The sequence below is a fragment of the Odontesthes bonariensis genome, chromosome 9 (genome assembly GCF_027942865.1).
Source record: "Odontesthes bonariensis isolate fOdoBon6 chromosome 9, fOdoBon6.hap1, whole genome shotgun sequence".
NCBI lineage: Eukaryota > Metazoa > Chordata > Actinopteri > Atheriniformes > Atherinopsidae > Odontesthes > Odontesthes bonariensis.
This window is the reverse complement of record NC_134514.1, coordinates 14,293,769-14,364,524: the sequence shown is the minus strand read 5'-3', so window position 1 is coordinate 14,364,524 and position 70,756 is coordinate 14,293,769. Positions and strand designations below refer to the sequence as shown.

Here is a 70,756-nt window from a genome sequence, read left to right as displayed (position 1 = left end):
GAAATGAGCTGTTTTCAAAAAATTCTCCCAGCAATTTCAACTACTGACAGAATTACTCATTGCTCTTGTTTATCTCAGCTGTCCTGAAGGGAGTCAGTAGCAAACAAAGTTTGTATTCACTCCAAAAATACGTCTATCCATGGCATTGACTGCTTGTTCCACTCAATACCCCTTTTATACAAACCCAACTGGAGGACAAAATATCAGGATGTCTAAAAGGTAACAAAAAAAATCAAATCTGAAGCTTGTTAATTCCTTTCAGACCTTTAATAAAAAAAATCAAATGCAAAGGAAACATTTCTCTCATATCTTCTCTGATGAACATTGTATTTAGGAAATATACACAAGTCGAGAATTTGATGCTGGCTACACACTCCAAAAGTTTATAGATCAGTCATGAAACAGCATTCTCCAAGGTTCTACTATCTGTAGATTAATTGGTAACAGGTGTCAGGAATCTATAAAAGACTTTTCAATACAAAAGGCCTTGGCTGGAAACCATTGTTGGACGGAATCTTTGAGCCTTCAGCTAGAACTGCGTAAGAAATTGTCCGACCATCATGATTAACAAAGCCACACGGGCCCAGGATTAACTTGGAAAACCATTTTCACTTTGCACAATCTGCCACTGCATCCAGATATGTAACCTGAATCTGTATGACACAAGGAGTCATTTATATATCAACTCTACACACAAACACTGTCGAGCTCTCTGTACACGAGCTCATCTCAAATAGACAGAAAGAAAGGGGACACAAGTTCTGTGGTCAGATGATTCCTGGTTTCAGCTGGTTTTGGAGAAAACGGATGTCTGGTTTCAGGCTATTATCAGAGAAAGCTGCAAAAGCAAGCGTGTGATGATATGGGAGTGAATCAGTGCTTGGGGCATGGGTGATTTCACATATGTCAAGGTTTCATTGATGCAGAGGTGTATATTGGATAGCTGGAGAGACATATGTTACCACCAAGGTGACGTGTCTCTCCAGGAGGTCAGTGACATTTCAACAGGACAATGGTAGACCTGTTTTGCACGCCTTCCAACAGCAAGGCTTCATTGACAGAGTGTTTCAAATTAATTAACGAGTTACAGATTTATATTTTTGTTTCATTTTGAAAAAAAAGCCACTTAGAAATTAAGTTTAGTACAGAACAAAATGTGAACATTTCAAAAAGATGGAAAACTTCATTTTTAGTGAAGCCAACAGCTTTTATTTCAGATCCAGACATAAGAAAATGTTCATCTACATCTCAAACATATTATTTTAAACGCAATAATACAAATGAGAGCTTAAAATTGAATTCAAACGTCATTTGTTTTTGTTTACAAAACACTGCATCATATGCATTTCCTTGTCTTAACAATTTACAATGTTTAAATGTTAAAATGCAACAACCTTTCACTATAAAACATATGTAATACAAAACAACTGTGTTTCTCTTTAGAGAGACGTGTCAGAACTTTGGTTCTGCTATTCATTTTTTTCTACCTAAAACAGACCAATATGATACTTTTTTTTTTTTACCAATATCCAATATGTGTTAAAAAGAAAAAGACAAATTATGTCTAAATAATTTGGGTAATTTCATAACACAGCAGTTTCTAAGAAAATCAGCTGACCAAAAATTTTTAAAAAATGAGGTATTGAAGGCAATAAATACCTAAGACATATTATGTTTAACATGTAATAATGCGTGTATGAGGGAAACCAGACACCTGTAGCAACAGTTCTGCGAGACATATGCAAATATTATACGAGTCACTTAAAGCTCGGGTTCCAAACACCTGAGGCTGCTGCTGCTGGTAGGCGGGACTTCTGCAGGAGGCGGAGCGACAGCAGGAAGAAACCCAGACTGACCCCGCCCAGGATGACCACGCCCGAGATCAGTGCACTGGTCACAGGGTTCATTGTCTGAGAGAGATGACCAGGTGCTGATGGACGGAAAGATGAAAAACCAAACTTTTTCATTAACGGAACTTCGTGACTTGTGTTTGTGTGTTTCTTCTTTCGTTGTTGTGTTTAATAATTGATTTTCAGTGGTATCTGCTGACTTTTCTGATGCTTTAAAGCTCACTATAACATTGCTTACCTAATTGGGAGTTATTGACAGGAGTTTCATCTGAAAAACAAGGTTTCAAAGTGTTTATTAGAAACAGTAGATGGCTCGGTGGGTGTATTGACCTACCCACTTAGTTGAAATACACATATCTTCTTTTTTATGTATCAGATGAGAATTACAACCAGATTGTGACATTTCTATTTTAAGTGTTTTGTTTGAATTTAATCAACAAAATGTAAAATTTTCAATGAGTAAGCCCCCCACCCCCACACCCCTTCAGGGTAGAAAATCAGCACATCTCTAAAAATGTAAAACTATTCCTCAAAAAGTCAGTGTATTGCTCATACCACTCCGAGTGATGATTGGACCGGCTGTGATAACGGCGTTCCCAGATGCCGCTGGCTGGGAATTAAGGCTCTGCTCTCCATCCCGCCTGCGTCGCCTCCCACAAATCTGCCAGTCACATCATCAGATTTCAGTCCTCATCGAGGTCAAGAGGCACACACACACAAAGGATAAAAATCAGAGATTTTCACCCTTACTGGCATGAGCATGATGCAGTCGTCTGCCCGGCAAAGCTTGGTAACGCAGTGCAAAAACACGGTCGACATTTTCTGGTGTCTGTGTTTCACAAACCGGAAAACCTCAAAGGAAAAACGTCCCATCTGGCTCTTCCCATTCTCAAAGACTGTCGTTTGTGGGTCTTTATAGCAGCTGTGTCAGAGCAGCACAAACACACATAAGCAGGAACATGCGCACACTGGAGGTGAGAGAATGTCTTCCTACAGGTAGATGTACACTTAAGCTACATCTAGTTGTTTGGATCGAAAAAAGAACTGTAGCATTCATGAGGATAAGCCGCGTTGAGAGACTGAAAACCTAATGACTCCCTATTGTGGTTTATCAAGTCATCATCTTGAACAAAAAAAAAACCAGCAAGATTACCCAAAGAAAAGGTCATAGCGGAGTTCGTCATTAGGATTCCCTGAGGGGGTTGTGTAACAGTAGTCCATCAAGATATTCCATCTGCAAAGGGAAAAAACTCAGAAGGGATAGAGATCTAACTGCACATGAGAAAGCAAGGGTATGGCTTTCTTTGCTGCAGTCTGGCGCCTTCAAGTCCAGTAAAAACATAATGGCACAATGAGTGGAGGCAAAGCATAAAAAATAAGGCTAAATCTCTAGAAATTATGGTAGGAAAGATGTTGTGAGGATCATATCAGAAATATCTTCTCTTGATCAACCATGTAGTTGCTGTATTGGTAAAATGTGGGCCATGTGAGCAATATTTATTCAAACATTTGTGACAGTCCTTTTGAAAAATTAGGCAAATCTGTGTGTAATTTGGTACCGTTTGTCTAAATTTGTGGCTTTCACAGCAGCAAATACTCTGGTTTTCAGAGCCAGTCCAGCCATCGGGATAGACAGAGGCTGATGGTATGTAGAATCCTGCAGCACAAATGTTCAAGAGAGAAGAGAAAAAAAATCAATTCTTACTGTTGAAAACATGAAACCGGAAAACTAAAAATCAGTAATTTAATTCAGTTTAATTCACAAGGCTAGTGATATTCTATATTTTTGCTTTTGTCAACTCCTCCAGTACAAAGAGCAAGACCGTAGTTTCATTGGTGCTCATCTGAACAAACTGCGGAGCAGAATATATTTATTCATACAGGGGACTTTTTTTATTTTAAAGACAGCAGGAACCCAAGCTAAAGAACAATCCTAAACAGTGACAGACTGGTGTTTAAAAAAAAGAGAAAGTAGTGCAGTTTGGGACTACTGTGTCAGTGCGGATGAATACACTCATGGTCCTTCTTGTAAATATTAATAACAGCAGGGTGATGCATATGAGATTAAGAATGAACGATTATAATATGTAGTTCTTAAAAAATGTTTAGTTAAATGAATCAAATATTCTGTAAATATTCTGTAAACATATATTATCCTTTTTTAAAAGATTTAGATAAATCTCACTTTTCAAAGGATCGTGACAACAGCAGAGCCAGTATGATTCAAATATGTGAAGTCAATTTTGATTGATAAAGACATTTCTGATCATCACCAAAATGGAAATTTAAACCCGACTGTGTACTCACATTGTACAAGATCATACTCAGCGTGCTAACAAATGTGCCGTTGCTGTCCTTGACAGATATAGCAGCAGAGGAGCTGTGAAGAGATGCAACATGTTGGTGGGTGTTTATTTAGAAAACAGCATCAAAGCAGCAGTTTTGATGTAGAATGCTGATGAAGTTTTATTTGTTTACTTGAATGAAGTACAAAAGATAAAGTATGCATCTGAATTAGCATGTGGGTCATTAGGAAATTTGCATTTCCTAAAATAAATGGCTCTCAAAATACCACAGGACACAAAGCCACTAAGGCTTACGAACCACGGGCTTAACTGTCACCACAGATTTGGGAAAGAAATAAACAAAGCTCATAATTTAATGAATAAATCTTAACACCAGTTCAGTGGTTAACCCATAAAAACTCTCTTTTGGAATTTTTTTTTAGCTGCAACTTACGAGGCCAGCTGTGAGTTATTGACCAGATACTCCAGCGGGTAGCTGCAGCTGAATTTATACAACAAACCAGGCAGGTAGCTGATTATAGTCGGAGGGTCAGGGGTGTCGATAAAGCCTGAGATATTCCCAATTTGTACCAGAGACATGTTTCCATAGGCGTTGGCTCCATAAGCTGTGCTGACCTGCAGAGAGACACATCTTAGCCACTAACTTTGCTTTCTCCCAAGTCGATAAACAAAAGGATGGAGTTGGATATTGATTATATCATCTCTATGTTTAGTATGTTTTCGGTATTCTTTACCACCAGGCTGTTACCGCAGGCCTCAAGAGTGCTGAGACTGATGCTGAACAGGACCGCCGTGGGGAAAGTGTTGTTGTTGATGAAGCCTCGGCACTGAGCATCACTGTGACGGCCGTTTAGGGCCAAATCTACCGCGGTGTAACCAGAGAAGAGCACCGGGCAGAAATTGATCTTCAAGGTGATGGTTTGAACCCCGCAGTAAACGCTGATGTCCCGCTCAGCTTTAGGGGCAGACAGAAAGGTCAACAGTGCATTTTAACTTTAGAAGGTTAAGCTGGGAGCTGAGTGACTGATTGTCACATGAACTGGGCATAGCAGGTATAAAATAGATGGTGGGGCTCAATTCCAGCTTGACTTGAAAACAAAAACCTGAAAAAAGACCTGTAAAAATAAAAAGAGACAACTATTTAGGTGTAAATTCTCAAAACTTCTCATGAGATTAGGAATATGAGATCAGCAGAAGCCAAATTACCCAAATTAAAGAAAAAGAAAAGCATTCACAGACAATCTAATCTGTACAAAAGTAACCTAAAATTACACAATAAGTAATTGGATCAATGAAGTTTTTACATTTTGCACATTCAGATACTTGCAGGTCCCACTGTAAACTTATTTTTCCCAGGAACACTCTGAGAAATATTGAGGGAAAGAAAAGATCTGTTAAAAAATGTCTGAAAGCTGTCTGAGTGCGGAAAGAAAAGTAGCCATGATAAACATTTTTCAGTTATAATTTGAATTAAAACTTGATAGAAGAAAAAACAAAAATAGCAAATATGCAGAAGTGTGAACATTTATTCAGATTTAAAAAAAATTGTTGTGTTTTGACTAAGTGTAAGGATAAAATTTGTCCTCATGGAAACCAAATCTCTTCTATGTCAAAAACAGACAGTGGTGGAAGAAATGTTAAATTCTTCATGCAATCTTATATATAACAGCTTTACCAGAAACTTTAGAATGTCAAGTAGTGACAATTATCGTAATGGTTCTGCTAGTTTAACTGGAGCTGATTTGGTAGTTTTTCAAGCTACGCAGTTCTTGCTATCAGCCATATGAAGTGTTCCCACCTGTGGAGTGTGGATTGTAAAGAGACAACGTGGTGTGCGGTTTTCTCACCAGGAAACCTGCTGTGGAAGTTGGCATCACAGTTGTATCCATTAAACTGTGTGGAGACTGAGGTGGTGTGACTCATCAGCAGGAAGATAAGGCACATTCGTGCCATTTCAGCACCTGAGGGAGGTTTGCCCAGTGTCATCTTCAGAGGGTCAACATTGCATTAACCACATTCCTCAGATACGTTTAAAAAAAACAACACTTTTGTCAAAATTAGATGTTCAAAAACAATGCTGCCCTCCCTCCTCGACTGCTGCACGCTCTGACCTCGATTTAAGTAGTTCACCCTTCTTTCTCCACGTCCCCTAATCCTTCTTCCACGGCTCCCTCTGCCCCTTTTCCCGCTTGTGTTGACCCTACACCCAACCCCTTTTAAACTGAGGTCACCCCTCTTTCCAGCTCATTTCATCCCACTCCCTCTTTTTTTTGTGTATTTGCCTCACCTGTTTACCTGTTTCCTGCCTTTTCCAGAGTAATTGGCCGGAACCCCTCTTCCCCTGATTTATGACGAGAGAGTAGTTCAAAACTGTGGCATGCAGTTTTGGTGGCATCAAGGAACTAAACCAAACACAACGTCAGCCCTGCGTGTATCTCTTGTGTGCACATAGATGAGAAAGATAGGCCAACAAAAACCTGCTGCGGTGCAGAACATGGGAAACTCCATCAGATCTGAATGGACAGGACAAATCTTTTCACAGCGCCAAGAAACCTGAGCGGACTCGATGGGTTCCCACTCATCTCTCCTCAGTCTGATCTCCGTCTGTCAGATCACACAAACGGTTGGCCTCAGCAGGGGGGGTCCAGCCTGGGAATTAAGCTGTCATCGGCTACTGCTGCGGCCCACATTCACATGAACACAAAAGTCAGCTCATGGTTTGATGCGAGCTGTGTGTGGGTAATTGTGATGCGCAAGGCATCACTTAGAGTAAAGGCATTCAGCTACAGTTCGACCTGTACTGAGTTCAGGAAAGTAAACGTGGAACACTGAGAATGTTTTACACTTGGTTGCTCTGCCTCGAGATAATACACTCACCTTTAATTTTACTGCAGTCCATCTAACAAAGCACGAGTTTCTGCAGAACAAAGTACTTCTTTCTCCTCAGTAGATTTCATCTTATTCTAAACACAGCCCATACAGTTGAAAAAGCATATAGAGGTACTGGAGCCTTAAAGAAAATAATTATTACTGTCAGTGAGTCAAACAGAAATAAAGGAGAAAACCAATGGTGCAAGAGAGCAACCAAGTCTCACATTGAAATATGCAACAACTACATTGGTCCAGTGTGTCACAATATCTGTAAAACTGTGAGAGACCCACTTTATTTTTGCTACCTTTGCATGGAGAATAGATAGATAGATAGATAGATAGATAGATAGATAGATAGATAGATAGATAGATAGATAGATAGACAGATAGATAGATAGATAGATAGATAGATAGATAGATAGACAGATAGATAGATAGATAGATAGATAGATAGATAGATAGATAGATAGATAGATAGATAGATAGATAGATAGATAGATAGATAGATAGATAGATAGATAGATAGATAGATAGATAGATAGATAGATAGATAGATAGATAGATAGATAGATTTCATGCTTGGGTCCAGCATTTTCCATTTCTCTAGTTTGAAAAATAGACCAGTTCAAAAATAGACTTTTGGGTATGTGATGTCAGTTGATGTGGAAAGCACAAGGCACTGTTAGACGGTATGACATGGAAGTGGCAATAGCAGTGGAGTTAGACTTTGCTCTTTTTGTCATATTGTTCATGCAGTTATTATACAGTCTAAAAAAAATGTAAAATGGGGAGCTCTTCCTGTGTTATATACTGCTGTTACTGTTCTCATGATGGGCGTGGAGACTGAAACTCGAACCATGTGAGACCTTTCTGCTTTCTAAATTGGAAGCAAAATAATTGATGTAAGGTGGCTGAATTGACAAAGAAGCTTGCACAGCACGAATATCAGATGTAAAACAACCAGACATCCTGTTTGGCAGCATTCCTTTGCATATTGTTTCCAGTATTTTGACACAGGTAAGTTGGTTTTGGAAAATTATTGTTGTTTTGTGTTCGTACCGACCAGGCAAATGTGGCTCAGGTTTTTGCTGCAAAGCTGATTCCGCACGCCTACATAGTTGATCAAAGAAAATGTGTTTTATTCTTTTCTTTTCCTTTCTCTGTGACCAAACTTACTGTGTTTGTTTTGGTTTTGTGCTGGACACCTGTGTTGACAGTATGGCAACCACAACCCAGAATGCCATGCACCAAGATGACATTGCCTATTCTTCCTGGCCGGACTCAGGACAGGCCCATGTTCGTAAAATGCTCTCAGCTGCTAAATACTGCTGTAATTTTGACAGACTGGACGAAAACTGATCTCAGAGAGTTACACTAAACACACTAACACCAACAGCACGGTTAATCTACCCCTGTGCATGGTCTTTCAAAGTTTGACTGCTCTGTACAGGGTTTCAGAGACCCCAGGTTTACATGCTTAACAATGTAAACTGTATTAGAAACATTTTGAACGGATGACATCAGATGCATCATAAGGAGTCCCACAGAGCATGACACATTATTCCGTTTGATATTTTCTTTTTTTTTTCTATCAAGGACAATATATAAAAGCAGATTGTATGTGTAAAATGGAACTGTTTCAATTCCAATGGGACTTAGGCAGTGGCTTATTTACAAGCCTTGTTTGGGGCCTCAGAGACAACAAATATCAAATTTGATTGGTCATAGTTTTATCCATATGTTAAAAACACATTTGATTTTTTCTCACTTGATATAACAGCAGTGGTTTGGGACCATCTCTTCATTTTGTTACCTGTAGTGAAACAGCAAACTAAGTTTCAGGTAAAGGAAGGATTTGAAATATGGTCAATTTAGCAGTCATTGTTATTTCTCTTACAGTACTTGTTTGTTTCAATATAACACAAAGGTAAACACAAAGGTAAAAAGCATACTCTATCGGATTACAATGAAGTACATGTTTTGAAGTCCCATCGTTGTGGTCTTTCAGGAAAATATGTATCAGTAACATTCGGTGTGTACGTTGAAGTATGAGCACATAGTAACAGTATACGCTAGGATTGTTGTTGCATTCCCACCCACGGTAGAGTTGCCCACATCCAACACATGTCCTGTTCGTCACTTGGCTCAGGCACATCCGAGCCAGTGGGCCTCACGTGTCACACTCAGATCTGGACCTGAATCTGTGAAGGAACCTGCAGAGAGCCTGCTGTTTGCTATTCACAGCTGCTCACCTGCCTCTCTGATGAGGTATAGGTCTGAAATGAAATATGAAGTGCTATTCAGAGCAAATAGGATCAGATGGCCACATCTACATGAAGTGAATACATATGGTGAACCATTGCTATCCTGCTTACTTTACAAATCCCACCAAGCAAATGACCCATTTAACCATGTGCTCCACTTCTATGCATATACTCATACATTCAAAACAATGCTCTGTGTGTTGTGTGTCTTGTTGATTGTCTTCACACATTTTTCTTCAACTTTGCTGTTAAAGTATTAGAAGCATGCAGAGCTATCATATTTCACTTTATGTTGAACACCTAAAAACTTGCTTTATGCTTTGTTGTGAAGTCACACATCTCCGTGAAACTCTCCTGAGCTTTGTGAACGATTTCTGCAGGTCGTTGTGCTCAGAGACTTCTAATGGCGCAGGACCAGCCGCCAAACTTAGATCTCCCTGATAGAGTCGTCTCTGTCAGATCAACCTGAAACTTCCAGATTCAACAAACAGTCATCTAAATCAGACAATCTGAGCTGCAGCACAAAACCCGAGAGACTGGGGCTGTAATATGACGCTCCAGTTTTAACACAGGCAGGGAAGTCAAGCCCTGATCAAAGGCCCCCCTGCCATTTGATCCTCAGTGAGTAACGTTTGTTTTCTTGCCACAGTAGAGGGGCAAATTTATAATGTATTTTGGTAATGAGACTATTTTGCTACAAGTGGCTTTGAGAACAGAAAAAAGGAGGAAACCAAGACAATTGTAATGTTCATTTTATTTTCCAAGCTCTACTAATGTAGCCGTTTAGAAGAAACACATTTGTTTCTCAAGGTTATTTCATCTGAAAATAGAAAAATATTAAATAAGTCTGAGTCTATACAAACAGAACACATTTGCAGAGGTCTCTATCAGTTTCTTTTGTTGGACTCGTTATGTGAAAATTCCCATGTGAAAGGGGAAAACCAGAGAATTGTTTGTAAATGAAACCCAACCCTATATTTAGAGAACACTGCGTGAGGATCTCTGCTGTCAGTACCATGACCTGATCAAGGATTCACAGGGAGCTGCAGTTATTTTTGTATTTTATTCCTACATCTGCTCTCGAAACAAAAAGCCATAAAACTTCATTTAAGAAAGGCTCACTATTTAATACTTGTGGAAAAATAAAGCTAGAACTAACCAGATATAAAATCATAGAATCAGGATGATATCTAACATGAAGCTTCCTAAAAATAACCAATCAGCTAGCCTAAGATTACAGTAAATATATTGGCAGTCAGGGTGTATAATAGTTCAGTGTAATATTACAATAGTTTTTTGTCTTGCTGTTAAATTGACAGGAACAACTGGACCATTTCATATGATGTTTTTTTATCATTAATTTCTTCATTTATGTTTTGCACATGTTCATCTTAGGAAGCCAAAAAGAACATTTGTTTTCATTAAAGCAATTCTTAAACATTTGGGACAAATCCACATGTATAACATGGCTGATTTCCTGTCTCTATCTGCGGCACTCTGCTGCCCCCTAGCGGTAATTGTATGGCAGTGCATAGGACAGCAGCTTCTTATGAATGGTTGTTTGGCTATTTTCATTTTAAATTTAGACGTAAACCATAACTTGTCATTTTTCATTTATATGTCAACATTCTTTCTGCTCTGCTCTCGTACTTTCAGAGTAAGCTCATCCCGGTTTGTGTTGTTCTACTTTACAAGTTATGTCCTTTCAAAACAAGAAAGCAGAAAGTTGTAATAACCCTCTGTTGTGTAAAACAAAAGCTTTTTAAAGAGTGAGAATGCATAAAATCACGCAACAGAGGTAATCTAAAGTGGTTCAATCTGTATGGTCAAAAATTATCAATAAGAAAAGGCACTTTATTCAAAACAAAGTCCCTTTCTGTACCCTTTTTATGTGGCTCAGTCACCTGGTACTGTAAGCTATTCCAGCTGGTGAGAGGTTGGATGCACCCTGCAGTTCACCAGTATCAAAAACTAAAAACAAAAAAAGAAGAAAAGAAGTACAAATCATGGTTTGTTCATATATCCCCCAATAAAACAGGGAAATTCCTACCTTATGTCTCCTGTGGATTGTATAGTGGACATCTATTCTACAGGCTCATGTAAACTTTCCCGTTTTCTCAGCTTATATAAAGGTAGATGACTACAAAATGTTTGTATTTTACACAGAAACATGGGCACCACTTAAGAGGTCACTGAGTCCATTTTGGAGAAACTCAAGGTGGATTTTCTTTGAGTATTTTTGATACGAGGATGTGTGAGGCTGTTAAGGATCAAACGAAACTTAGAAGTTCTCCTCATACTGAATAAAATCAATGTTTACTGACCCAGCAATAACTCAAAATCGATCATTTCCTCATATCTCCTTTGCTTTGTAGAGATGTTTAAATGTTCACTTGCCAAAGTCAGATTTCTTTAAAAATTGTTGAAGTAAGCATTTTATATAAAAAAAATAGTAAAATACATTAACATATTTAATGAAGGCATACACAAATGTATTATATATGTAATAAATGAAATATAAAATGATACTTGTAGAGAATGGAACAACTTGCAGAATTATGTCAAGTCATAGCTAGAAAATCTGAAAAAGAAAATGAACTTGGAGAAAATATAAAAAATGATGCTTCCAACATACACATATCTGTAGACAAATAGAAATAAAATGACAATAACAGTCTGCGCGGACTGTTGGATGTCTTCTGCTCGTATCTCAGCCGCTTTCCTCCAATAAACAACAGAATAAAGAAGAGACATCCCTGAAAATGGGACCGCAGGACTGGGGGTGATCCCTGATGATTGTCGGTCATTACAACTGCGACGTAAACGTTCAACTGGGTTTGTCAGAGTGAAGTTAAAACTTCCATAGCAGACAAATAGGTTGAAGAGGGGGAATTTTTGAAAAATATTTTAGCCCTGAAACATCTTAATGCACCTATGTTAATTAGACTGGATACTCTCCTCTGTTATTTCATCCCTCACCCTTCTGCTGCAACTGTTATATTTTGATTAATTCTTGCAAAATGCTGTGAATCAAACTACTTCAGCATTAACATCAAAGTTTAATGAGGAAAAAAATGTCTTAGCTGATATTATTAAGGGAAAAAAGAGAGAAGGTTGGGGAGTCTACACAAAGGGTGTACTGAAAACAAAGGTAACACAAAGCAACAACAGATTTTGGAGCTCAGCAGAATGCAGTGCACGCTGTGGAGTTATTGCGTGTACAAAACGAGGGTCTATCTGGCGTGGATGGTGGAAGGACACAGAGTGAACAGTGTCTGAACTGGCTTTAATAACCTGAGAGGCCCATGTGAGCTGCATAAGCAAGCGATGCACCAAAGACAGTCGGTTGTCTTCAGAGGAAGAGGACGGCTGCCAAGACGATGGGAGGGGTGTCTCACAACCCTCCCTTTAGATCACGGTTTCACATTTGTCTCTCACATGCGACAGTGGTGATCAGAGCCAGCTCTGTGCTCGTGTCTTTTGAGGGACAACCTGCATTTCTACAGGTCTGACAGCCTGACACGATGTGAATTTGCATTGTTAATGGTGCTCAGCAAGCAGCTTGTGAGTACATTACTGTCACCTACTGGACTGCTCATGTCTTATCAAAATGGCAGAGCATTTCTCGAGTTAGCCCCTCTCCACTGATGTCAGGATCTGTCCTGGTTAAGTAAGAGTTACAACTGCTGAACCAGCAGTTTTGTACTCATTTCTTAATGATTTATGTTTGGGAAATTAGTGAAAAAAAAAAAGACAAACTATCTTTAGGTACCATTACCACATTAATACTTCAACAAGTGCCACTCATTTAATTTCGTTATCATGGTCAATAAACCAGTCACTCGATGATGGTTTCTGAACTCTGGACCGGTATCCAGGGGTGAGTAAACCTACATATCTGTTTGTGCAGAAGCAAACAAGGAGAGCATAGTCAGCAAAAAACAAAAGAAATTCGACCTTTAACCACAAGTGCATATCAAAATGTCCCAGACTTAGAAATGAACTCACTACAAAAGTAAATGTGTAAAAATGTCACACGGCAGCAAACTCCTGATTGCTGATGACTGATTGGATATATACCTCCTAAAGGTCACAATTTAAACTTTAATATGCAGCACTTTTCAAGCATTGGTGCAACTCAACGTGCTTTACAGAACTAACCAAGACTCAAGACTCAAAGCCACATAAAAAGTCTCAATATGCTGCACCACAAAAGTTTACAAGTTTACAAATCTGTCTAAAGTTTTATAACTTTATTTCTAGAAGGCCTCATCTAGATAGTATAATTGCACTGTTAAGCCCCCTGTTTGACTAATAAATCTTTCCTTTCACGTTCTCATGATGAAAGAAGCTCGACTTTAAACATGTAAAACCCACAGACAGGAGTCTGTTGAGCTGATAGGTTGTTAGCATATTCAGCTTTGCAAAATAATGTTATAAAATCCAAATACAGGAACTTTTAAAAGTAATGCAAAAGGCTGACATGCTTTAAAAATACCATTAAAGTTCCAGTATTTGCTCCCTTTTCTTTGTTCTGTGAGACAGACGGATTAATTGGTTCCGGTGTTTTTTTTAGTTTGAAACCGTTTTTTTTAAGTTTGCCACATATCATACATTATAAATGTACATAATATGGTGTTTGTAACAAATCATACGATTTAAATGTTGTCTGTTTCTAATCTTGAAGACACAATATGCTGCGATAAAATCTCAGTGAACTTTTTTGCATTTATGCTGCCATCACAGGGGCTTAAATAAGACCACTGATATAACCTCACGCAATATGGCTTTTGGACTTGTTGCTGAACAGTCTGCCCCGCTTTGCTCCTCAAAGACCCAGCCTTTCAATAATTCTGCTGTAGCGAATCTTGATCACAATCACCTGCTGATGTCACCTGTTGAGACTTCAGTTTTTTCTAACCTTATTACTAATTCTGATATGTATACATCCCAAATTCCTATGGAAACTAAATGAAGATGTAAGGACAAAATATAGGGACAACTGTTTTGTTGCAGGACAGAGGGTCCTGAACCCTTCACCTTCCATTTTCACCTGTGGACAGGTTTGGTCAAGAGTTGGGTTAAGCGGGGCCAGTGTGTGGAGTTTGCATGTTCCTCGTGTTTATGTGAGTTTTATCCTGGCTCTCTAGATTCCTTTCAGCACACATGGCTCTCTGCATATCTTTGTTTCACCCAATGCAAGCAGAGATAGCGTCCAGGCCCCCCATAACCCCCAATAAGATAATGTAACAGGTATGATAACATAATAGGCATATATATGTGTAATTGGGTTGTGTGGGGGCCTAGATTTGGAACATTTAGCCCCATTTGGTACGACAGTGGCCTCTATGTGGCAACCTGAATTTGGTCAAGATGCAGACCTAGTTCAGTGTCAGCATCCTCGCTTAGTCCTGGGTGCCAGGGCCGATTCTTGGGCCGACTTATTTCTCTCTTGTGCTGTGGGATTTGGGCCATTATGGAGCCATATTATTTTTACCACCTGTGCTGTAAATATGGTGGAAGTAGACTTGTGCAAAGAGCTCCCATTCAGCACCCTGAAAAGTCACAAGTGAACTGAAATGCAGTTAAGTCTTTAATCTGCTCAGGGGAAATTGTTCTGAGAATAAAGCGTCATCTGAATAAAGTAGATAGGACTGCAAAAAGAAAAGCAATAGGAAAAAAGGATGTGAGAAAAATCATGAAACTGACAGTGTACAGTGTAATTAACCCATAATGATTTCTTTTAGTGACAGTGAGCAGAAATGTGGTGTTAGAAAACTGTGCGCTCTGTCACACAGAGGTGAGTTGTTGAACAATGAAATGGTGAATGGCAGGAATGATTTCTTAAAGCGTCCTTTATGACCACTTTCTGTGCTCTTTCCCATGGAGGGGGTGGGAGAGACTGCCCATGAAGGAGAGCAGTTTGTTCGGCAACCTCCGCTTCCTCACTGAATCAAAAGTCTCGGGGTTCTAACCAGCGATGGTTCCAGCCCTCTGAATGAGGTTATTGATCCTCCTGGCATCCCTGGCACTGATGCTTCTTCCCCCTGCAAGCCACAGCACAGCAAATGCCACCTGCTACCACAATATAGCAGATACATCGAGTATTAAGTTCAGTTTTGGTGTAAAAATTTATTTTCTGCAACTTTCACACCAGGGTGCCGCAGGCAGGTCAAATCTCCATTTTCTAAACACTTTCAGTGGCACAATGTGACTCTTTAGATGTGTGTAAAGGTTGTAAAGACTCAATAATCCTAATTCTGTTCTGTCTCATTCCTTCACTCTCTCAGGCCTGTTGCAGCCTGATTTTCACTACACTGTGTGCAGCAGTAAATGCAGGCTCCAGCCTCCCACCCAGGCCTCTAATGATGACCAGTTACACCTGCACCACAGTGACAATCGTGCAAACTTCGCGGTGCAGAATCTGAATAAGGGTCTGCAAGACAGTTTGCGGCGGACACCTTTTCCCTGCGAGCACAAGAGAGCGGAGCGGGCCCGCCATTTCCCCCACTCAGTGGTCTTTTTCTTTCATAGTGTTTTAAAGCCGAGTAACGTCGGTAGGAGGAGGAGGAGGAAGAATAAAACGAGGAGGAGGAGGAAGAGGAGGAGGAGCGGCGACGAGTGGCGGAGCGGCGGAGGCAGGCTGGCAGGCAGGCTGGGATCCGGTGTGCCACATCGGGATGAGAGCGAGACAGAGACCCGGGTCGGATGAGTCAGCGAACGGAACTTGCCAGCCCGGCATTCCTGAAATCTGAATGACTCTGGACGGAGCCGAGCGGCGCAACAACAAAGAAACAATCTGATATATTTTTTGCGGTAGTTGTTGTCAGATTCCGCTTCCTTTTATTCCGCCCTCCCCTGGTCCGCGTCTGCCATAGCCTAGTTTTGATTTTCATTTCCACTGAGGTGGGGAAAAGGGGGTTCCGGAGAGGCTGCGGAGGAGGTGGAGGCTATTTTTCACTTTTTAACAAACACATACAGGCGGATTTCGGGAGATAAACCAGTTCGAGGCTCGCATTTTTTTAGTCTTTTGTTGCGTTGAGTCGAGCGAAGATGTCGGGACAGAGCATTACGGACAGGATAACTGCAGCCCAGCACAGTGTAACGGGATCCGCCGTGTCGAAAACAGTATGCAAGGCCACCACGCACGAAATAATGGGCCCGAAAAAGAAACACTTGGATTGTGAGTATCTTTAAACAGCACACGAGTGTTGAAGTGAGCCCACCGTAGGCTCCTTCTCAATGAAACAACGCTGAGTTATGGCGACGGTGGAGCTACAAGGCCTCAAAGCCTCAGCAGAGGCTACATGCTACTGCCTGCTCATGTCAGGGAGATTATATTGTTTTTATATTGAGGACAGGCCCTGTTGACACATTGTTGTGTCTTATTGAGGGGGCTTTAAAAGCGTAACAGCCTTTATTAAAGCTTGATAAAAGTTTTCCTCCAGTTTTATGTCGTTAGTTGCTGTCAAATTAGCCTGTCAAGCTATCTGGTTTTGTCCGTTGTTATCTCATATTGACTCATAGCCTTGACTCTTTAGCCTAGATAAGAATGAATCTATATGATATGACTGGATCATTATAACAATAATACAGATACGTGAGGTAGAACTCCCTTACACTCACAGGCCCTTAAAGCACCTCTCCCATATGCACTGAAGTGACTGAGTAATGTGATACCAGCTGTTTCTTGATGCTTTCGACACATTGAGGTGACACTGTAAGGGCACAGATTGTGGCTGAGGTCTGCAGGAGGAGTTTCCTTCCTCTCACAGACCATGAAACGGATAAGTTACATACTGTACGTGGCCTGACGCAAGCACCAGAGCCTAAATTCTTGTGTGATGGCACCATTAGTCAGAGGAGTCACAGCCTGTCAGTACTTGAAACGCAATGGTAGATTTTCTGTATCGATCTGCACTTGCAGATGAACAGATGCTGTCATAAAAGTGGTTTTATGAAGGCTTTGTTTGATGGTTAAAGTTCATTTGCACAGAACCTGTGTGTAACCTGTCAGACTGCAACCTCATCACAGTTCTTTGTGGATTTAAACAACTGAAAGTGCTCCTTTTATGCAGGTCATAATGGTAATTGTGGCGCAGGTTTTGGCGTGGTGTTAAAAGTTGCAGGTTCTACACGTGTTGTGTGACTGAGGTGATTCCCCCGTGGTGAGATGAGTGAAAGCTGGCAGTGACACTCTTTTTGGCTCATCCCAAGGCAGTCAGCAGTCCAGTGTGACTGGCACACAGAGCAGACAGACAGCCGGTGTGTGTGCCTTTATAATAGCACGGTCCCCCCTTGCTTTATGTTGACACATTCGAGATGCTGGTTGGTCGGGTTGGCAGCCAGGATGAGCTTAGCAAAGGTTTAAATAATCCCTTTGTCTTCATAATGGTTTCTTGATGGGTTTCTGTTCCAACGCTGGAAAGGCAATTATCTCATAAAGGGCCTTCATATATTGTTTAAGTATATTTTAGTGTATTTAATGCCTACTATAATCAGTTGACAGTATTTCAAATGACAGAAGACAATTTTTAGAAACTAACAGGATAAGTGCTGCATGCTAATTTATCACCTTTGCTACTTTGTCAAGATTTAAAGAAACAATAATTAGTTCAGCATTATCCATCAAAATTTTAGTTTGGCTGCAAATGCACGTTGCCATTGAAGAATATAGTGTTTAAGACTTGATGAAATGGAGGTCTGGTGTCTTCACCTGTGGTGGTGATTGGTTGTTTTGAGCAGACAGAGAAAAGCAGTGTGTTCCTGCATGAGAGAGGCGGCAGTCAATGATTGTTTTGCATTTCAGCTTAATAAATTACCAGAAATGAAGGGACCACTCCTACAAAGTTATATATACCTGATAGAGTAGCAGAGGTTTGATGTCAGTAGGGCAAAGGCTGGTTGATACTCACAATATTTCAACACCATAGAACCCCAGCTCACATCTAACACATTTGCAATTTTTGAGTAAACGATGGTTAAACATTTGGTCTACGTAATGAAAGAAAATGGTGGAAAATGTCTGCTAATATCCCAGTGTGATAGCGGTCCGAAACCCAACAGCAGTCGTATATTAAGTGAATTGTCAAAATAAAACAGAGAAAACCAACAAACGCTCCCATTTCATAAGCAGGAAACCAAACAAGTTATTAGTGCCTTTATGATGCTTTAGTTTTGTTACTGCTGCCAGAAAAAGGTAAGAAGAGTTACTTTATGGAAGAATACAACCTTTAGGAAAAAACAAACAAACCCTGAATTGAAGCATCGCAAACACTGCTCTAAAAGTTTGATTGATTTAAGGAACTACCCAATAAAATATTAGGCCAACAGGACACTGAATTATAACGACACCACACACTTTTTGGCTCGATACCAAAACAGTTCTTGGGTTTGATAGCCACACCTGCACATGATTACTGCTGCTGGGCGATACATCAACGTTGCAAAGATACTATTACTTAATAATTCACTCTGCAGTTGTGACACTTATTTGAAACAAAATGGCTACATTTATATCACAATAGCACACGATACAAAAAGTGAACATTGTCATGGATTTCAGGCTCATAATGGAGACACCCAATTTAGCAACATCACACTTCGTCATGACTATTACATGAATTCATTTGCGTCTTGTGAATTAATTCAGCAATAAATCATTATTGTTGGCCACTGTGAATATTTAACAGGCTGATTACAACATGACAGTGCTGTCATTCTTCCCCCATATTGTTCATCCTCCTCCTACTCCTCCCGGCTCTTCTCCGTCATCCTCTTCTCTGGGCAGTTCAGCCACCCATGCTAACTGCTGCTGCTTCTCTGGAAGGTTATCCTGTCCTACTTTGAGTCCCCCGTCTTTTGAAAAAGTCAAATATAGGACAGAAAGGGAGGCCCACTTACCCTGTCAGTCCGATCACCGCTGCGAATGGCGGGGTCATCGGCGCCGATGGAGCCTGGCTGTTCCAAGAAGCATCATTCAAGGCTGCTGGATGAACATATGAGCTGAAGAAGTGGGACAGAACTTGAGTAGTTAACGTCTTAAAGCACTTTACGCTGGTCTTAAGGGGGGGGATGTTGGCTTGCCGTCAACAATCGTAACCAACTTTATCAGCTTCAGTGAAACATGGTCGACATAAGATTTCTATTTATTATGCAAGTTAATTTTTTTTGTGGAAAACATCCTCATTTAAGAAGTTATTGGCCCCTTTTAGTTGTATTTTTGTAGGATATTGAAAATAGTGACTTCTTTGTTGTAACTCTGCGATATAGTGCAGGGCTGTCACAACTGTTTTGTATTCATTACATTTGTCAGTTATGGGGGGTAATTAGTTAATTAGCTGTTTTGTACATAGAATAACAGTAAAAACCAAAAAGAAAGGGACCTCTTCTTTGCAGACCCCGGGCCACAGCTACAACTCAGTGAAGTCATGGTTGTTTGGGGGGATTTATGATGCCATCAGATTACATTTACATGTTTCTAAAGTCTGATAAATTTTAAGTTGCATAGTAAGACATTTTTTTTTTTTTTTTTTTTACTGTTTGCTAATGGATTACAAACTTGGAAGCAGAACATAGTCAGACATTATTTTGACATATTTAGATTACAGGAGCATAGCAAAAAGGAGAGCAGCCAATCCTCATGAAACAGCTGTTGGAGGTCTGCTAGCTTACATAGATGTTTTCTAGTAAAAACTGAAGCTGGAAAGGCTGACCTCCTTAAAAGGAGCCTACTCTGCTCTGATTGGCCAGCTTTGGTGGCCTGATCAAGCTCTACCCACCATTAAGCCAAATATGAAATGTACCACACTGAAAATACTAAACATCCCAAGTTAACTAGTTATCCTTGATTAAATCATTTTCTGAAATACCATACCAATAATGCACACAATTTTGTTTAAATTTCTTTTGTCAGATCCTCTAAGAACCTTTAAACTCTAATCAAATTTTATTTCATAGAGACTGTAAGGAGCTTTGAAAGGCAAATGTTTAGCAGATAATTGTCAATTGACAAATAAGTTTGAGGCCAAGGTTTACACCATTTTCTGCCACATTGGATGTTTTTTTGAATGAGACTGAAGGGATCCTTTTGATAGCATCTGTCATTATCGAGTTGCCTGATGATCATAAAATGATCAAACATTAGATTATCTGAGACAAAAAGTAGAGGGCTTTCTAAATGAAGTCTAAAATGCCTCAGACAAAAATCTACCTGCTCAAGACTTCCTCAGTACAGACTGCTCAGCAGAGTCCAGACGCATCTGTTAGAGTAATACAGTCAGTGTCTGAGCTCCCTGATATTCACCGAGTTTTGTGTTTAATACAATATATGAATCAAAACTAGGTTGTAACTAGTATTAGTGATACATTGAACTAGTGTGAGCACTGAACAACATCATTAGGATGGCAGTTTTGTTCCCTAATACTGTATTTATTTGTTGAATATTCTTTGACGTAATTATTTTTGATGAAAGTGCAGATTTGGACAATAATAATTCCACGTGCTTTGTGATGATCAGGCTGTAATCAAATGATGTTTTTCATTGTTGCTTTTTTTCCCTTTTTTGTTTAAGATTTAATCCACTGCACCAACGAGATGAACGTGAACATTCCCCAATTGGCTGACTCTCTGTTTGAGAGAACCACCAACACCAGCTGGGTGGTTGTGTTCAAGTCACTCATCACCACTCACCACCTCATGGTCTATGGGAACGAGGTGAGACGCCTCAGCAGACATTGCCATCCTCTCATACCTCGATGCTGTCTTCTTTAACCGTTTTCATTCTCCTCCTCATACAGCGTTTTGTCCAGTACTTGGCTTCAAGGAACACGCTTTTCAACCTCAATAATTTTTTGGACAAAAGTGGTCTACAAGGTATTATTATCATTAATATTATTATGATTATTTTCATCGTTGCAGCTGTAACTGTTTTAACGTCTGCTTTACATAAAAGGTCATCTTAAATTTGTGTTTGACGTTGCAGGGTACGACATGTCTACTTTCATCAGGAGGTATAGTCGATACCTGAATGAGAAAGCCGTGTCGTACAGACAGGTTGCCTTTGATTTCACAAAAGTTAAACGCGGGTAAGTTTTTAACAATATTATGAATAGTTCTTTTCTTACAGTATTGAAAATTGTAATTGTCGTCTGCTCTGCGTTAATATAGATGAAATGGGACTTTTTGATTTAAGGTCTGCAATAAGCTGTTATGATTTTTTTATTTTTATTAATTTGGTTTGTTCGATTTCAATCCATCAATTAAAATGTAACCTTGAAATTAGAGAAATTCTGTGAAATAAAGCCATTATTGATTTGTTTGTTTCGAGATGTCTTCATGTAGCTTGTTTTGTTTAAACAACAGTCCACATTCACTGTATTCGCTTCAGTGATAGACATGCTGAAAAAATTCGCATTTTCAGAATGTGGGGAAAAAAAGAATGCGTGTTTCCCCCTCAATAAATTGATATCTTTAGCCACATTACAACCACCACCATCCCATGGAAATCATTGAAGGTGAGGCCTTTTGACATGTGCCTTTCAAGCTGGGAATTGATGCACTTTGGTTGTACCTCGTGTTATGTGTGAAAGTGCAGAGGTGGCATGTGGGATCCAAGTCGATCCACCGCTGATGTTCCTTTGAACTGGCAAGAGAGGTAGTTAAGGAGGTGAAACGGGTTAAGTGTGGAAGGGCAAGCTGGCATTGTGGATCTCGCCATTGCAATCGACACTGTCGTCCCTCGGCTGATTCCACAACGCCGCCTTGATATGTTCAAGCACACACTGATTCTCGGCTGAGTCACCTCTGTCTTGGAATGGGCAAAAAATTGATTACTCCGTTGTACAACGTATACTGGGGCAAAAGGGAGTTGTTCAGTTTACTGGCCAAGTCGAGCTGTAATTGTGGCTCGACTTTAACGGCATGTGAAAACGTGCTGACTGCCTTCTCTTCGATTACCATGGTTACAAGCCTGTACATTCATGACAGGCCTCTTTGCAGGGACAGTTTTGGAGTTGAAGCTGAAGCACAGCAGAGAGGGAGGGAAATGGACCTGCAAGATATATTGTTAAAAAGTACAAGCAACCCTTTTCTCAAGGATGCCAAGTTCTCCTTTAAAGAACAATTTTAGAAATAATCTTACAGTGACTACGGTTATACATCTATAGAGCTGTTTCTAAATAAAACTATGGTGCCCCTATTTTTTTTCTGTTTAAATTTAAAGACATGACACAACTGCAAGTTGTTGTTTTTTTCGTTTAATTTAACTATTTCACAGTTTTTAAACAAAAAAAGGAGTTTGGAGATAAATCATCAGATTTATAGTCTTTTTACTGGATTTGTTTTAGTTTAAGAAAACACAAAAAATCACTAAAGTTAGACTTTAAGCAAACATAACATTTTTTGACTTGTTTCAGTTTTTTTAATGGAAACCGTAAATCTTTGTGAACTGAATTTCTTCAACAATCGTCCCTTGTATAAGCGATTAGCAGATTATTAATCAAGAGAAGAAGTGTTTGTTTTCAGCCTTGCAATCAATGTAAACCAGGAGTTCTACAGTTGTATTTTAAGAGCTGTACTTACGGTCTCCCTGTCTCCTTTTTTTTCCTCTTTTTTTTTTTTTTTTTTTTTTTTTTCCCCTCTCTTCCTCCGACCCCACCATGTGTCCACACAGTGTGGATGGCGTGATGAGGACCATGAATACAGAGAAGCTGCTCAAGACTATCCCCATTATCCAGAACCAGATGGATGCCCTTCTCGATTTCAATGTGAGTCTTAAGGTGAAGCCTCCTACAGATCTGCAGCTTGTACAATTAAAGGCTGCGCAATCTGCTGCCTTTTCAAAACATACAAACCCAGACCCAAATCTCAATGAAGACGTTTTAAGATGAATGTCTTGTCTGGTTGCTTTCCCTCAGGTCAATGCCAACGAGCTGACTAATGGAGTCATCAATGCAGCCTTCATGCTCCTCTTCAAAGACTCCATCAGGCTCTTTGCTGCTTATAATGAAGGCATTATCAACCTGCTTGGTAAGACCATTAGGGACCACTCCTCTCTCTCTTGGTCTTTCGTGAAAACATTGTCACAGCGTTTCATGATTTTTTGTAGATGCAAACCAGTGTTCTTTCACTAAACAGAGAAATACTTTGACATGAAGAAAACTCAGTGTAAAGAAGGCTTGGACATTTACAAGAAGTTTCTCACTCGAATGACCCGGATATCAGAATTCCTCAAAGTGGCGGAGGTAAATTACACAACATTTTGTCCACACAGAAACCAGCTGCCATGATTTGGATGTGTCCTTCTGGTCCTTTTGCTTTAATGGGTTTGCTTTCATTTTAATAGCAGGTGGGAATTGATCGAGGCGACATCCCAGATCTTTCACAGGTAAGCACAGACTCCTCAAAGCAGTCTAAAAACACAAGATTTCCTCTCCTGAGAGACAGCCTTGCCTCGCTTACTTTTCTTTATTTTCAGCTTCTTTTTTTTTTTCTTTTTTACATCAGCGCTTTCTTTGTCTGACTAGAATATAGACATAAATGCACAATGCAGACGTTTAAGGCAAGACACTTTGCATGATTTCCTTCTTGGGCGCATGTTTGCCAGAGGGAGTGTTCCTCTTCTCCTCTACCTTGTTTCTCATACTTTTTCTTCTTCTTCTGCCTCTTACTCTACTTCTGCTCTTCTAGCCCTTATCTTCCTCAGCAAATAAAGGTGTTAAGTCCATAGAGTAAATCTGCAAAGTGATGATAAAATGTTTCCAAATTAAACGATTAACTGCACATGCTGTTGTGCACATCTGTGGGGACCAATTTTGCATAAATATTTTATCCCAAAGAACTTCGGTTTCAATGCCTTTCCCTCTGACTGTCACCACCTTTATATTCTGTATTTTCCCCTTATCTTTCCACTTTAGTTCACAGTTTGTGTAAGTACTGTTATTTCACTCTTCTTCTATGTCCGTGACTTGCCTCAGTGTTGTCTTTTTGCATGCCTCTGCCCTGACTCTGTCTCCCACATCGTGGGGAAAAACAGTTGAAGGAAAAAACACTTGCTGTGGTAAATTCTGTTCACTTGGGATCTTGTAGTTGAGGTGAAAACCAGAGTAGCTCGTCTTGTGTAAAATGGCTGCCCTGTTGTGCTTAGAAGCGGCCAATTCAACAATGGCCGAGTTGTTGAAAGTGATGTGGTGCAGTACGTCATCCCACACAGATGTTACGCTCATCCAAAGTAGCTTTTTGGCTGGAATGCAGTCATTGATCAGTGGTGGGTGACTGATATCCCAAAGCTGGTAGAAACCATGTAATCAAATACATAAATTGGCCGAGAACACCTGGGTTTTACAGTATTTGATGGGGTGTAATGGTTTTTTCTGCTCCACCTTGGTTGCCCACCACTGTCTGTTATGGTGTTGATGTCTGTGCACTCTACACTTTCTGAGTCTGAGGTCGTAGCTGATTGTGTGCTGTCTGTTGCAACAGGCTCCCAGTAGCCTTCTCGAAGCTCTGGAGCAACACTTGGCCTCTTTAGAGGGCAAGAAAGTCAAAGACTCCACTGCCGCCAGCAGGTACATTAATCCTCACACATCTTTGCTGAATGCTTTGAAGTTTTTTCCCCTGAATCTTGGGCATTGCCGTACTGTCTATCGAAGATCAATTATACTCGCCAATCTGTGCTGCATCTGTTGTGAATTTGTGTTTCCCTGCAGGGCCAGTACTCTATCAAATGCAGTGTCATCACTGGCCAGCACAGGGATGTCTTTCACTAAAGTGGATGAGCGGGAGAAGCAGGCTGCTCTGGAGGAGGAACAGGCCCGACTCAAAGCTCTCAAGGTTGGCGTGCTTTTGGAAAAAGATATTTACATCTGACGTGCCTTGAATAAATGTGTCTCTGTTGCTTGTTTGTCTGAACTGGACCTCTTTTATTCTCACAGGAACAAAGGCTTAAAGAGCTCTCTAAGAGGCCGTCTTTTGCCACCACTGATACATCACCAATCTCCACCACCGGGGGCACCATCAGCACAGCACCAACCATCGACCTCTTCTCCACACCCAGCTGCTCTAATGGGTACTTCTTAGATCTACTGTGAATCCACTGATTACTTTTGAAAAGGCAGATGTCCCACGAGGCTTCTCCACCTGCCTTTCTTGAGTCTCAGTATATCTTTGGGCTGTTTGTTTTATTTATCTCTTTATTTGTAGCCACTTCAGCAGGTTTGAGTACAGTGAACAGTTTAAATGGTCTGTAATCTATTTAATAATAAGTAATAAATCAGGTGTTGATTCATAAACAAAATATCAGGCAATATTTTTCAGGCAGTAAAATGCTTTATTGGTATTCTTTGAGAAGGCACTGAATGTGATACTATTTATTTCTTTATATTTCTATGTCTAATGTCAGAGCGCGTAAACGGTGGAAAATCCCTCTAATCTATTTCCCCAGTCTGATGTAATGTATTCAAATGTTCTTCCTCCACTGACATCAGCAGTCCACGACACTGAAACACAGTTTATTATCTGTCACATGACAAAGAAGACAATGTTTACACAGACAAGCTGGAGCCTGAAGCCGTTATGCAAATAGCTGCCATTTCATTTTCTTTTTGAATGTCTTGATAAATGATGACTTATTTATGCATTTTGAGTTATCTCTATGTACTGCTTTATTCAGTTTACTTAATAAGACCATGTCTGGTCATTTGAATGCACACAATTTTAAAATCTGTTTATTTTGGAAGCATGAAGCTGAAAAATGCCAATTAAACCTGACTTTTTACCATGTTTGTGTATCAGCAGATACAGTTTGGTATAAATAGACAGGCTTTTTAGCTGGTTGACATCAGACAAGAAGTTAGGGCTGATTGGAGCTGAGGGCTCCAATCAAAAGGTTTAAAGGGAACTGTTAACAGTTCGTTCGGGGCTTGTCTCCTGCACAAAAAGAGTGTGCTTGTAAAGAGGCTGAGTATGTTTTTATTTTCTCTCTGCAGTGCAGTGAAGATGGAGAGCGACCTTTTTGACCTGCAGTCGACTTTCCAGCCTTCCATGCAGTCAGGCTCCACAGGGCTTCCAGTGGCGACAGCGTGGGCAGGTAAACTCAACCCCCTTAACCCCTCCAACCAACATCTGTCTCTCGACTTCGTTGACTTTGTTTCTGCATGCTCTCCTTCTCTTGTTGTTGTCCGACTCTGACGTCCACCTTTTCCTCTCCTCTCCTCTCCACTCTCTTCTGTCTTTTCCTTTTTCTCTGTGTCTCTTTTCTCCTGTCTGCATAGATCCTTTCACCTCTGCTGAAGCTGGAGATGATTCCATGCCAAACCTTAACCCTTTCCTCTCAAAACTCGTTGTCGATGCCACTCACTTACCTGTCGTGTCTTCAGACGGTGTTAGCTTTTCCTCTAGGACATCTGGTCATGAAATGTTTGGTGGTAACAACTCATTTTGTTTCTCCTCAGACATCTTGTCACTCTTCATATATCTGTAGTTAATTATATGCATGAGTAGGCTGCATGTTTAATGTTTAAGTGTTAATTACTTGTCTTCTCAAATGCCTAAATGATCTCTTCCTGTTGCTGTTGACACCAAAGTCAGATTTGGTTGTTTTCTAGCCTTTTTACTTCTCATGCGTATCAACCAAGACCCTTCATATCCCAGTGTAGAAGCTGTTTTGCGCCGTTTAATTGCAGCTCCTGCTCATCCTCTTCCCTTGAACAGTTTGGTGTTGCATTTGTAGTGCAAAGATGCCATAGAGCTTTAAGTTGAAACATGTTCTCACACTATTTTTGATTCTCCAGATCGTTACAATCCCTTTATTGACACAAACTCATCAGTTTCAACCAATTACAAACGCACAGTGCGGATAGAACACTCCATCTCAGGTACTATGATGGCTCACCATCTCAGCCTATGTTTCCTGGTAAACATAGAATCGTATGCAAATCCCCCAGAGCCATTATTTTCATATTTATGGTAGACATGAACTAGTATTAAAGGAAGAGTTTGACATTTTGGGAAATACTTGCTGGTGATTTATGCTTTTCTTAAAGAAAGGGAGCTCTCTTCTCAAAGTTCCTGCTACAAATTATCATAAAAAAGGTCTTTTTCAAATGCTTTGTCAGACTTGTTAGTTTAGTTATTAAATCATATTTTTAGAGACAAGCACTTTGAGCTAATTGCATTCATTCAGTTGACTAATTGATACAGTTCAACCATATATTCAAGGTTTCTGGTCCTGAAATCAAAGTCTGCTACCATTTAGATTGTTATTGTAAACAGGGGCGGCAGAGCAAATCAAATCTTCGACGCACCCAGATGTGAATGTTGAAGATTCTGAATCGATTCACACGTGTAAAAAAGAAAATATTTTCTTTATTTTAATTGATAAGGTTACGTTGATAGAACACAAAAGGAGACACTTGGGAAAGTAGGAGTGAAGTGCTCTGAGACTCGCAGGAAGATGGCTGAAATCTGAAATCTGACTGGCACCCTCTGTAATTAACGCTGGCATGTGAAAACACTTTGGCTTCAATGAAGTAGAACAAAAACATTTTGGAAACCAGAGGCCGACCAGAGAACCATCACGCAGGGAACATCGAAGTTTCAATCCAGCTCTGAAATGCTGATGCAAATTACCAGCTCTTTCACAACTTTTATTGCCAAGGATTTGCGTCCATACTCAGTCGTGGAACAGGGGCTTTGGCGCTATGCTGCACTCTTTGGAGCTGAGACACGACGTTCTGTCTTAAACATATTCTATTGAAACAGTGATCCTCCCACACTCTACAACGAGATTGTTAGTGCATATTTTATCCACGTGATTGGAAAATGCCTTCTCATGTGGGCCAAACAAGGGCATGAGTGAGTGAATATATTATCAGGAGGACGTTTGTTAGGATTACCTTGTTTTTTCTATTTATTTTTTGTTTGTTTTACCAGTGATTCAGAATATTCTAACATCTGCATTAATTTAGAGTTATGCTTCAGGCACTTCCTGTTGGTTCTTTTTCAGTGCAGAGAAATCTGTTGGCAAAGGAAATCCTCCATGTAACTGGCCAGATCTCTTCTATTTAAATTGATAAAAGATATTGGAAGTAAATTGATTATGGAGTGTTAAAAAACACGTTGCTTTGAAAGCACCAATCCCAAGCACCAAAATGCAACGCAGTCCAGTACATTAACACCACCCGCTATGACCTCAATGATAAAGGCAGCGTTGAATTTCCACCTCTGCAACATCAACGAAAACTGAATATCTAGGAGCACAAAGTGAAGATTGATGTCAGACTTGTTTGTTGGATTAGATGTTATAGATGTAGAAGTATAAATGAATAACAATAAAAAATCAAATCAAAGGAGAAAAGTCAGACCTTTCGATAATACATTTTTGAGTTGTTCAGTGGATATTGATACATTGTTTCTAAAAAAAAACAACTGTACTGTCCAATATTTTGTTTTTAAATTAATTAAAAAAATTCAGTGACAACTCAACAGGTTGTTTGCAAGTTAGTTATCCCCACGTCTTTTTTTTTAACGTTCACTGGAAACTTTCTGCCATATCTGGTCTATAGTAAGTGATTGATGAGGCTTAGAAAGACTCACAATGATTAGATTTGGGGCAAAACTTTGGAAAAATTCATAACAAAAAAAGCATTTAGAGTGGAGCATTAGGGTTTTTCAGGGTTCCATTAACTCAATAGAAGCTTTCACATTGATTTGTTTTAAGAAAGACATGAACTGGAAGGGTTTGGATACCAATATAGTAGTCATTTTGATGCAGCTTTGCCACTGAATGCTGTTCCCTTTTCAAAAGGCAGGGTAGGATTTTCCGCTTTTTTTCCTACTCTAAAACAAACGAGAAGCACTGCTTTTGCCGCACAGAAAAACACTGTGTTGATGTCCTACAACTCTTGGCAATTTCCCAAAATCTGAAACTATACCTTTAATCCTTCCCTCTGGGTTTATACATTAATGTCCTGCAATATTTTATTGTCCCACATATTTAAGTGATTCCCTAAAAATAGAAAAATGAACCTCTCTAGAAGTGTTAGTCTTCTTCATGTCTGTATTGCTGCTGTCATTTCTCACTTGTCTCTCTGGCCTGGCCTTGAAATGCCATTTCCTTTTTTCTTTCCTCCTCTTTTTTTCTCTTCTTCATTTTCCTGCGTCCTGTGACGTGTCAGACTCCTTCTGCGGTCCAGTGTCCATTGCTCAGCACCTTCCACATCAGGCTCCCTACCCCACTGAGCCCTCTACTGTAGCAGGTCTATTCAGAGGTAGAGTACTGGCGGCTCTCTCCAGCAAACGGCAGCAGATTAAAGCTAGTTTTCCGCTCGGCTCTGCTCCTCGAGTATCTAGTGATTTATGCGTGGAAATGTCGTCCGATGCTGTAACTCTGTAACTGCAGCTGTCTTTGTCTCTTTCTGAAGGATACTCAACACCACAGGCCCCTCCACAACAGACAGCGGGGGGACTCCAAGTGGACTTTGAGTCTGTTTTTGGAGCCAAAGCCACCGGCAGCAGTAGCCTCAACTCTGATGGTGAGGATTTTACCTCTGTAATAGGATTCTGTCCTTTAGTTAGGTCGTCGTGCTTAATTTGAGTTTGTCAATCATGAAGCAACTGGCATGAAGCCCTCCTCTATGTTTAGATGCACTGTAAAAGGTGGAGGAAGAGTCCGAAAGGCGCACCTACTTGTTGTGATTCTTCAAGAAAAGCAACAAAAAAAGTCAACAACAGATGCCTTTAATTATAAAATGGAATAATGATATTAAACTTGTGAAGGTATTTGTTTCAGAGAGCTGTATCTCGTCCTGATGTTTGAGGTGATCCTCACTTCCAACTCACAGCTTTTCTGTTTTGGTTCACCTTCATTGAAGGGGGAAAAAAAGTTTAAATATCTCTGAAAACCAGACCAGTTTTAGCTGGTGAAGATGAAGGTAAACCTTCAGCAACCAGAGCCCGATATCGTTCAGTTGTCTGTGAAGATTCTCAGTCATCCTGGTCATGATTATCTCAAGCGCTCCAATAGAATGCAAACTTTTTCTTTTTCTTGGTTTTTGAAGATGTTTCATCTCTCATCTGAAAGACCTCTTCAGATCTGACTGAACCGAGCTCCCGGCCGATCAGTCCGAACTGAGGAAGCGTCTCGTACGAGAGGTGAAACATCTTTATGAGCCAACAAAAGAAGTAGTAGCATTATGTTCAAGCACCTGGGGTTCTTGGTAGGGACTAAAAACAGAGCTACAAAAGAGAGAATATTGGGCTATTGTTTGCCCGGTGGCCAGAAACATTGCTCCAGATAAATGATTAAATTGCTCTGTGAATGCTGGTGGTGTTTGGAGCTATTATTTGCTGCCAAGTTTGCCATTTTAACGTGAAATGTGAAGTTTGTTTCTGCTGCCACCAAGTGACCAAAGGAGGTATTTGTGATGACTCCTGGCCCTTACTCCTGATTAGTTTGATTCAATTTATTTATTTATTTTTGTAGCAGTTAATACTTACCTTTAAAAAACACTCTAAGAGACAGGGGAACCTTGAGCTGAACAATCCCCTACCAGTGACGTATTTTATAATGTTATCTACTGTAAAATAATCTGTCCTGTTAAGACTTCTACTGAGGAGCCTTAGTTCATGATAACAATAGCTAGCAGCACTGATGAGCATTTTGTTATTATAAAGGGAAATCATTTAATGCTACCTCCCTACTGCGCTTCATTTCCAACAGTACTCATGAATAGTAAAAATGATAATCATACAAACACAATCACATATCTGGTTTGTTGTAAAGACACAGACAAAATACTTAAAAAGTTTTATGATTCATTAGTTTTGAGTCCCGTTTGTCTTGTCAGATATTACTGGAGGAATCCTGAAACCGACTCTCGCCGGTGCCAACCTGCCGTCCAATCAGCTGCCGGAGAAGCTGGTGTCAGATGACCTCGACTCCTCCCTGGCCAACCTTGTCGGCAGTGAGTGACGCATCATATTCAGTTGCTCTAATTAACACGCTTGTTCATTAAGGCACAGAATAATCCCGTATTCGCAGACTAACAGCAGCTCGATGAATGTTCCTTTTTTTAGACCTCGGCATTGGAAACGGCACGATGAAGAAGTAAGTGATGTCTCGTTGCTGTGTGTGCTTCAGCCGCTCTGTGCTTTCAGGCCACTTATGAACCGCTGCTAACGCGACCCTTCTTAATCCACAGTGACATCCACTGGAGCCAGCCGGGGGAGAAGAGGATGACTGGCGGCACCAACTGGCAGCCCAAGGCGGCGCCGACCACGACCTGGAACCCCGTCTCCATGGTGACGCAAGCAGACATTTTGCTTTTGCACTCATAATAGAGGCTTGTGCTGCATTCCCCTTTTTATTTTACCTCCAGAGTTGACATGGAACCATACCTCCTGGGTTCTGTTGCAGAGAGAGTTTTTAATAGCTTATGTCGCTTGTGTGCTGTACCTGTAGAAAAACTATCAATATTTATTCAGGAGCCTTAAACACCAACCCTGGAACTTCACAGGGTGTAAGGCAGTTTAAAATAGTTGAGATTACAACTAGAAAGTATTCCCGGTATTTACACATCACTGTTATTTTTTATTAAATTTGCATCTCTTTTCTGCTCATAAGTAAATTATTGTTTCACTTTATTACAAGAGAAAAAGTATTTTGGTTCTAATAGTGGACAGTTTTTCCCCTGGCTGGCTTGGAAAGTACGAGCCTCCTGATTTGAGTCATTTCCAAGTCTGGATAATTCTGAAAACATAAGAGTCTGGAAAAATATGCGTGTCTGAACTTTTGCTTTGATGCTGTTTTTCAAAATGATAAAATTCTGTGCATCTTAACTAACTTAAATGTACAGTATTTTAAATTTGCCAGAACGTTAAGCACTGAATGCAGTGCCTCGTTGCTTGTACTGCACAGCTCTGAAAAACTGCACCAAATCCACACTGCGACCAAAAGTGTCAGTACCTTTAAGTTGCTTAGATACTGGACATGGCAACATGAATGTAAAACACAAAGCTTGTCTGAACACATATTTGTTGTTTGGTGGTTACAGGTACCGAGAAATGGTCTTTACTCTATAAGGAATCTGAAGTAGCTCTGATTACTTTACTTTGTCTTTGCTCTTTATTTCTTCATTGCTGTGTAGTTTCGGTGCTAAATCATTTGCACGAGATGAAGTACCTATATTGATATGAAAGTAAATGTCTGTTAGTTATTTGCTTCTGCTGTTTACACTAAAATGAAATCTTATGGTTACAAATGAGAGAGGAGTGAAAGAAACTAAACAATGACCTCTGCTCCCTGAACTCGCCGCATTATCGTTGCTATGAATGACTTTTTGTGTCTCTTCAGCCACCGTCAATCATGGCCTTCCCTGCCACCACACCCACAGGCATGATGGGATATGGCATGGTAAGTGTCATGCTTGATGTTGTATGTGGAGGTAACATCATTAAAAAAAAAAAACGAGTTGGAAATTAAAACTCAGGATGTTTTTGAAACATGTTAGATGCTTTTCTCTTTTTCACGCAGTTACAGTTAATTAAATTGTGGGTGAAATGAGTGCTGGTTTGATTATTCGCTCAAATCATGAAGGCTGGAGAACATTCAGTAGTTCTTATTTAAAGCATATTCAGCTAAATGTTAAAATGATTCTACTGGCAGGCACTAAGTTCTTTTTATTCGTCATTTTAGTCAAATCACAGAAGCTGAGTAGATCATTTGTACTTATGCCCACATTTCAATTTACTCAATAGTAATCATACGCATTGCTGAAATCGTTTTGGTATTTGAGACATGAGGAGTTGGCAACATTTAATACACTTCTAAATGTATCTTAAAATCCAGCTGTTTCCACATGATTTACATGATTTGATGTGGGAAACACCAGCAGCTGCAGTTGAGTTTCGTTGCAGATGAATTTCAGAAATCCTTTCAGAAAAAATGGAGCTCCAGAGGAAAATAAAGCTAATTTAGTAAGCAGTGTCCTCATAGCTGTAAAGCAAGTTAAGTAACCCATCTTATCCATGTTTGTGCAGCCTCCACCAATGAGCTCGATGGGGATGATGAATCCACCCACCATGATGTACTCCCAGCCTGCCATGAGGCCACCCAACCCCTTTGGCTCTGTGTCGAGCGCTCAGGTGGGTTCACAGCAGCCTCGCTACTGCAGCGAGGTGACGCACACTTATTTGTACAGTTATCAGGTTGAGTAAATGGGTGTATCCATTGTGCTGTGGCGTGTACCATAGTTAGTCACTGTGTAAGCTTTGTTGGGATGATGACAGTTTTAACAATGAACCCTTCACTCTCTGGAGCTGAAAGCGACAAAACTGTTAATCATCTCCCTTGTTTCGACTCCCTGTTCCAAACAGCTCCTTTTTATTAACCCTTCTCTCATACATCACAGCTTCTCCAAACTAATCTCATCCCTCCTTCAGTCTCCGTACTGACTCTGACTTCTCCTCTGGTCCTCCTACTTCCTGTATTAGCCCTCCGCAGCCTCTAGTCCTTCCAGCCAGAGTCCTCTCCGAGCCCCTGGACAGGACCCGTTTGCACACCTCTCTCTCAAGGATTTCTTGTAGAGCATCTCTTTAGGTACATCATGCTGTTTGCTTGCTGATGCACCTGCATGCGATGTTTGTCCAAAGCTGAAACATGTTTGCTCTTGTTTTTATATTTGAACGCTTGACGTCCTCTCGTGTGGTGTGATCCGATCCTACATGTATTTTTCTCACATGATTTGCTTTATTTGACCTCTGTTGGTTTGATGTCTTCTCACCATTTGTTCTTCCACTGCCATCTCCTTTTGCTCAAACCTTTTTTTGCTGCAGCTTGAAGCCACTGGTGAATTTCACTAATTGCCTGTTTGCTAAGCTTCGTCTCCCCTACTTAAATGCGCACTGTGCAATGGACATTCTTGAAAAGTCTCTAACTTCCTGATTATTGTCCAAAGAAACCACACATTATTGTTCTTGTGTTTCAGTGCAGAGCTGCAGCCTTGTTACTTAAAAAGTTAACATTGTGTGAAAAATAAATCCAGTGAGTTTGGAAATCACTTAAACCTTTCTTCAGGTGCTGTTTTTTTTTTTTTTAAAGACAAATCCTTTTCATTTTGATGCCTGCAACATGTTTAAGGAAAGTTTGGACGTAACTGGAGACTTTCATTTTTTTTTTAATCCGTTTTTCTGACTGAAATGGTTACACACGAAAGCTTGCACACCGAGTCCGATGCATGTTATTAACCTAAGTGTTGTGTGTATTCCCAATACAAACTTTCAAAGACAATTCATCCGTATATTCCCGCTCTCTGTTGCCTCCCTGTCCATTTCTGCCACTTGCTGTGGTCACATGCGTCCCGCAGACTACGCCTCATGTTCGTCATGAGCTCGACTGGCATCATACAACAAAAAGAGGAATTAATAAATCTGTTAGCCTCCCAGAACAAAACCACTGCTGTCTAAAATGTAGTGCATCCCTTGTCTTGTTATCAGTATCCTGCTTAATGTTTCCAGTTGGGTAATTATGTTCAGGAGGCAGTCGGTACAGTTACATGCACAGTTGAGTGGAACAACGATTAAAGTTCGATCACCGTCCTGGTCTCAGTAGGCACGGGAGGAGAGTCCGGTAATTAAAGTGAGTCTGACTCTGTGATGCTGTGTGAGAGCAAACCTCCAAGACGTTCCGCTGCTTCTGAAGCAAAGCAACTGCCCTCATTCACATATTTTTCTGTTTCCTCCATCGGACAGTAAAACGTGTCGGAAATGGTGGCTGAAAATCGGCCCGTGAAGACTACACGTCAGTTCGAGGTCGCTTAAAGCACTTTCTCTAAAATCCTGATTTTTATAACCTGAGCGTTTTCTAACAAAATCACGCTTCATGTAACTTTAAGACGACGTCTGTGCGGTGAATTCAGTTAGACTTACATGTGCGATGGTCACTCTTTGGAAGCGGCGGAATGCTTTGAACATTTTCTCACATTAGTCCACAGCGTCATGGCGAACTGCAGTGAACGACTCTGTTTTTTGTTTTTTGTGCTAATCGTTTATTCATTTAGTCAAAACCTTAAGTTTTTAAGTTATGTTTAAATTGGGATAAATTCAGCATCCTTGAGTCTGTTTTTTCAGTTTGGAAAAGGCCGCCCGTCAGCTGCACCTCGGTGCATATTGAGATGCTGTGCCTACTTATGGTCTCTGCCGCTGGACCAAGCATTTCTTTGGCAAGAAGTTTAGCAAACGGCTAACTGATTTGCTTTTTTGTTTTCCCCTGCACACGCGGCCTCTCTCTGACCTTGCCTGTTGCCTTTCTTGCAGATGCAGTTCATGTAATTTGAAGGAAGTGTCTCTCAGAAGACGAAGCACTTAGCAGCAAAACTTTGTCCTCGTTGCAGTCTAACTCTTCAGAGAAGCATCCACACACCCCCCAAAAACAGACACGTCAAGAACACAACGGTGCAGCGACAGTCAGAAACCATGGTAACCATGTCCAAATGACGTTTGGCGATAGCTCACACCCATAATTCTGTAATAACTTGTCTGAGACGTGGAGTGATGCTGCTGTCTAACCCCCCCCTGCCCTCCCCTCCTTAAGAGGACTCCTTATCCATTTTACAGTGTAATCTGTAAAGATAGTTTGGGTGCTGAGAACCTTAAATGTTATGTATTTGGAGATACTGTGGTTGGATGTAAAGGCTTTGATGTCCAGCGGGGAGGGGGGTGGAAGAAAAAAAAAAGAAAAAAAAAAGAGCAGCCCTTCCCTTTCTTGATCCGATCATCAGTCATCCATGCCCTGCAGTTATTTAACTGTCACTAAGTAGTGATGCTAATGACGTTTACACCTGTTTAGTTTTTGTCTTTTTTACCGTGTTTACAGTAGACATTCCTTGTGTGTTGTTTGTATTTATTTATGATTATTGGTTTAAGATTGGGGGGGGTGAAATAATGTAAAATCTACAGTTGAACACATGTGGGAGTGCTTCAGCATTAAACAAGGATCTCAGACTATCATTAAGAGGTAGAGTTAAAATTAGATATTATATGAATTACACCTATTAAGCGGAATGATAGAGCACTAAATATTCTCCGAGTTTTGTGTTATGAAAATTTTTTTACTAGATGAAAGATTTCACACTCTCCATTGTACTTACAGTGCAGGGGTTAGAGTACGAGTCAGTTAACAGTATATAGTCGATTCTGTGCCTAGGGTTTTACTTTGCAATGGATCGGTCTCCTGACTAGAAAAACACTTCATCCACAAATCTGAAGCGTCGCACTGGGTGGTGGGCTCCATTTGCTTTAAGCTTGGCATGCCATTGACTCACTGACTGTAATCAAGGCTGCCTTTACTCTGAATGTGAAAGAGTTGTCTTCATGTTGCACACATCTTTCCGCACTGCAGTTCCTCAGCAAAGAGGTGTGTCGGGGGCGGGTAGGTAGGCGGGAGGAGGGGCTTCTGCTTGCTGGGTAGCTTGTCGTCACGCCAGTGAGGGAAATTCAAGAGGGTCGCAGATTTGATGTAAATTAATTGTACAAAAGATCCCGAGGAGCAGGGTGGAGCGGAGCAGCACTGTTGATCGGTGCCCTGTGTATATAAACACTGACTGTTCTTTGAGTGCAAACGTGAAAGATGTATGAAATATGAAAGCAATTCAATCAAATTTGACTCTACCTAAGTTTGATTCAGGATACTCTCTGCGTTTGTCTTCGCAGATATTTTCTTTATGTAATTAGAACGTGTAGCAGACGATGACTGAAGTTTTTTTCTTTCTTTTTCAAATAAAGAGCAGCTTCCACAAACAGTTGAGCGTGTTTGTTTTGTGAAGGTGAAGATCGAAAGCTATGCAGCTATCGATAACACCGTGGGGAACACTTACAGGAATATTTATTTATATTTAGAAGAAAATTTTATTGGAATTTAGTTTGGAATTTTCTTGTAGCATATAAAGCAACTCTTGACATGATGCAAGGGTGCATTGTACATGTACAACCCCAGTTGTATTAAAAAATATATTTTAATGTCATAAATGAACATTTTTGGCTGATAAATGATAAAACCAGCAATCATTGAGACAAAATTAGAAGAGGGATTTAACGGTTAGCTGAACTGTCTGCAGTTCATATAAAATGAGTTTGAAACACCAGAACTCTCCCAGTTAACAGCCTTGGGTTGAGTTGACCTTTATGACTGCCTCTCCACATCGAAAACAATCACACGATGGACTGAAAAAAAATGAGTTTGTAGGTGTTCACAAAGATGGAAAAGGATACAGCGAGATCTGCGGACAACAGGAAATCAGGTGAAGCAGTGGCTGTAGTTCTCAGAAGGAACAAAAATGAGCTATCATGCCATTAATCAGAGGTGCAATTAACACTTTGCTCAGATAAGACCATGATAGATTTTTAAGATTCAGATGGGGTCAAACTACATTGAATGCATGGCCCCTATAGTGAAGCACATTGGTGGGAGTGGGAGCATATTAAGCTGCAAGCCGACTGAAGACACCTGGGAGATTACAGCCAAAGATGGCACCGAGGACTCTCGATACACTAAAGTACTGTCTGACAGGATGATCCCAGTCTCCATCAAATATAAAGTACTAGATGTAGTTAGTAATGAAAGGTTTACTTAAATCGCACTGAGTTTCTACTGTGGGGCTAGTATGTTTTTATATAGTAAAGCTGAACTGTTCATTTTCCATTTCAATATTCAGTAAAATTGCAAACTCTATTGCACAACTTAGAAGTAGTGTAGCTACTGTACGGTGATATGCTGCTGAAAGTTACATGGCTCTGGGTTCAGGTTTTCAGCCCCTTTTAATGGGCTACTCATCTTTATACTTTCTGTTAAGTTTGTTGTTTATTCTGTAACACGTCCCAGAAGAATACATGGCCCCTGCTCTGGCAGTTGAACTAAAAGCTGAAATATACATGCCACGAAAAGCACAAGAATGAATCCCTTTAGGACTTAAAATACGTGATGCAGCTCCCATCTTTAAATCAAGCACTGAAGACAAGGGTCACACTGTCAGGATCTTGATGGGCAAAGTTGCAGTTAATCAAATTCCCACTGTCCAATCCAAAGGTTTTCAACGGCCCATGAATGTGTAATACAGAAACAGTTGCTTGGTTTGTCTGGTTTGGGGCATTTCCCACTGATGAGAAGGATCAAATGAGATGATTTGAAATCATCCACGATTAATAAACAGGTTTTTATTGCTGAGGTATCTTTAGTCACATTAAGTTGATTCAGGGGCCATAAAATAAATAAATGTGCAACTGCTAAACAATCAAAACCAACATTATGATACGTGGCTTATTTCAGTTTTGTAGAATTTGGATGAGGGGGAGTATACCTCCAGCTGTTTATGAGGAAAATATCCCAGAAAAGGATTTTTTTCTAGCGATTTTTATTTCTCTCTGAACATAAAACCGAGAAAGACTCGGACGGCGGATCCATGGATGTGTCCTGAATGCCACAGAGTCACATCAGGGTAATACTGTTATATTTATATTTATGACACGTGCACTCCTTCAAAAAGCTTCGAACAGATGGGAAAACAGCTTCGTGTGGCGAGCGTGTAATTACTGTTTGACCTCGGCTTGTCCTGCCTGTCGGGGTGCTCACACCCTTTGGTCAAACAGCAACGGGCGACACCTGCTGGACGCTACCTGTCATTACAGTAGAGGCGGATCAACACGCCCAACTCTAAATTTCGCTTCAGCCGGCGATACAATGAAACCTTACGCTCACCGTGAAACACCCAGACCTACCATCAACCAAAACCAAAAGATGAAATAGAATATGATATATTTCAGTGCTTGCTGCTGGTAATCCATCCTTCTTCTCATCGTTGATGCTCGTCAGATCCATCCTCCATACTCTCCCCCACCCACCCCCCTCCCCTGCTCATGTCCGAAGGATCCAGCGCATCCAGCGGCAGCGGCTAAGCTGCGGAGGAGGGAAAACTTTTTTTTTTTTTTTCTTAATTCCTGTTGCTCTTTCACCACCACAACTGGATGGGAATGTAATGAGCGGTTTGTGAGAGCCCTGAACGTGTCCTGAGAGGTAGGAAAACACTACACACACGTTTTTCTCCCACTTACAGACCACGAAGCGCGCTAGAATGACATTCAATCGATATATTTGGGGAGGGAGTAATTTTGATAGTCACCTCTAAATTTAAATGGATTTTAGCTGGGTAAGAAAACAACATTTCCACCCTGCATGTGCATTTTATTCGCTTTTACCTCTTAATAATTACTATCTGCTTAAATAAATGCAGGATCTCCAGGATTAGACTGCAGCATTTTCTCGAGAGGATCAAAAAGTCAAATAGTTTGTGGCTTACATGTTGTGTAAGCACAGCCTCCTCCTTAAATAAACTTGACAAAGGAATGCACATGATATATTTCTGTGTAGAACAGGAGGTGGAAGAAAGACTCAAACCCTTTATTTAAGTTAGATATGCAGAAAAGCAAAGTGTGAGCAGTATTTCTGGAGCTTCAGTTAGTAATTACAGACTTTGAGGGTCTGGCCCTCAAGATAATGATGTTGCAAACAAGAAATAATTAGTTTCACAAAGTTTGTGATCTGCCGTCTTTGTTTTTCGTGTGTGAACTTCTGGATAATGTTGCCTCTCTTATAATGCAACTAGGAAGCAAGTCCTTTCTTACAAGTTGTCAGCTTACAAGAACGAGTTTACAGAAATCTAACTCTGTAACTAAATCTGCCAAATAATGTGACATGTGACGTGGTAGCAGTTGTGGTTATGTTCAGGTAAAGAGGAAAAACTGGCTTTGGTCCTTGCTTCACATTCAAAGAGTGGCTTGAAGTCTTGCAGATGTTTCTGGAATAAATTTAGCTAATGGATGCCACTATTCATTACTCCTAATCAGGAGCCTGTTGTGCCGAAGTCATCTCAGTTCACTGGCTTTGTCTGTGTGTCACTTACAATACTGTGCATGAGTTTTGAGCTGCACTTCAGTTCTTTCCAAGGAGCCAAACTTTATTTTAATCTTTTAAAGTGGTCTTGAGTGATAGTTCACCAGGTTTTCTGAAGGTCTTTCTTTGGACTTCGGCTGCTTTTTCACCTTTTTTTCAGTCCAGTCCTTGTACCTCACCATTTTCACCAGAGGAATGTTTTTTTGTTTGTTAGGCACTTAACACTGATGTATGAATCATTAAAGAATACTCTCAACCCAAAGGATGAACAAGTCTCATGTCTAAACATCAAAGACAACTAAGCTAAGAACCCATTTTAAATGATCTGTAGGCATTTCGTCACTAGCAGCCTGTCACAAAGACACACCATTTGTTCCCATCTTCTATTTGCTTCATCCATGAAAAATGCTATCTCATGCCTGCCATGTTGTGTTTGACATAAAATAGTATGTTTGCACCAACAAAGGTATTCCCAAAGAGCTACTAGCTGAAAACTTGGCATATTTCAGTGTGGTGTACAGTGTCTCTTTAAAGAATTGAGGAAACTGGACAAGTGGAGGACAAAAGAAGAGTTGTCTGGCTTTAATAAACTATCCAGAGCAAATGAATGCCATCTGAAAGAAATTCTCTTAAGAAATAGAAAAAAAACCCCAGCAAACATCTGACACAGGACCTGAGAGAAGCATCTGGACCTTTAGTTGATCCATCTACTGTTGGCCGAAGCCTGGTCAGAAATGGTCTCCATGGAAGGCTGGCTGTTAAGAAGGAGCTTTTAAGGAAGGGAATCCGGGAGAAAAGGCTGAGGTATGCCAAATGAAACAAGAACTGGACTGAAAATCAGTGACAACGGGTCCTATGAAGACTGTGTTGAAGAATAAAGGTGATGCTAAATATTTACTTTTAAGCCTGTAGAGCGGTACAAACTCTGTTTTTCCATTTATGTCAAGTCAAGTCAAAGTTTATTTATAATGCACTTTTAAAACAACAATAGCAGCTGACCAAAGTGCTAACAGGAAGGCCTAAAATAAAAAGTAAAAAAAACGACTTGAGGAACATGAACAACACAGACAATAAGACTTGAAGACACCCATAAACACAAAAAGCACAAGCATGGATATGCTTTAGTTACAATAAAGTAAAGCTAAACTAATGGAATAACAGAAGGCAACAAGAATGTCAAAACATAAGAAGGATAAAAGAGAAGGGGTTAAAAAATAAATAGATAAGACTCAGATGAGATTAAAAGACTAGGATCATAAAGAAATAAAAGCCTGGGCATAAAGATGGGTTTTAAGATCTGTTTTTAAAACAGCTAAGTTGGGAGCCAGGCGGATATGAAGAGGGAGCTCATTCCACAGTTTTGGGCCAACAACTGCAAAGGCCCGGTCCCCTCTACTTTTTAATCTGGAGCGGGGCACCACTAAACGCAGTTTGTCTGCTGACCTGACGGCCCTGGAGTGGCTCTGAATTTTTAAAAGATCAACTAGGTAAGGGGGTGCCAAACCATGTAGGGCTTTAAAAACAAATAAAAGAATCTTAAAATGTATCCTGTATCGTATGGGGATATCTCTCATGTTTGAATAGATAGCTGCGCCAAACATTTTTAGAAATGAGGCGTTTCTCAAGACTTTTGCGCAGTACTGTACTTAATATATAATCAATTTAAATGTGACCTTGTTCCACAGATCCAGCATTCGTCCATCATATCACACCTGTCAGCTGAGAGAAGCAGGAGGTGGAAGCATGATCGACCTGAGCCACCTGACGGAGGAGGAGCAGGAGGTGATTTTGACGGTACTGAGAAGGGACGCTGACCTGAAGAAGGCAGAGGAGGAGAGAGTCAGGTAGAAATTACTCAATCTCAATCACATCTGATAATATTATGTTTAAAAAAATTCAGGCATCTTTTTTACTCAAATTATTTTATGTGAGCTGAAACATTTTGGGCCTACATTTAAGTTATTGTCATGGTAGAAGAATAGAAGAGAATAGAAAAATACTTTATTCATGATGTTGAGCTAATGTCATTTTATAAGTAAAAATCTAGTCCCACTCTGTGAGAAGAGGTATTTGTGTGACAGTCTTTGCTTAATAGAATAACACAATAAGAGCTTTTCCGGACACAGGCACTGCTTCCAGTGCGGAGAAACCTCAATGCGAGGTGAGCAATTAGATTACAGATAAGTTGAAATGCACACAAGAATCAGCAGGATCATGCTGGTCTGGCGGACGAGAATAGAAACCCTCACTGATGAGACGACCATAGATTCATTCAGCAAATCCTTTCAGCTTAGTATTGCAGCTTGAATTCAAAACCTAGTCCTTGTTTCCCGTGTCCTGAAACAAAAGGAGAAACGTCTTCATTACCGGTCACAATTCAACCAAAATACAACATTTGAACATGTATTTAATTTAGTTTTAAAGTCAGGTTTGCCACGAAACAAAGAGCTTTTCATGGTGAGTTTAATGGAATTGGTTGGCCGACCTTGTTGCCAGTGGGAGGCTGAATGCTCGCTGTGTCTTGCCCAGTCTAGTGTAAAAGGATTAAGCCGACAGCCCGTAATAATGTGCTACCCCTTTTTCACATGACAGCTGTGATTCCCCTACAAGTGGAAAGATGAGTTGGAATGGTGATTTTAAAACACAGGAATTTGTTTTGATCCCTCTTTGATTCAATTTGTACTTGATAGAGATGTTTTCCGAATTCCACCCCTAAGATTGATCATGTGTGGCGGTTATGTAATGCTCACACTGCAGTATGAAGTGGAAGGAAGAGACACACGGATGCCATTAAGATCAAAACTGAATGTTTTATTCTGTTAAACTGAGGTCCAAATAGTGATACGCATAAAAATGTGGACCAAAAAAATTAGTTCTCAAAATGTTGGGGGAATGACAAATGTAAATCTTGTTAAACAAGACCTTCGGAAAAGTTGGAACATGGGTAACAAAAGACTGGAAATAACACTTAGAAACATACCAGGTCAAACTCTTTTCAACTAATCAGGTAAATTAGCAGCAACTCAGGAACAAGCATGGAGGAGAAACTGGAGCTCTTTAAAGGTAAAGATGTCGAGGAGTTCACCGCTCCTTCTGAAGCCTGCATGGAGGAAAGTGAAAACATCATCTTTCAGATGCTGTTCATCTGCTGTAGATATATATTTTTAGGACTTTTTTTGTCCTCCATTTGTCCAGCTTTTTAAAAATCTTCAAGGACACACTGCACTGCACACAATGCCAAGATATGCCAAGTTTTCAGCTAATAGGTCATTGGGACTCAGTTTGTTGGAGCAAAAATGCTTTCAGTCAGTGTTATCTCTGACATCTTTGGAGTTGCAGATTAAAAGAGACAAATTATGTGTCTCTGCGACAGGCTGCTAGTAAGAAAGTACCTAAAGACACCATTTGAAATTGGTTCTTAGCTAAGTTGTCTGTTTTGTGTAGATCATTGAATGATTCATAGGTTTGTGTTAAAAACAAAACACATTTCTCTGGAAACAATCAGGTATAAGGACTGGACTGAGTTGTGAATAAGCCTTTGGAAAGTCTGGGGAACTATTGCTCAGAGATTACAAGAAAGTCTGGCTTCTTGAAAGCAAAATGAAATCTAAATGTTGGGTAGCTCAAAACTATTGCACGGTACTGTCAACTTGTAAATAATTTGGGGATTTTATCATTGCAGTCTTATCATTAAAATCTGTATGTAGGGCCACAGTTTGCACCATAGCTCGAACCCCTGTGAAGGTCACATTAATGTTGAACAATAAAAGTACGTTTCAAGGCAATACATGCTGTCATCTAGATGTCTTTCTCAGGGAAGGTCTTGCTTATTTCTGCAGAATGATGCCAAACCAAACTCTGCATACATTACAGCAGAGTAGCTCTGTGATTAAGGAGTCCAGGAGCTGAACTGACCTGCCTGCTGTTCACATCTGTCAGCCACTGAAAACATTTGGAGCACTATGAAGTAAAACATGACAAAGTAGACCCCGACCTGTTGAGTAGCTGCTTGAAGGACTTGGTTTGTCTTCCCTTTGGCTCTATATTTAGCCTCATATTTGGAGATTCAAACTGAATTAAAATGGTGTCAGATTCTCCATCATAAAGAGGGCATCATGTTGTTATTGTTGTTTTTATGCCTCATTCATCATGAGCCAGCCAGCAGTGCATAAAAGATCTAAAAATGATCCAGAAAAAGTCCTTGACTTCAGCACTTGCACGTGTCTCTTTTGTGTTTTCCTGACAGGAAACTGGAGACGGTGCTGAACGACTGCTCGCCGTCAGACGTCAAGCTGAAGTACCTAACAGGAGAGTGGTTTTACGAAGCCAAGTCCCTCAGACACAATGACAAGATCCACGGCTCTGAGATCATCCTGGCGTCCATGAAGCAGGGGAAAGCGCCGGGTTTAGGTGTGTTCGCTCTCTGCTACCGATAAAGGGGTTGTTTTTAATGCCCCCCTTTTTTTTCAATTTAGGAAATAGTCTAACTCCATTACTTGCAGCTAGAATGTTATACCTATTATAGAAAATTATAGATTTAAACTGGATTAAATGTATATTCTTTTATGGCCTTAATAGCACAATAAGGCAAAGACACATTTCCATCAATTCTGTTTTATCAACATGTATATGTAAACTGCATTGCTGTTATTCTCAAACTTAAGCACACTCCTTTCTCTTGCAGACGGGTCTCTTAGACTTGACCGATCCAAGTCACCCAGTAGTCGAGGTTCAGACATCGTAGCTCCCCCGAAACCTGCCAGATGTTTGGAGGCACAGCTGCCACAAGAGATAAAGTACAATGTTAATTTAACTTGTCTATCTATGACCTATTGATTTCTTTTACTTTCAAGTCACTCATTAGCTTAAAGTCAGTCAACACTGAGACAAAGCAGCGTACGTGTATGTACAACCCTGAACCAAAAAGGTTGGCATGCTGTGTAAAATCTAAAAAAACAGGATGAAGGATATAGAAAACATTAACTGTTGAAAGTGAGACATTTTACTGTTTCATGAAAGACATTACATCACCCTGAACTTGATGGCAGGAATATATCTCAAAAAAGTTGGTGCAGGGTCATATTTCCCTCTGTAGCATCCTCTGTTCTTTGAACAGTCTGCAAATGTCTGGGAACTGAGGAGACCAGTTTGTTAACCTTTGTTGGAGGAATGTTGTTTCATTCTTGTCTGATATATGATTCTAGCTGCACAACAGTGCTGGGTCTTTTTTGTTTTTTTACGTGCTGCGGCCGTCGAATTCAAGATGAGCTCTTACTTTAGATTAATTAGCAAAATGTCTGACTTTCACCGTTTGAGTCAGTATGTTTAGCTATTTTTTTCTAATTTGTGTAATGCTATGAGAATCAGACACACTTACTTGTCATTGCAAAGGCATTCTGTGTCCCTGACCAGATGAATTTGTGTTTGTTCAGTGTGCGTGGTGTCTTGTGACTCAGTGTGTGTAAACATAGGTGGTGCTGACTGAACATACACCGTTTTATAATCCAGCTGCTTCTGTATCACTCACAGCATACTGCAGGGAGAACAGATAAACAGTTCAGTAAATTGTTTAACTCTATTTTACTGGAATTACTTCCAGTGGGCAAGTGACCCCGCCAAGGGTCGCTTGAATAGAACAGAATGTATAGTTCACTGCCTTTGTGACACAGCTCAGACTCATTCAGAAAGTGTCTGTTACAGCAGAGTCAATATTTGACTTGGCCAAGCCTGTAAGAAACGGAACCCTTCTCAGGTATTTGCTCAGTCAGGACTGCAGAGGCGGTGCAGTTTTTAAGTTAATTACTGCATCACATGGGCTTTAAATGCAGTCAGATAGATTAGATTTTATTCATTTTCTTCGCCCGCAACATACAAGATATTTTGTTCTCTCAAAGATTTGGAGTTTGTTTGATGATTTGGTTGATTTGGTTGCATGGGCATCTTTTTTTTTTTATGCTGTTTCTTATAAGCCAGAAAGCCTCAGTCACGTACACTATACTTTGAAAAAAAACACATTTTGCTGCTGAGATGTTTTGCAACAGATGCGGCATGTTTAAATGTACAGTCAGAATTAATGGATTTAAAGCACAGAATTTAGAAAATCTTTGGAAATAAATGTTGAAAAAGGAAAATAGCTTCCATAGAGGTGAAATAATGAAAACAGACACAATTACCCTTCATCGACATTCGGTTGCAGAACATTTGGCAACAATAGCAGGCTCACTTCTGTCCAGGCAAAAACAATCAATCTTTCCTATCCAAACTCTATACCTTCACCATCAACCACACATGGTTTCACATTTGACTCTAAAATACCTTGGATATCTTCTGATATTGTCACTGTTTTGATACATCCATTGCTTCTAAAACCACAGCCAACCAGAGGCAGCAAAGGGGCTCCACAGCAATGACTTTTCCTGTCTTTAAACAAACTGATGTTTGCCCTTTTTTCCCCAATACATTTTCACCATAGAACGCAACCTAACAAAGACTATCTGTGAAATATTTTGTGCCTGTCTTTCAGTTAGGGTGGCTGAACCAAGGAGGGGGTGTCCTCCAGGCCAAAGAGGACACCCCCTACTTGGTTCAGCCTGCAGGCTACGATGTGGGCTGAAATTACTGCTCCAGATGGCTCTGGGTCAGCCTGGAGCTCTTTGGCTGTTGTTTGTTGCATTTTTCCCTTATACACACCAACCCAGATACCCTCTGTAATTAATTTTGTGTTAAGTGTTTTCACAGTTTTATCCGTTTAAACAGGTGTTTCAGGATCTCGGGCGATTGTCTTTTATCCTTTGCAATTGTTACGTTTTATGATGACACAATGCTCTCAGTCTGATCTCCTATCTTCAACATTGTGGGGAATTTAGTTTGAGAGATGTATTAAATTAATCAAAAGGATTATAATAATTGGGTTCATTATCATTTACGAAATGAAAACCTTTTGAAAAATCTGTGGGCATTTTCATAAAATATTGAGATCATGTAAAATTAGTTTGTATAAATTAACTACTTATACTATTCTAAATTCAGTACCCATTCTGATCAGGACTTTGCCTTGTCTGATACTTTATGCTTCTTGTGTTTATTTTAAATCATTTGTTCCATTTCAATTCCTTTTCTTCTCTCGCAGTGATGCAGAAAAAGAGAATCGATATTCAACAGTTTGCTCCCCGAAAATGGTAATCATTTGTGTTGTTCAACAGCTTTCTTTGGTACTTTTTTCTTTCTTTGGTTTAGGTTTCCTGTAGTCCAACCGCAGCTATTATAACAAAAATCCCTCGTTTTTTTCATTTTCCTTCCAGCCGAGGCACAACCCTTTCAACCGTGCCTCCCTGATTGTTGTGGAGCCTCCTGAAAATAGTCACAATTCGTTGACCTGTCGGGACCAGGAGCCACAGGAGACAGGTTAGAATTGAGATTAGGACCAGACACATTTATAAGGTTGTGATGAAGGGAGTGATACAGCGACCTTCTTACATTTTTCCTTCCTCTCAGAGCCCATCTCGCCACTGAAGTATCCCCCAGCAAGTGAGTCCAGTCAGACTTCAGGGGGGTCCTTCACATCAGAAAGCTCCTCTGTAGGTTTCAGGCCGGTGCCAAAGAAGAGGACGTTCCTCTCAAGACGCAACATCAGTCAGTCAGAGAGCAATGGACAGCCGGAGTTAGACACTCAGGTAAGACCTGCAGTTATTATTCCTGCCCCAAGACGGAGCCTCCAGCATGAACCCAGTAGGAGTTCAGATGAGTCTTGCCTGAAGAGCAAAGATGAAACACCTCAGAAATGTGCCTCGAATCTGATGGCTCAGTTCGCTCATCCATCAAGACCTACGGATGAACATTCTCTCCAGCCACTGTGTAATGCATCTCAAGATCCCTCTAATTCAAGTCTGGAAAGAGAAAGAAACCTGCCCTCTATAACAAGAGACAGGTCAGTAGACAACTTTTACCCCAGGTCTATAGATTTAAATCCTTTCATCCTTCCAAAGAAACTCAAATTCTGTTGAATTTCAGACCAGTTACATACACCAGGACTGATGTTTCTGCTGAGAGAGTAACACCACAGAAGAGTGAAGCTCAGGATGATCAGACCAAAAGAGAGTGTGCAGCTTTCAACTTAGTAAGCTCAGCCAGCAGCAACACTCAGGACAGAGAAATCATCAGGAGTGCGGGACCAGCAGTGAGCCTGGAGGAGCTGAGTTTGCCCCAAAGCACTGTGGGTGGGTTCACTTACATGACATAAATGTTTTTTTTTAAGCATTTTTTTCTTGTAGCTTCTGAAATTTTCTCAAGGTTATGCTTCATGGAAATTGTTGTTTTTATTAAAGATAAAAATTAGAGAGTAAATAACAGCCTCATAACACTGAGTAAGTGAGTCTATTGTTAATGTCTCTTATTTAAAAATTCTCAGTAATTGACAAATTTGTTGAAGCAGAAATAAAGCACAGCAAACGTTACAGCCATCATAATCATAGTAGAATTAGACAGCCCCAGCTGTATGAATGTGCCATTTTTGGAAATCCAGACCCAGTTTATGGGGCTGCATTTTAGAGAATCAGGGTTTGTCAGAGGAGCTAAAAGTTACTGAGAATGGAGTCACAGACGAGCAAACCTCTGTAGTATAAAACAAAAGAACTTCATAGTGGTTCGACAGAATGCCGTACATCCTGAAATTTGCACCGTGTCACTTTAACATGACACAGTTGTTTGCTTTCTCACTATGTTTTGAACCAAAGAACATCAATGTTGCTCCATCTCATTGCATGCAAGGAAGCTCAAAATTCTGCCGGCCTAATCCCGAGACAGTGAAAATTAGTGAAGAGCCTGGAAAACCACAAACAGTTAACATCTTTGAAATCTTTGCAACAGTAATGCCCAGCAGTAAACTATCTAACAAGTTTGACACTTATCCTGATTGCTGTCATTGAATTAAGATGTCAGCCAATAATTGGCCTTTTTCCAAATCAGATTTGATGTTGCACATGTCGCTGATCTCATTTGGCAGTTCAACTTTAAGTCTCTTGCAGCTCTTCATCCAACGGTTCACTAAGCTCCCTGCAAAACTTCAAACTTATCTGTTGTCAAACAATATCCAGTGTGACTGTTTTTTAGACACACTCAGCTTTCATTGACAGTCAGTCACTGTCTTTCCTGTTACTATGGTATCGGTATGGTTTGTATCAGATGTAACGTAATGGAACTTTTATTCCAAGAAAATAACCACGAATATCCAGCTTATACTAAATACTGCAAATATATGATACTGTAATCCCTGTTGTCTCTTCTTTCTGCAATATAGTTTATTCAGAAAAAAATCTTTGAGACTGTTTCTTTAGCTTTGAGTAAATTGAGTTTAAAAGATGTTATAATGAAATGTTTAATTTGAAAGAAGATCCAGAACTGAACGTGAGAGGGACATTGCGAGTATTCTGACAGATTTTCAGAGAAAAACACTTCAGATGTGCTACTATCTCTACTTTAACTATGTTCTGTAGCATGCTAGCGTGTTAACAACAGCAATGATTTCATTATTTCATGCACGAGTGAAGATTAGTGTCCAAAAAAAACCTAAAGAAACCCCCAGAAATGTGACCAGATGATGTTAAATTTGAAGTCACAAGGTTCATCCTCTGTAGATCATGAATGACAACACAATTTAATTTTTTGCATTAGATGTTTGGACTAAAGTAGTAAGCTAAAAAACCCACAGACAGACAATACGATCCCTCTCCAACGCTGGTTTCAGAGAGGGAAACTACACAGATGCTGTTTTATGATGCGGTATATTGAATTAGTGTAGGAGTCTGTGAGCCGTGTTATTTTAATTAGGAAAAAAAGAGGTCAGTGGCAGATAATGCAAACCAACTCTTCTGTTTTCACATCTTGTTTTTCAGATTCTGATCCTCCTTTATCATACAATCTCAAATTTAATGACAAGTCTGATCCACATACCCAGCAGTCAAATCAGAAGCATGTGTTTAAATTGACCACTCAGACCACCAGCCCCATTGGTGAAGAAGAGGAGTCTATTGCAAAAGTGCTGGACTGGTTCAACCGCAGCACAGACAGCAGTGATCGGCTGAATCCAGAAGATGGTCCAAAGGCCACAAAGAGCTCTGAAAGACAAGCAGCTATTTGCAAATTGAGAGATAAAGATTCGTTTGCAGGAAATACTGCTGATGATAGACCTACAAGTGACAGAGAGAAGGAAACACTTGAAACGAAGAGGAGTCACTTACAAAGACCGATCAGTTGGGATAAAGAGTTAAGAGTGACTCACAGAAAAGGCAACAAGGAAGTGAAAGAAACACATGAGGAGGCGAGGACAGACACCAGAGAGAGAATTCCCTCTCAAGAGGTGAAAGATAATGCTGATGAAAACCAACCACTGAAAATCTCTCATCTGAAGTCGTTCTGGGAGAAAAGCAACACAGGCCCTAAGATAATTATCGGTAAATCAGTGACGCCCAGTGACAAAGGACCGGACCCTGCTCACTTCTCTGTAGAAAAAGAATCTGATATGCCCTCTGTTCAAATCCCAGTGCCCTCAAATCCCAGTGATGAAAGAGATCTGCAGATGGTGACCTATTCACAGACAAATATAGGAGACACCGTTCACTTAAATAATCACCAGCAAGTAGAAAATCTGATGATTAATTCAACCCAAAGGAACAATAAAGACTCAGCGGATTCAACGTTGATATCCAGACCCCAAAAAGCCGACAGAGGAGCTTCAGACGTTGAGACTCTGTGTGTAACCAGACTGAGCTCATCGGAAAGAACCATAGATCCAGAGTCTGAGAGCATCTCTGCAGTCAAACCAAAGTTACAACCAGACAGTATTTCAAATTCCAGAGAAACAGTACTGCAAGAACTGCTGTTAAAGACTATTACTGTGCCTCAGCTGGATACAGATCTCCAAACATGGGTCAGTCAAGACTCTGAGAAGCTCACTTTGTCCAGAAACAACCCATATATGGACTTAAAGCAAAGTGGGAATGATGTGCAAATCACCTGCAAAGGGCAAACTGCCAGAGGTTCAAGCGAGGACACAAAGAGGAGGGACAGTGAGGATAAAAGCGTGCATTTAAGCATGTCTCCTAAAAGAAAAGAGGATGCAGCCAATAAAGACCGGACTAATAGTCCACACTTAAACAGGCAGGCATTACCACATCAAGAGAGCACAGCAGAGAGGATAAAGCAGCTCAAATCCTTCTGGGAGCAGGAGCGCAACAAGCCCGTGTTTTATACCGGCAAGCCTAAAGCTCTCGGAGAAGGTAAAGTTGCTCGTGGAGGTATTCAGGCCAAACTGAATAAAAGATTTACAAAATCTGAGTTTGACCTGAGGTCAGTTGGAAATGAATCAGGCAGCGATGAGGAAGATGATAACAAAAATCAGAGACTAGAGAAGGTGTCTCAGAGTCTCGGCACAAGTCGCTTACAATTTAACACTCTGAGGGAGTTCTGGGATGACGCCACTTCCGACTCCAGGGTATCCTTAATTTTTGACAAACCCAAAAGCCCTAAAAGAAAAGAGCCACAAAGTGCCCAGCTCTCATCTCAGGAGTTAAAGAGTGGTGACCCAGAGATTTATCGCTTGAATCCTGCTGTCGAGAAAACAAAAGCAGCTATTATAAAGTCGCCGTCTCCTCAGAATCGATCAAAGTCACCACATGATAGACAGACGGGGTCTGGGTCAAGAGCACTCACCGACAATCATGTCCCAGTTGAGTCAGGGCCGCAGAGGCAAACCAGGCGAAGCTCAAAAGACTCCACTCGAGAAGACAAGCCCACTAAACCACAAGGCAATTTATCCAAAGAGACGCGACCTCCTAAGAGCAGAAAGGACAGCTTTAGCATTTCCAGCAGTCGGGGAAATTCTTTGCGCCGAGCCACGAGCATGTTCGCTCTGAGTGTTCCTGATGAAAAAGATTCAGGCCAGCTCAGACTGGATGGAAACCCGGTCCACTCCCAGAGCAGAAAACACAGGCAGAACACAGATAAAGCCAATTTGTCCAGGAGATCGTCAGAGGACCACGAGACAGTGGCTCCACGTGCGCGGGCGTTTGTTCCCACAGACTACCGCCATTACCTGGGGATGACGGACAACACCAGCGTTCACACCTCACTCGCCCCGGCTGTGAAAGACGAGGAGTCAGAGGTCAAGTCCGGGTATGAGCTTGACCTGGGTGGACCAGTGAGGGCCAGCACACCAGTGAGCTCGGAGGAGCGTCACAACAGGAAGACCAACAAGCTGAATCAGCGCCCTGTGTGGACAAACTACAGCGGGTCAGACACCGGCCAGGAGTCGTCCATCAGCAGCACGTCAGAAACCTGGTCCAACTCGAGGACCAGTTCAAACCGTGAGACCTTATTTTCACAGAAGTTCTCTCTAAAGTGCAGTTTACTACATGTGAAAATGATTCCTCAGTTTGTAGGCAACACAGCATGCACAATGAACATTCCTTTGATTAGATTATTTGTGGCAAAACAAGCACTTTAGTTTGACGCAGGTTAATAGTATAGATTCATAAAAAAAGAGAAATAACCCAGGTTTAAAAATACTCTCGTGCGCGGGTCGTAACAACATTAAAGCAGCCAGTATGGATAAATGGGGCTATTCTTCTATTCTAACATCTTCTTATCAGAAAGAACACAAGGTGTGCGAAAGTTTAGTTGACACTTGTAATAAAGCTAGATGTATTATGATATGAAATAGAACAAATTTAAATATATTTTAAATACATTTCTGACTGATATATTTCAAAAGTAAAAAAATGAATGAAATTGTAAAGAAAAAAAACTTTCTTAGACTACTGCACTCTATCACAAAATGGTGCTCGATATAAAAAAAGAAGCAATACACTATACCCTTTTACTCAGAAATGTCTTTGTCAGAGCAAAACAAAGAAAGTAAAAACAAAACAGAGAGGATTATAGAAGAAAATTGAATTTATTTTTTTTTTTTTTACAACGGTGTATCGTGACCGTAGTAGGTGAAAATAAATTCATGAAAACCAAGACGGGGGGAGATTAAAGTAGTTACTTTGTGAGAAAAGCTTTAAGAGAATTTTTTAGATATCCTAAAGTAAATAAATGAATAAACAAAGGAACAATCTGAATATTCTGTGTCCACATGTTTAAAACAACATCATACATCTGAAACAGGTTGTTCTTAACAGATACATTTGTAATAAATGTTAGTGAGATGGGACAAAAGCACAATCTGTCATCATATGTACTAACTGAAAAAAAAAATGTATATATTTTTATAAATGAGTTATGTATTCTATATATAAAGATATCTTTAACCGGTGTTATGAAGGAGTCACTACTCCAGCTGTTTGCTGACAGTTTACTGTCGCACTGGGCTGGATTCAGCAGTATCCTTGATAACATGTCCGTGTTGGGTTATCTGTGTGTGCAGAAGCAAATCTATGTAAACAGTGTGTGTTCCCGTGGTCAGCTGCACATGTTTAGTTTGTGGGTTGAACAATGCTTAGTTTGAGTTTCACCAGTCTGCACCTTGAGAGAATTTTTTTATTTCAAGTTTGAGAATTTGCTTCCTTCTGTCACAATGCCATGTAGTAAACTGCCGACCGTTTGATGATGCCTCATTAAACGATGCCAAACTGGGCATATTAGGATATTATAGACCATTTGTCACAGATTTCAAAAGTTTTATAGAATTAATTAATATAATACTCTGCAAGTTAATCTGTTGTGTTTACCTGCTCTGTTAAAACATTTAAAATAGCAACTCATTATTTAGTTTAAAAGAACTCCACTATCCTTAGTTAAACTTATAGTCTGCTCAGTATCACTAGTTTCTGCCCACACTAACAAACAGAACCAGTTAATCTGAACTTCTCCTCCAATATGTAGGTGAAAATGATGATGATGACCAAAATCCTGTCAGGAAAGCACTGCGGCGAGCAGAAACTCGGCCAAAAAATCTGGCCAAAAGTATGGAGGATATCACGGCGTCCATATCACCTCGTGAGCATTTTCTCCAATCCAAGTTCAATTTTCCTGTACAGATCATTCTGAATGACTTTGTAAAGTTTTATATTTCGAACTGCAGGACAAGAAAGAAGACCAGACCCGACTACTGATCTCAGGCGCGGCAGTGATGGTAAAAACTGTCTGATTCCCTTTTTCTTGATGGGATTTTTGCAAGCATACTGGAAAATAAGGCAAATTGTGTATGTTCTACATCTCAGTTAACCATTCTACAGTTTCAGCCATCACGTCACCCTCTTCGTCCCTTTTTTCGGATCCAGACCACCTGAAGAAGATGAGCAAATCTGTTCCATCGTTCTTACAGAAGGAGGTAAAACTTCTCCCACATCCTTTTGTCCAGTAGGACAAAGCCTGCTCTGCATCCGTGTGCACAGAGCTTTCTGCACCTGCTGTCTGTGTTTCAGGATGCTGGCAGATATGCTTACTCCACCTATGAGCGCAGATACCAACGAGGAAGATTAATGACAGGCAGCTCAGGGACTAACCTGAATAGCTCCCCTGACATGGTGTCTGTATGTTCACACACCACAGCATGAATCACTTAAGCTTGAGCCACACCGCTTTGCTTGTTGTCTTAATATGTGACTGCTTTTCTTTGAAAGATGTATGAACTCATAAAATCACATGACTGCTGCATCCCACTCAGGGGTTGTCCTGTTTTTGTGCATGCTGGTTCACTTTCTAACTGAACTGAGCCATCGTCAATGTTGTTATTTCCGTCTGTGCTTTTCATGTCTGTTGTGGAAACTGCTGCATGTCAAGCTGATGCCTCCAGTGGTAGCTCCTCTCCAGCCACACGCAGCCTGAATGAGACAACAGCATAGCTCACCATAATGAGATGAAGGATGCATTAAAACTAAAATCTATTTTTGAATTCCCTTCAAACTGCTTTCATGACTCTTTCATGACAATGCCAGCTGGGACAGATCCAGTCCTTCGTGACTCCCTCATGTTATAGATAATTAATGGATGGGTGCACATTCTTCCTCTATGTCCCATAACATGTCTCATCACTCTTTCATTTCACATATAAATAAAGGATTTGACTGTTCGTTTGTGTGCGCTCTCAGCTGAGTGGAAGTGTGATGACCATGTACAGCGGCGACATTGTGGAAGTTCAGGGAAGCATCCAGTTCTCCATCAACTACGTTCAGCGGCTCAGAGAGTTTCACATTTTTGTGGCCGAGTGCAGAGACTTGGCAGCAGTCGACCCGAAGAGGGGCCGCTCTGATCCGTGAGTGATGCACCTGTGGTTTGAATATCAGCTGTGATACTGTATAAAACCGTGAAGTAACCAAGATGTCAGATCAGAGTTAAAGAAAACTTCTAAGTGGAAACGCTCGCTTCTACAACAGCAATGCTACAGCCGTGATAATCTTGTTTGAAATTCGCCATCCTTTCACAGAAAGTTTGTGTTTTCTATTGACATTGGGAACTTCATAGTTCCAAAGCCCATCGCATTTCAACCCCCTGGGTTGCCAGATAAGACACATCTCTGGGAAAAAACTGTGTACTGCAGTCAATGAAACAAGCAAAAGAACTGAACTGTACCAGTGATCTTTTATACCCTACCTAAAAAGCCTCAGTACCCATCAAAACAGCTCCATGACCAGAGGCGTCATAAAATAAAAAATTTTTCGCCTCAAGGTTTGTTTCAAGTTAGGACAACTACTTCTCCTATTGAAATACAAGCTAAGTAGCCTATACCACCATCATCTGGCAACACTACACAGCCTAGTTTATTTGCTTCAAACCAGTCAGTGGAAACATGACTGATGCACATTTCTCTTTCACAGCTTTTAAAAAAAAATCGCTTCATATTTGCTTTGCTAGTAAATAAAAAACCCGGCTTGTTGTAACCCTTCTGACATGCCTTACAGAAGTAAAACCTGTTTCCAAGATAGTTCTCCACTCAGGGTTTTGATTCAAATTCCTTCCATGCCATATACACCAGGGAATTTGTGTAGATATCAGCTTTTCATCTATTTTGTCACTTTACTTAACTTTTGTAGGTGTTACAGTGTTGCATGTTACTGCAAACGTGTCTCTGTGGGAGTTTGCCTGGTAGCATTTGTGAGGCCGTGAAACTATCTCTACACAGAAAAATGCGCAGTTAAGATATTTTGGAAAGTCCACCATGATCAGTACGTTGTTGTCACTGGAATGTGAATACAAATTCATTTAAAGTTCTGTTGCCACCATGGTCAATATTTGCCAACATAACAATAACTTACTTACTTCCAGTACAACTTAAAATATAGTTATGAATTTGTTGTTTTCTCAGATCATTGCATTCTGGAGCAACTGTATTAAGAGGTCAAGTCTTAATTTACTTCTTTGTCAAGTTATGCAAAGTGAATTTTGTTTTTTTGCTTTTGAAGGTATGTTAAAAGCTACCTGGTTCCTGATAAAGCCAATCTCGGAAAGAGGAAAACATCTGTAAAAAAGAAAACGCTAAATCCGACTTTCAATGAGATCCTCAGAGTAAGACCAGAGACACACGCGCAAAGATTTTCCCACACTGAAACACCTGCTTGACGACAAAACAAAAGCAGACTTTTTGTCTTTACAGTATCGTGTTCGCATGGAGTATCTCAGAACCCAGACGCTCATTCTCTCTGTTTGGCATCACGACACCTTTGGCAGGAACAGCTTCCTGGGTGAGGTAGACGTGGACCTCTCCAAGTGGGACTTTGACCACACCCAGATGAATTACTTAGCCCTGAAAGCAAGGGTAAAAACAAGCACACATGCACACAAAGACTGCTTTATCTGCAGAAGTTGTTGTCTCATCAAATAACAGCTGTTATTTTATGCGGCCAGTCTGCTCATTCATTTCCTTGAGTCTATTCAGGCTGCTTATATCACATGATGAGATGTAAAGTCTTCTCTGTTGCAGACAATGCCTTTGATTGGTGCACCGTCAAATGGGCGAGGAGAAATGAGACTGGCCATTCGTTTCCTGCCACAGATCACCCACAGTGAAGGTCTGCCCTCGATCCTCTTCTGTTTTTTAAAGTTTGGATTTGTGACACATTTTATTCGTTTAAGAATCTGAGCTTCAAAATGTAGCTTTGCAAAGTCAGTGAGAAGTAACAACAGATGGAAAGCAGGGTCTAAATTTACAAATGAAATCGGTTCATTCGACCCCGAGTTGACTTAAGCCGGTATAACAAATTGATGGAATGTTTATTTGCTTTCTTTTCCTTTTTAAATGGTTTAATAATGAAAATAGACTTTATTCCACGGCTGTACTGTTTCACTAGGTGTCCGCAGATGTTCACATGATTTGTACCTAAACAAATCTAATCAAGAAATTATGAGCTGGAATTCTTAACAGCAGTGATTAAGAGGTTACTGACTTAACGGCACTAGTGTTTTATACAACACTAATAACGCTACCTTTAGTAGAGATTTAGTGTGAATTTCTTCTATTTTTTTTATTAGAATTAGCTTACGTTGCAAGCTCTTTTGTTTTGTTTTTTTTCCCCTCCTAGCTGTCTCTGTATAAAGAGCGCAGTAAGCAGGCAGAGGAGTTTGAACTATTTTATAGGCACAGTTATTACTTTTGTTGGAACAACACTGTGTTGCTTTTAAAAGCTTGACCTGAGGCTTTGATATAAAATGATTTGAAGTATACTGTATAAGTATAGTGGTAGCTGGATCTTGGCAGATATCACAGGCATGTCATTAGAAGAAAAGCTGAATTGAGCACTTTTTTAAGTTATGCTGTCTAAGACCAGCTAATTCTAAAAGCTGAATTTCGCCTGGCTCTGATTTATTAGGTAGACTCAATTTAGTCCAAGTTTCGTGAAATATTTCATCTATTTGTGAGAACCCAACAAATGGTTGTTTCACTGCTTTTTATTTATCCAGCCAACATGTCCTTCGTAAGAACAGTGACGATGTGGAGACTCTCTTAATCGGAATAACACGATATATATGTATATACTTTTTTTTTTTAAACAGCTTTTAGACTTAAAGGTAGGGTAGGAGATCCTGGATTTTGAGTCCAGCGAAGTGATGCATTTTGAAAATACACAGGTAAAAAGTCCCAACCCTTTTCTTCACTTTCCCCCCGAAGGCACGCCTCCATGAACGTGCACGAGCACGAAGGTGCACGAGCGCTGTTCTGACAGCAAGCATCGATATTTAGTATATGATAACTATATGTTTAATAATGCTAGGGGCTAGCCAAGCTGGCTCTAGTTTAGCTTCCTGCCAAGCTTCTGGATGAGTAATTCGTTCACGGAGCAGGGTACGCGCACAGGGAGAAGGAGGGGGAGGGAGGAGCAGATTGCAGTTTGATAGACGGCATCAGTATCCAATCATTGTGAACGGTCCGTTCACAATGATTGGATACTGTTTTTCCTAGATTGTACGTTCTAGAGGCCAACAAAACTTTTCATATTTGTGTCAAAACTTTTAATTAATTGGTTGCAATGGGGGTGTGAAGAGTATTTCAAGCAATATGTAAAAAAATGTTCCAGAAAAAGAACCCCTACCCCACCTTTAAGGTACTTTTTCTTTTTTACAATAATACACAGATCTGAAGATTCTGTTTTTTGCTGCTTGTAATTTGAGTTTCTCTTAACTGTTGATTTGGAGATAAAAAATAAAAAAACCTACAAGCGAATGGGTGGGATTGCTGTAAAGCAAAATCCAACTACATGATTATCATAATGAAGAAAACTTCTACTCCAAAAAGACTCCAAAAACAAAATGAGAGAAGCTTTTTTAATGAAAACCAAAAGTGACTGATGTTAACTTGCCTGTATGTTCACACTTTGTACTCCAGAAACAAAAACGTCTCGCCGCTGTCTGTGGGAAAGTCTGTCGGTGCACCTGTGGCACAACATTGTCAATAGTCAGATATATTCTTGTAGTTTATATCCCAACGACAGCCTAAACTGCCATTTAGAAGTCACAACTGATGGACATTTGATAATCAACAGCTTCTCTCTTCTTTTTCCTATTCACACGCACTCTGATAGGCTCATCTTTGACTTTTTAGCCATTAGCAGGAGATGAGGGACAGGAGCTTTCAGCAATCCTCCACAATTTCTCCAGAAATGGCAGAATGTAGTTTCTAAATGCAGTATGAGGCAGACTTTATGCTCAGACCACACCATGAAATTTACTAGTTTTCCAACATAATGATTTCGGGGGTACAATTTAGTTTAGCTTTGTGTTACAGTAAAGTGAAGCATTTGATAGGTGCGCACCTCTAAACCCCTATTTTGTCTATAAAAGTGCAATTGTTCAAATAAGATAACCTTATCAGTGTATTCACTGCAGCTGGGGTAGAAAATCAAAACTTCTCTTACTCCGGTTTAGCTCATCTTTGTTCGTAATAAAGAAATAACTTGATGTTGTTTCTTAGAAATAGCCCTTTTTAATGAAATTCTAAGTTTTATCCAATAAATTGGATGTTAAGTCATGATATTTGATCAGGAACTTGTATAGTGACTGAGTTTTGGCAGTGTTATGCCAGCCTTATCATTTTGTGTGTCATTTCTCTGAAGGTGTAGCAAAAGATGCTTCAAACACCGGAGAGATTCACATTTGGGTGAAAGAATGCAAGAACCTGCCTTTAGTCAGGGCCACCATCGATCCTTACGTTAAGTGGTATGAACACAAATCTAATCAAGTAAAAAAGACATTTTCATTTCACTACTGCTATTCAGATAACCTTTTATCCTCCTCCCACTTTCTTTTAAGCTTTGTGCTGCCAGACACGAGCAGGAAAAGTCGTCAGAAGACACGTGTGCTGCGGAGGACAGTGGACCCGGTGTTTAACCACACGATGGTGTATGATGGCATCAGTGAAGCTGATCTGACAGAGGCCTGCTTGGAGCTGACTGTCTGGGATCGAGACAGGCTTGCAAGCAACCTGCTGGGGGGCCTGAGACTTGGAGCTGGAACAGGTACGGGTAGCAAGACCTTACATTGTGTCTAGAATAAGTTCAGCTGGAGCATCATTTTGTTTCATGGAGAAACTGGAGGATTAGAGAGGAACTGTTGTGACGCAGAAACATACAGACTTAAGAGAGGTCACAATGAACTGCCAAATTATTCACTTACAGTATGTGTTTACTCCATCATTTTGACAGTTTTGCCTCAGAGGTGTGTCTGTTAGGGGTTATTTTGTTTCTCCTTTTGATCATTTTGTGTGACTTTGTGGGCATTTTTGTATCTCTTCTTGGTTGTTTCTTTGTCTTATATTGATATTCTTAATGTCTTTGAGTGTATTTGCATTCATTTTTGATCATTTACATTTATAGTTTTGATTATTTTATATCTTCTTGGTGAGGTTTTTTGCTCTTTGTGGTAATTTATGCCTCTTCAGATACCTCTCCTCAGCATTTGCATCTGGATATTTCGTGTCTCTTACTAGGATAAAAACAGGGCCCCTCTGACTCATCAGGTCCATTTGCCTGAAGACAATAATCTGCCCATGATTGTTATTGGTCAAAATAAATAGAAACAATGCTGTATGAGTCAATATCGCAATGTCAGATCAGACCATCAATTTATTTTCAATTTTTTTGCATCATTGGTTAATTTTTTCACTAAATTGTAGTATGTACTATGATTATGAGTGGATGTTTTAACAGACACACTCTTGGCTCCATTTAAAAAAAAATATTTTTCCATTAGTTTGCCTCTTAGATGTAATGGAAAGAGACAGGACATGTGGAAAAAAGAAAGAAGGGCAGGCAGAAGTCTAACCGTGGATGTGGCAGCTGAGGCTGCTTTTAGCTTGTGAGCTTTTCATTCTAATCACTCAGCCATCAGGTCTTTGCATGGCCTCTTCCTTTTGAAAACATTTCATTAGCTAATAGTCTAATTAGCTAAATGCTGGCTCCTATACTTACTATAAAACCATCAGAATAAATGCAGTAAGAGCTCTTAAGTTGGCAAACATCCTTCATAAAGGTAAAAATCTTATCACTAACAGCAGATTTATGTACCAGACTCTGTGGCAGGAGCAGGTGCTCATTTTTGTATGACTAAGCAGATTGCAATGGTTGTGAAGGAGAAAGTGACAATCTCACTCCAAAGCATGGTCCGCAGTGTAAAGTGTTGCAGTTTCACAGCAAAGGATCAAAAATTGCAAAGTTTCAAGGCTCCATAATCTTTGTATATGTGCATTAGCTTTTATAAGTTTAACATTCCATTTGTTTTATGTTGAACTGTAAGAAAACTCGTGTTTGCCACAGTAAAGTTCCTTAAAAACACTCGTTAGGACGGATGTGGGGTTGTCATGCAACTCAGAGATTCAAGCAGTATCTCACCCAACTTTTCTAAAATTCTTTCACATTTCAGTGCTACCATAACTCACAATTAAGGTTTAGGTTTAGGAATCAAAAATACATTTCTAGCATTAGAAATGATACAATAAATGGTGTGGGTTAGGTATCAAGAACAGATGATTTGTTAGAAATTACAAAAATACCCCATAGTTTGTAGGGTTTGCCTCTACAAAACAATCTGTAACACAGAAAAAAGCTGCCATGTTGCAGTTTCTGCACCATTATTGTGGCACTGCTACATTTTGGGTGCTTCTGAAGTGAAAGTGGGCCAAAACACAAGCTCCTGTAAAATTAGCAGTTTACATTGAAATGAGGCATAGTTGCTGATGTTAGTAAATTGAATATTTGTGGAGAAACTAAATTTGGACTGGCACCACATTTATTAGAGTTTGAAAAAAAAAAAAAGCCTGAATCTAATTTCATAAAAGAAAGACATCAGAAACCTGAACCTGGTTGTACAGTGTGGCTCTGACCTATTTAAGCTCTGAATAATGTTTCTAGATCAAAGCTTTGAGAAAAGGGGCAGCGGCAGCCATGAGAGGGAAAATTAATCACAGGAATGTCTAAATACAAAGGTTTGGAGTGATTAAACATGAACCTGTTGCTTGTGTGTGGATGTGTCTCTCTGCAGGCAGAAGTTATGAAGCTTTGGTGGACTGGATGGACTCGGGTCCTTACGAGGTGGCCCTATGGGAGCGTATGATAGCATCCCAGAATGAATGGGTGGAAGATGTGCTGCCACTGAGAATGCTGAATTCTGCAAAATAAACTTTCAAATAACTACACCAAACAGCTCCAAGACATCATAATGAATCAAATAGAATTTATTTCTGCAGGTAAACACATGGTGAATTCATAATTCCGAAGATTCATACATTTATTAAAATCAATCAGGAAATTAGTTTTAGTTGCTTTAAAAGTCCCATTTAAGGTTCCAATGTTTCACTGGAGTGAAACATTGGAAATAACCTTTGGAAAACAAACTTTGGCTGAATAAGCTGTAGATCTAACCTAAGTAACGCTACTTTGACAATGCCAAAAGAACTAAGCATATTTTTTATTACACTGGACCTTTAAGAAAAAAAAAAAAAGCAATCCTGAAAGGCTTCTAACAAGACGATTTGTGCTGTGCTGTTTTTTGGGTTCTGTGCACTTTTTAGGCCAGTCACAGAGGTTAGAGTAAAACAGGCAGAGTTTCAAAACTTCTATTGGAGCTGCATCACATCATTTTCACATATTACCCTAAAAGCCAGGCATTTAAAACACATCTGACAAGTCTAATTTGACTGAAACAAATTTCTATGGCTTTCCTCCCAATGTCTTTTTGCAAAACTGCTGGCTTTCATATAATTCAGGGAATTCAGACTTAAAGCAACATCATCATTTCTACCATTCTCCTTACATTTCTGCCCAGATGGCTTATATCCTCTGGTCACACTTATGACCTTCAGCAGAAAAGGACTCAGGAACAGCAGCCATTTGCTTTGACTGCTTTGGATGTCAGTGGACAGGACAGAGACACAGAATATGCAAACGCACCAGCCCAGCAATACTTGCACTAATGTCCGTGCATTTTTACACATTTAACTGGAGCTACGACAGGCAAAGGTGAAAAAGTTTTGACTGCGCTCCAACCAAATGTGGTATGATACTCTTACATATTATTGATTAGTGTAGAAATGAAGACTATACTCACTTCTCTGTGGACACTACTGGTAATCAGAGTTTATATCTATGTTATGCCATTTTAAACTGTCATTATAGCAGCTGTATCCTCTAAAAGTTTGGCTGAAAACACTTGTTTTGACAGATTTGTTATTAGTCGAACCACATTCTACAAAAAGTACTCCATTATGTTAACCACAAGTGGGATTTAAGAAAAGTGATGCAAAAGATCTTCACATCTTTCTTTTTATTTATGAATAAAAATTAAACTAGTTGTTAAGATGCTGTTTTTTCTTTCTTTTTTTTTCTTTTACTGCAGCAGGCGAAGACTTTAAGTGACCTTCTGTAATATTTCAACATTCACTGCATTTGGATTTTGTACAGATGCTGCTGTTTACAGTAAATCCCACAGATTTATTGTCATCTTGAGATACTTAGGGGAAGTTGACTTTTATGGTTTTGAGCGAAACGTCTGCTTAACTGTAGGATAGGATGCTCTAAAATTTGTTTCATAGATTTGTGTTCCTCTCAGGATGAATTGTAATCCCTTTGATAGTCCATTCACATGTGCAATATTGGTACCCACACTCCACACATCCACTGTTTCTCACTCTTACATAACTTTGTACATACTCCTTTCACTCTTTATACTGCCCCTCCTATTTTCAACTTCTGCTAAGTTTTAGGAATTGCAGCATGCTGAAAGACTTTGTGTCCTCATCACATCCAATATATTTCAGTGTTATATTGTCCCCCTACTGTGTGTTAACATACTTATGACAAATAAACTTGAAATGAACTTTATTTGGTTACACCTTCTTTCTTCTATGTATATGGTGAAATATCCACAGAACTATTCATACAAATACACTGTTATCAGCTCTGATATGTTGCAGCAGTAGAAGTAGTAAGTACCGAGTCTCATTGTGGCACCAAAAATGTCCCTTTTCAGTCATTTCTGTCAAAAAATGCCAATGTCCATTTCATGCTTTTCCGCAACACAAATAAAATGGACAATTTATATTTCGAAAAGACATTTAGTACGACCTGACAGAGTTGCTGCTGACAGTTTAGTTGTAATGCTCTTTTATAATGACAATAAAATCTATCTATCTGTCTGTCTGTCTATTTATTTACATGCAGATGTTATTTGCTCGTGTAGAGATTAAAATATTTTGAATTGGCAATGTTTTTTTTTATTTGAATACCTGCCAACACAGAAAATATGGACTACTTTCTCAATTTAAAGTCTGAAATAGTTCTTGTTAATAAGAAGGCCAATCATTGTTCAACAGTTACTAGGACATCATTAATGCAATTTAGAGATGTTTTGCGTCCCTTTGGCAAAATATCAGCTGTTTTTATTTATTTTTTTGACAGAGTTGACAACACTAATTTCATGGAGGGATACAGTATATTGAAACCTGCGTGAACAATAATAACAAGAAGAAGACAGACTTGTAACAACACTAGATAAAAAAGGTGACTGGTAAAAAAAACTGCTTCATGGTTAACATCATGAGAGGGAATATCCAAACAGACCTATTCCCAAACCTTATCAGGTACTTTTAAACACTACCACTACTGAACTGGATGAGTTGCTTTTTAAGTTTACTTAAGTGAACTCATTGATCTGTTTTATACCCTTTTCACTCACTGTCCCCAGCATATTGAATATTTTGTTAAGCTTGTTTTGAGATATTCATATAATTGCTTTATGGTATTACATGTGGAACATTTAGCAACGACGAGGCCACATGATTTAAATAAGTTTTTTGAGACCAAAAAAAAAACAACTTAACTAACTCAGAGAGTAAATATCAGTTATACAGATTTGAAAGCTTCTCTGAATGGTGGAAAACTTCCCCAAACTAATTTAATCATTGAATAACGAATGACACAGAACACCTTCCTTTCATATTTATTCTGTATTTCAGTGTTGTTTAATATCTGTGTAGATCCTTCAGACCGACAATGGAATTAGCAGAATATTTCTTTCTACCATTTAGCACAAACATGTTCATCCTCGTTGATTCAGTCTGTTCAGTCATAAGTAATTGTCAAGCGATAAGACACTCTCCTTGTCATTCTCATTTAAAACAATTGGAAAGAACATTACCCAAGAGGCCACCTCGAATTAAATACCTAAATATGAGTCTGATAATCGGTCTAAAACTAACCTTTAATTACACACATACATAGTTATTGTAAATGTACAGAGCCTTCTCCCTCACTTTAAGAAACTATGTGATTTGTATTGATTGTGAAGCTGCAGATGGAGACCCCCGTATTGTGATGCTATGTTTGTGAAAATGAAAACCTACACTATAAAGATGTATGACACCATGATGCTTGTTACTATTGTTTCTAATGTAACATGCTTTGTAGATAATGAAGTTTTATGCTCGCTGCTGGGAGACAGAGAAAAGGGCTCCACTCTAAGTCGGAGGATGTTATGCCATGAGATGTTTTCTTCGTCTTATGTAGAACCCAAAATAAACAGTCAGGGCAGCAATGAAAATAGCAATGACGACAATGCAGATGATTATAGCAACCACAGGGCTGCTGTAGGTGCCCTCAGATGTCAGAGCTGTTGGAGCAGGGAAGGAAATAAGCATTAAGGTTTCAGACAGTATTACATATATTATACACAGTACTATTTTCCAGAACTCTGTGCTAACTTTTACTCTTTTGCTGCTGTAACATTTGGAATTTGCCCTTCTGGGAACATTTACATATACATTTATACAGACCAATATTCTATAAAAAGGACTCGCTTATAACATAGATTCTTACTTTGAGAAGTTAGTTGAGCATCTCCTGAAAAAAATAAACAAACGGAAAGATTAACATTCAGTAGGATTCTATTTATATATAAATTAGTCTGATTAAATGGCAAGTTTCTGTTGTTATATATACACCTTTAAAATCGGATTATGATTTATGATATTATGATTTGAAGTGAAAATATTCTGAATATGGTGTACACTTGAACTGATCCACATACATTAAGGACTTTGAACCAGAACTAACGTGTTAATATACCAATCACATACAATAAAATACTGAAATGACAGAGAAGCGGTAGACCAGGGACTATATACTGCAAAATAAAATGTCAACTTTTATCAATATATCAAAGGTCCAAACTTTAAAATCAAGCTTTGTAGGTCTAATATGAGTTAGAACACAGCAGCCGGATTTCTTATTTCTGACATAGAACCACATTTTAGTGGACTGCTCAGGTAAAGACAGTGTTTTCCAATTTCTAACATATTTATAGATTTAAAGGATACACATCTAACTCTCAGCAAGAAAGTGAACAAGGACATTTTCAATATTGTGATAATGATCAAAATTTTACTCTTCTAAATTCCTCAGATGATCAAAACTACCACCAACTTTAATGATGCCTAGACCAGCATTTAAATCTGTATTTGCATGTCCCAGTATTGGATGAATGGATTTCTGTGTTTGCAGTTTTTTTTATGCCTTGCAGACGTACCAGTGCTCTTTACGCCCACTAATATAGGAGGAGAGGTGATTGTAGCGTTTGTCGGCACATCCTGGGCTTCCCTCTTTCTCCTGTTTTGAGTGGTGCTGCAGACCTGTTGAAAAAAAATAAAGACAAACAGACGTCAGAACAGTCTAACACTGTGTACCAAAAGTTGGACCAGTACTGACAAAAAGTCCATTTTACTCACAGGCAGCAATGTCCTGCACGTGGACACCTCACAAAGTCTGGTGGCACAATGCAGGTAGAAAGTGGACACTGTCCGATTTTTGTGCTCCACAAATCTGAAGGCCTCGAAAGAGAAGCGTGCAGTCTGTAAAACTCCGTTGTAGTCCACTATTGTCTGTGCGTCACGTTCACACCTGGGGTGCAACAAGACGAGAGCGGTTTGTCAAAGGGGAGGAAGCACAAAGAGCTCCTTTGGAGTCAAGTGTCAGTAAGCGAAAGGTGTTATCTGTTGTGACGACATTCATGCCACTCACCCCACAAAAAGGTCATAATAGGTATTTTGCATGGGATACGGACTGGTTGTGGCGTAGCATCTGTCCAGCAGCAAGTTGAACCTTTGAAAACAGATAAATTGCAGAACTCTGAAAGAATATCCGTCTCGATGTCACTGGTTTAGAGTAAACCGTCAAAATCTAAATACCTGTCTGTTAGATTTGTAGCTTTGACTGCAACATAAATCTTGGTTTTAAGGTTAAGTCCTGTTTCTGGAATTGTCAACATCTGTGTGTACTTTGCATCCTGTTCAGTGGAAATGAAAAAAAAAACACAATCAAGTTATTATTAGAAAAAAAAAATCTTTCTGTATAATCCCAAAAGCTATAGATCAGGTCTTACTTTGTAGAGCTGCATGCTTAACGTGCTTATGAAGCTGCCATTGTTGTCTCTTATGGCAACATTTACCCCTGATCTGCAATGAAAGACAAAGAAATTGATATTACCTATCCTTATATTATGATGAATCAAAATGTCCAGTTGTTATTGGTGTTACGTGGCATACTCACACGCTGAGTTGAGTGTTGTTTAGCAGGTACTGCATCGGGTAGTTGCAGGAGAACTTGTACAAGATCTGCGGGCGATAGGTGATCATACCCGCAGAGGGGTCTATAGAAGTAATAATACCGGAAATGTTTACAAACTGGACATTTGAGAAGTCAGAAAACTGTCCAGTTCCAACCTCAGTGGTTATCTATTAGGGGGGGAAAAAAAGTTTTATTTAATATCATTAAATAAAATATTCATCAATATAAAATATTACATTTAGTTTCAATAAAATAAGCTAAAAATCTAGTGTTTAAAATATTATAATGTTAATCGTTGCTGCGTAAAAAAAAAAATCCTTATGATTTACTGCAACATATTCATAATTGTCTTAGAATATGAACATTTATTAAAAAAAAAAAGTCTTCTGGAATAACATCAGAAGACTACTGAACAGAATACCTTATACTTATTGCCGCAGACCGAGAGGGAACTTTCGTTTATAGGGAATTTGAATCTTAAAACTGGTGGGGTAACACTCCAGTCAGCTTTCCCAAAGCACTCGGGTTTGTTGAACTGATCATTGAGGACCATCAGGGACTCATTGTAAAGAGCTTGGTACATTGGACAAAGGTAGATTGCCAGGTCCACATACTGGGTGCCGCAGACTACGGTTATATCCGAGTTTTCTGGAAGGGGTGATAAAAGAGAGGGTGTAACTCAAAGCAGAGGTCAGAGAGAGACTGTTTGAGGAAGAGATCACTGAAAATAGCACAAACCTGGAGGTCTGTTTGTATCACTGATAATACACTTATCTGGTGTCTGGGCATCTGCCTGCAGAATTAGGCCAAGCTGGCACACAAGGAAGACCAGCCTCATTGTTTTCTGTGTAGACCTGTGAGAAACAACAGAACAATGGGAGCCAACTCATGCACCAGTTTCTTCCCTTTCAAAGGGAAGTGCTTTGAGAGAAAACTTTTCAAAAACAGCCAAATTTTTGCTGACACAGACAACAGATCACCATTCCTGGACAAAAAGGGAAAGCTTATAAAGGCGTCAGAGTTATATGAGCCCGTTATGCAATGGCCAGCAAGCGACCACGAAAAAAAGCGCATGTTTCTTTAAAGCGTCCTGCTTAGAATGCTAAGTCTGAGGACCTAGCTTGAATTTTGTGAAAATGTGTGGTTTGATGATGAACTGAACTTGATTTATATCTGAATATGGAGCCACATGTTCAGCATGAAATGTTTACATTAGAATGGAACCAGAGACTGAATTGAGCAGTATTGCTGACATTGTTCTTTTCCCAGAAAACCAGGAACATCCATTGTGAGCTTTGGGAGGACACCCAGATGCCAGACCCGCCTTATCACTGATATGTTGGTGTCACTGTCAGCGAATACAAGTATGTAGGCCAATAAATAACAAAAATATTGAGGACCAAAATTGGGACAGCTTGAGGCTATTTGATCATATTGCACCAATATACTTGGCGCCTTAATCTCAGACCAGTTGACTTACATTCAAGTGACACGACCATGATTCCAGGTGATGGATGCTCCATATTCTTGATGCAGAAACAGAAAAGTCTTTGGTAACCATTTTAAAATCGACTTAAGAAGTCCTATTATGCTTGTTGTGAGTTCCCTTTTCTCTCTATCTGTGTTATTTGGAAATTATTCTGCCACATAAAAGATGCATGGTGGTCAGTACACACTTTTCTCCAACCCTGTCTATTGCCTGTTGGGGCAATAGCTGCTTAATTGACAAACAATTTTGTAAATGAGTATAACGAGCTATTCAAACTGGGATTATATTGATTCACTTATAAAAGAAATCTAGGTTTAAGACTTGATTCAGACACAAATTTGGCCACGAAAAAAAAAAAAAGGACATGCATACTTCATGGTAAATTTCAAAGAAAAAAGTTTTTTTTTTTAACATGAAATTACTAACATCCTCAAATTTAGTTCCATCTCAATCCGGATTTATACATCCACATAAAACACATCCAGAGCTGTTTGATTTTGGTTGAACTTGAATCTTTTTCTGTATCGCTACTATAACAAAACTCTAAATTCATTCCATTAAAGCTGCAGTCTGTAGTACATTAAATACCCCAATACAAAAAAAAAAAAAAAGAGTTCTCTAGGTCCCCTATATGTCCCGCTAGGTCCCTCCAAAACCAGCAGGTTTGTTTACAAAATTGCAGACCGGACCGGTAAAAGGTAACCAATCAGGTTACGAGCTGGGCTCTGCTGCCTGTCAGTCACCGATTGTGCACGCGCGATACAAGGTAGGCTCGTCCCCACGCTTATTTATCTGGACTATTGAACTTCATTACGGGCTAGTCTACTTACTGTGTCTTCCATGATCGCAAATGACAGGTGAGTTGATGAATGAGGAGTCGTGTACGCGCATCTGGCGTGCACGTAGACGTGCACGAGTTCTCATGTGTTTTGATGGGGCGGGACAGGAAGTTGAATAACTTTTTATTTTTGGGTTAAAAATTAAGCATTTCTTGCATTTTGCGACTACAGAGGTCACCGTTTTCAACTTCAAGCGTTCTGATAGATCATGTAAACTCTTAAAATGCCAAAAATTAGGACTTTACGTATGACAACAACAAATCCTGCAGACTGCAGCTTTAATGAAAATATTTCAATTAGGCAAGGCAAGGCAATTTTATTTGTAGAGTACAATGCGTACACGGCAATTTAAACTTTAGATTAGAAACTTATTCTCAAAATAAATACAATCTGAAGTATCGAAGTGATAGATTATTATTTTGAGACTCACCTGAACATCTTCATATTGTGTCTTGCTCTCGGTCGCAAAATCCCTTTATTTATACCACCGTCCCCTCAGGGGAGTGGGAGGGAACACAGTGCTGTAACCTGAACTGGGTTTTAAGTATTAGGCGTACATTTTGACTTGAAAGACAAAAAGGATGTTTTTTTGTTTTTTTTTATAATGTCTGAGCATTTTTCTTTGTTTATATATAAATGCAGTGGGTACATTTTCAG

General features: G+C 39.8%; 4 protein-coding genes across 13 annotated transcripts; 2 read left to right on the top strand and 2 right to left on the bottom strand.

The window, feature by feature from the left end:
- Positions 1-1,757: 1,757 nt before the first annotated feature.
- Positions 1,758-6,109, bottom strand: LOC142389044 (zona pellucida-like domain-containing protein 1). The gene is made up of 10 exons (XM_075474596.1): positions 6,004-6,109; positions 4,891-5,111; positions 4,590-4,771; positions 4,158-4,230; positions 3,410-3,507; positions 3,004-3,084; positions 2,601-2,772; positions 2,406-2,511; positions 2,089-2,118; positions 1,758-1,930 (listed from the first exon to the last, which is right to left on the bottom strand). The coding sequence occupies exons 1-10, from the start codon at positions 6,107-6,109 to the stop codon at positions 1,758-1,760; spliced, it is 1,242 nt and encodes a 413-aa protein (XP_075330711.1).
- A 9,783-nt stretch (positions 6,110-15,892) lies between these two features.
- Positions 15,893-37,086, top strand: picalmb (phosphatidylinositol binding clathrin assembly protein b). 9 transcript variants are annotated; one of them, XM_075473242.1, is made up of 23 exons: positions 15,893-16,474; positions 20,865-21,007; positions 21,091-21,166; positions 21,276-21,378; positions 22,965-23,058; positions 23,209-23,320; positions 23,429-23,535; positions 23,637-23,678; positions 24,773-24,858; positions 25,000-25,123; positions 25,225-25,358; positions 26,278-26,378; positions 26,563-26,715; positions 27,082-27,165; positions 29,467-29,559; positions 29,713-29,823; positions 31,138-31,254; positions 31,367-31,397; positions 31,492-31,591; positions 32,643-32,702; positions 33,329-33,433; positions 33,782-33,887; positions 35,603-37,086. In XM_075473242.1, the coding sequence occupies exons 1-22, from the start codon at positions 16,345-16,347 to the stop codon at positions 33,872-33,874; spliced, it is 2,199 nt and encodes a 732-aa protein (XP_075329357.1). In that variant the 5' UTR covers positions 15,893-16,344; the 3' UTR covers positions 33,875-33,887; positions 35,603-37,086. The 9 variants fall into 9 exon arrangements, with proteins under 9 accessions (XP_075329357.1, XP_075329356.1, XP_075329359.1 ...); XM_075473241.1 differs by having other exon boundaries at positions 22,965-23,070; XM_075473244.1 differs by lacking the exon at positions 27,082-27,165 and having other exon boundaries at positions 22,965-23,070.
- Positions 37,087-39,029: 1,943 nt separating this feature from the next.
- Positions 39,030-64,032, top strand: sytl2b (synaptotagmin-like 2b). Of its 2 annotated transcripts, XM_075473239.1 has the most exons (19): positions 39,034-39,353; positions 41,915-42,073; positions 44,476-44,639; positions 44,914-45,025; positions 47,359-47,407; positions 47,531-47,633; positions 47,724-48,156; positions 48,240-48,445; positions 50,120-52,588; positions 54,111-54,224; positions 54,310-54,360; positions 54,464-54,558; positions 55,319-55,482; positions 56,630-56,732; positions 56,821-56,982; positions 57,148-57,235; positions 59,774-59,876; positions 59,970-60,175; positions 62,196-64,032. In XM_075473239.1, the coding sequence occupies exons 2-19, from the start codon at positions 41,973-41,975 to the stop codon at positions 62,330-62,332; spliced, it is 4,860 nt and encodes a 1,619-aa protein (XP_075329354.1). In that variant the 5' UTR covers positions 39,034-39,353; positions 41,915-41,972; the 3' UTR covers positions 62,333-64,032. The 2 variants fall into 2 exon arrangements, with proteins under 2 accessions (XP_075329355.1, XP_075329354.1); XM_075473240.1 differs by lacking the exons at positions 55,319-55,482; positions 56,630-56,732; positions 56,821-56,982; ... (2 more) ...; positions 59,970-60,175; positions 62,196-64,032 and adding an exon at positions 54,653-55,276 and having other exon boundaries at positions 39,030-39,353.
- Positions 64,033-65,682: 1,650 nt separating this feature from the next.
- On the bottom strand, positions 65,683-68,609 carry LOC142389043 (zona pellucida-like domain-containing protein 1). Its single transcript, XM_075474595.1, has 9 exons — positions 68,510-68,609; positions 68,193-68,419; positions 67,754-67,938; positions 67,587-67,659; positions 67,393-67,490; positions 67,226-67,306; positions 66,934-67,105; positions 66,723-66,837; positions 65,683-65,837 (listed from the first exon to the last, which is right to left on the bottom strand). The coding sequence occupies exons 1-9, from the start codon at positions 68,607-68,609 to the stop codon at positions 65,683-65,685; spliced, it is 1,206 nt and encodes a 401-aa protein (XP_075330710.1).
- Between the last annotated feature and the right edge of the window lie 2,147 nt (positions 68,610-70,756).

Coding starts and splice junctions, on each gene's coding strand:
- sytl2b (XM_075473239.1), top strand. CDS start 41,973: ATGATCGACCTGAGCCACCTGACGGAGGAGGAGCAGGAGGTGATTTTG. Junction 42,074..44,475: donor GCAGAGGAGGAGAGAGTCAG/GTAGAAATTACT, acceptor TTTTCCTGACAG/GAAACTGGAGACGGTGCTGA. Junction 59,877..59,969: donor ATCGATCCTTACGTTAAGTG/GTATGAACACAA, acceptor CTTTCTTTTAAG/CTTTGTGCTGCCAGACACGA.
- picalmb (XM_075473241.1), top strand. CDS start 16,345: ATGTCGGGACAGAGCATTACGGACAGGATAACTGCAGCCCAGCACAGT. Junction 21,379..22,964: donor TTCACAAAAGTTAAACGCGG/GTAAGTTTTTAA, acceptor GTGTCCACACAG/TGTGGATGGCGTGATGAGGA. Junction 33,434..33,781: donor GCTCTGTGTCGAGCGCTCAG/GTGGGTTCACAG, acceptor TTCCTGTATTAG/CCCTCCGCAGCCTCTAGTCC.
- LOC142389044 (XM_075474596.1), bottom strand. CDS start 6,109: ATGGCACGAATGTGCCTTATCTTCCTGCTGATGAGTCACACCACCTCA. Junction 2,773..3,003: donor CGCTATGACCTTTTCTTTGG/GTAATCTTGCTG, acceptor GCTCTGACACAG/CTGCTATAAAGACCCACAAA. Junction 1,931..2,088: donor TGTCAATAACTCCCAATTAG/GTAAGCAATGTT, acceptor TCCGTCCATCAG/CACCTGGTCATCTCTCTCAG.
- LOC142389043 (XM_075474595.1), bottom strand. CDS start 68,609: ATGAGGCTGGTCTTCCTTGTGTGCCAGCTTGGCCTAATTCTGCAGGCA. Junction 67,660..67,753: donor AACAACACTCAACTCAGCGT/GTGAGTATGCCA, acceptor CTTTCATTGCAG/ATCAGGGGTAAATGTTGCCA. Junction 67,307..67,392: donor GCTACAAATCTAACAGACAG/GTATTTAGATTT, acceptor CTGTTTTCAAAG/GTTCAACTTGCTGCTGGACA.